At 38.1% G+C, this 72,089-nt stretch overlaps 1 non-coding gene and 1 pseudogene across 1 annotated transcript; one reads left to right on the forward strand and one right to left on the reverse strand.

Moving 5' to 3' along the window:
* Positions 1-13,195: 13,195 nt before the first annotated feature.
* Positions 13,196-18,918, forward strand: LOC107970532 (nicotinamide/nicotinic acid mononucleotide adenylyltransferase 1-like; annotated as a pseudogene).
* On the reverse strand, positions 13,408-13,514 carry LOC112208760 (U6 spliceosomal RNA). Its single transcript, XR_002943335.1, has one exon. It is a non-coding gene; the product is annotated as a U6 spliceosomal RNA (small nuclear RNA).
* Positions 18,919-72,089: the final 53,171 nt, after the last annotated feature.

The following is a 72,089-nucleotide window of genomic DNA, read 5'->3' on the forward strand; positions in this document are numbered from 1 at the left end:
CCGGGAGGCGGAGGTTGCAGTGAGCTGAGATCACGCCACTGCACTCCAGCCTGGGTGACAGAGCAAGACTCTGTCTCCAAAAAAAAAAAAAAAAAAGAGTGTCCATAGATGGTCAACTTTGCTGAGGTAGATGAATGAATGAGTAAAGCTTGCAAAGCAAACAAATCTCTGAAAGCTTTCAAAAAGCACAGAAATATGCACAGTTTACACATAGCTGTGCCAATATTTTCCTATTAAAGCCATAAGTATTTGTAACAAAAACAAACTAAGAAAGCATTGGATCCTGCTAGATGTTTAGTGGTACTGGGCTGTGTTAAGAAAAAAAAGCAAATATCTTTATAATTATTCCATTTGAGTAATTTACTGAAGGAATGTTGTTCTAAAAAATGATGGCCAATGGCTTCCTATTGCTTGTAGATGATTCTAGCTGTTCATCATTCTTTAGGCCTCAAAGAGAAAAAATAGATATTTATAACTGATTAAATTAGCTAGATGATGAAACTGTTGAGTATTAATACTGAAAAACGTAATAAAATTAGAAATAATTCTTATTTATGTAAAGTTAAATATAATATTACATTATTTTTTCTTTTTATTTATATGTTTTAGTAGTAAATACATTCTTTAAAAATAATATGGTATTGATTGGGACTAAAAGGCACCCATACAGAAATAAAATTGATTTCTTTGGCATTTAAAAACTATTAAGTTATTTTTCAAATGGAAACTTTCAATAGTTACAGAAGGTAGCAGATGAAAGTCATTAGTAATCATCAAGAGAAAATAATAGTGAAGTTTTTTCCTTCTTTGTTTTCTCCTTTTAAGTCAAAATATTCCATTTGTTTAGTTACATAAAATCTGAAGCATTGGGAATTTTTTTTTTCTTTTTTTTTTTTTTTGAGACAGAGTTTCACTCTTGTTGCCCAGGTTGGAGTGCAATGGCGCGATCCTGGCTCATCACAACCTCCACCTCCTGGGTTCAAACAATTTTCCTGCCTCAGCCTCCCAAGTAGCTGGAATTACAGGCATGCACCACCACACCTGGCTAATTTTGTATTTTTAGTAGAGACGGGGTTTGTCCATGTTGGTCAGGCTGGTCACGAACTCCCAACCTCAGTTGATCTGCCTGCCTTGGCCTCCCAAAGTACCAGGATTACAGGCATGAGCCACTGTGCTCGGCCGGGAATTTTTTTTTTTTTTTGAGCCATGAAAAATAAAATTAACTTAGCTGTCATAATTCTCCTTGGATTCCTCTGCATAGCATAGTTTTAGCAACAGATGTGGAAATTATGCTGGACCTTTGGATATGTCATCATTTTCCTGCCTACTTCAGTTCTATAAGATAAGCTGTCCTGGAAAAGTTTAGATGGCACTATGGGGAATGAAGACCTGGATCTGACTCATTCTTCTTTCAATGTGCTATTGAACTTTGGGCGAGTTATTCAACCTCGGCTTTAGTTATAAAATGGTACCTCTGTTTAGCTATTGGTAAATTGGAGATGAGTACTTTTACTTTCCAGGGTTATTTTGAAGCTCAACAAAGTCAACTTTTATTAAATGCCTTAGAAGTTTCTACCTGCCCTATTTTTTTCTTGCAAAGAACAGAAACTATTTTAAATAAAGGATAATAGTCTTCATGGTTGGATGGGGGTGGGCCTACTGTCTTCTGTTCTCAACTTGGGACATATTAATATTGTCTAGTCCAGCTTAGAGGGAATTAGCTCTTAATTCACCAGGTAAAGCCATACTTATTTTGGTCTATGAAAACTTGAAGCATAGAGAATGTATTTAATTCATTCACAGTTTGGCTAGATATTTAATTCTGAAGTATATGCAGAACAATGTTCCTCTTTATACAAAAGCAGCTTTTCCTAAGGAATTAGCAGCTGGCCAAGGTACTAAGTCAGTTCTATTGAACACAGCTCTGGGCCCTTGAATGGCCCTTGTCAAGGTCCTCAGACACTGCTGGTTTATATGACGCAGATCATCAATGGTCCCCTTTAAAGAATGGTGTCCATAAGGTATCCTCACTCCCTTTCTGCTTTCCTGATGCATCTTCCTTAGGCTTTCTTCTTCAAAACTCTTGTTCAGTTTCTTGTCCTTCATGGGCTTAATGACTAATCATAAAGAATTTAATGGCCCAATCACATGGAACTCCATGACTTAGCAACATAAAATACACTTTATGCCCTCATCCAACGGATGGAGGTCAAATTCATAGAAACACTACTGCTGCACTTTTCTAGCTGGAGAAAAGGGACAGTGATTTATTTCCTTCTTGATACATGATCAGTTGGCAACTAGGCTTCTTGGTAAAGCAGCTTAAATAAATAAGTATATAAATTCCCCAAACACAACAGAGTTTCTCTGCCTTATGACACCACCAGCACTTGCCTGGATTTCTGAGTTGGGAAATAAGGTACCATACTCAGGCCTCACAGAGAACAGAGCTGGAATGCCAGTATGGAAGAGTCTAACTCTCAGAGGCCACACCATTTTTTCCATTGCTTCTTCGCTTTGCATAAGTTTGTCCATTCCCCTCTCTTTGCTCTCCAGCTTCCTCTGCATGTTCATCTTGCACTTAATCCAGTATGACTGTGATCCCTTGCTATACATCATGATTTCTTAGGTCCAGCACCTACTGGTGACAGTCTCTGGGTCTCTTAGATCAGAAAGACAATCAGCTTGGCCAAGATTAGTGGTTCTATCTATTTCCCACTCCCTGAAAATTCCATTAAGATAACTTGTTGGTCACCAAAACAATCTCTTGATAAAGCAAATCAGAGTTTATTGCTTGCTGTAATACGGGAGTACAATGTCTTGACCATCTCAGTAGCATCTTACAAGGATGTGATGGATTTCAGGCATGAATTTGAGGATTTGGAGGTCTACTTTAAGGTGAGTCTTTCTGCTGGAATCAACTCTGGATTGGACAAGTTAGTGAAAGAAAAGTTTATGGCTGGTCAACACAAGAAAGTGAGGGTTTCTCAGAGTCTTAAAGAGTAAACAGTCTTTTGATGAGCCTAAAGTGTCACTAAAGTGACACTAAAGTGACCTATTGTCCTATGAACAGGTAAGGAGAGCTAGAGGAGTAGTCTATTGTTCAGATAAATGGTTTCTGGAGGAAGTTCTTAAAACAGACAATAAAGTCAGTTTGAACTTCTTCTTCCTGCCCTAGAGTTTTCTAAAGTTCTGTTAATTTACTGAGTGAGCTATATGTTTCAGATTGTTTCTTTTCTCAATTCGCAATGCCATCTCTTATTAAAATTGTGTGGCAGAGGGAGGGCACATTTTGTGATTTACCCCATTTCAGGACATGAATTTTTTATCTTTAGGGGAGGTGCTTGGCCATTGGTAATTTTTTTTTTTTTTTTTTTTTTTTTTTTGAGATGGAGTCTTCCTCTGTCGCCAGGCTGGAGTGCAGTTGCCCAATTTCGGCTCACTGCAACCTCCACCTCCTAGGTTCAAGCGATTCTTCTGCCTTAGCCTCCCCAGTAGCTGGGATTACAGGCACCACTATGCCCAGCTAATTTTTGTATTTTTAGTAGAGACGGGGTTTCACCATGTTGGCCAGGCTGATCTCAAACTCCTGACCTCATGATCTGCCTGCCTCAGCCTCCCAAAGTGCTGGGATTACAGGCGTGAGCCACCATGCCCAGCTCAGAAAAGGCAGCAACCCAATGGCCTAGATCAACGTTTAAAGCCAGGCCACATAACCCAATGGTGTTTTGTGTGTGTTTGATCAGTTATCCATCTGTAATGGTGGTGGCAAGGGTCAGATAAGGCATGTTATATATAAGATGACTCCTTCTAGGGACTGTGGGAGTAGCAGGAAACTGAAAACGTGTCTGTCACAGGTATTCATTGTCTCTAGGGAGTGCCTGGTCTGAGATGAATCACAGTATGTGCTCTCCACCCACATTTTTAATACAGGTGTTAAAAGGCCAACACCCTTGGAAATCACAGGGCTTAAAATTGCCAGTACGTGAGTACTCTGTCTAGAGCTTGTGTAGGCTGAATACACCAGGTGCCATGGCTGCTGTTGATGACTAGAAGTGGGTGGAGGCAGCAAAGGGGATCTTGTTGTTCCTGGGCCATGGTCCAGAGTCTCCAAAGAACAGACAGTGAAAAGATTATGAATCAGCTAATTGGTGTGGCAGTGTCAAATTATGGTCAGGAAAAGGCTGTTGGAAATATCAGGGAAATGCAGAAGTGGGAGAAGGCTGGAGGCCTGTTAGTGCAGAAAAGGGACTGGCAAGAATTTTAACTAGTATACTACAGTGTTCTTGGTTGGGGAGGGAAAGCCTGGTAGGAACTGAAAATGAGGTCCTAGGGAGAACACAAGGAATAATCTAGTCACATATTATCAGAGAAGAAAAGGATCCAGTCCAGGTACAGCTGTTGGTCGTGCTTTGGTCTCAGGCTACTTGAAAAAAGCAGAACTGTAAGTATTATATGCAATGACCAACCACAACAAGCAGAGAATTCAGGATTAGTAGCATAAAGGGCCTGCAGACAACCTCCCAGTGTTTTCCCCAATGACAATGAGCCAAAAAAGGAAAATAAAAATTAAGTCAGGAAGGATGCTATTGCTCACACCTGTAATCCTAGCACTTCGGAGGGCTGAGGTGGGCAGATCACCTGAGGTCAGGAGTGTGAGACCAGCCTGGGCAACATGGTGAAACCCCATCTCTACTAAAAAAATACAAAAATAGCCAGGTGTGGTGCAGGTGCCTGTAATCCCAACTGCTTGGGAGGCTGAGATAGGCGAATCGCTTGAACCCGGGAGGCAGAGGTTGCCGTAAGCAGAGATGGCGCCACTACGCTCCAGCCTGGGCGACAGAGCAAGACTCCATCTCAAAAAAAAAAAAAAAAAAAAAAAAGTTAAGTCAAATGAAAAAGACATACCTAGAGAAACATTGTTCTCAAGGAGGAATCTAATGGGACCAAATCCATGGATTTAGTACTTATGGGCTAGGAGGAAAATTAGAACCAAAGATGAGCAGCCATAGATCGACCCTTCCAAAAACATTATGCAAATACTACTGTGTCAAGATCGTGGAGACACAACTATCTCATATACTGCCAATTTATAAAATCCCCTTGAAGAGGATTATGGCCTCATTTACTAAATCAGAAAATGACCCAACAATTTCACTTCTAGGTATAACTTCTAGATAAATGTTTACATGTGTACATAAGAAGGCATTTACAAGTATGCTCATTGAAATGTTGATTGGAAACCAAAAAATTAGAAATAGTTATATTAGTTACAGAATAACTAAATTTACTGAGTTTTATTTAAATAAGAGAATACATATGTCCGTTAAATAAATAACTATAAGAATTGACATGTATAGATAATAAGTGAAAAAGCAAGTAGAAAAAGGATACATTCAGTATGGCAAAATTTATATATACACATACACAAATATATAGATTAGTAGCTGGGTGTCATGGCTGCATGTCAGATCTGTATTTCCAGCTATTTGGGAGAACTACTTGAGACCAGGAGTTCAATGCTGTGGTGTGTTATGATCATGCCAGCGAATAGCCACCGCACTCCAGCTGGGGCAACATAGCATGACCTTTACTCTAAAAAATAATGATAATAATAGAATTCATTTATAGGTACATACGTAGTTAGAAAAGGAATACAAATATAGATTGCATATGCACCAAATCAATAAGAACAATTTCCTCAGAAGAGGGAATTGGGGTTTGGGATGATATCACAAAACAGTATGTATAATATTTTATTTTTTAAAACAAGTACATTTCTTATAATATTATCATTTATAATTTCAGTATGGTGGGCTTGTAGGTGTTTATATTTTTGCTGGTCTTAAACCAACCAAAAGTAAATATACAAACAGAACAGAAAAAAAAATCACATGGTGCTCTTTATAATATTTAATAAATGGTACTAATTCAATGTATCTAACCCTGTGTAGGGTATTAACGATGTCAAGGATAACATTTAGTCCAAGCTTCCAAGGAGCAACTGATATCTAAAGACACACACACACACACACAAGCAATTACAAGAGTAAGTATAAACTTTTATGAAAACACGTATAAAGAAGATATTTCTTTTTGTTAGAAAAGGGAAGTCAAGAAAAACTGCAAAGAAGAAAAACATTTGGAATGGGGGACAGCATGAATAAAGGCATAGAGATATAAAACAAGTAGACATTTTAAATAACAGCACAATGTATTGTGTGATTGGATTATCAATTGGATTATAAATTGGGTATGCATTATAAATTGGGTATGGATTATAAAGGTAAATGACAGAAAATAGACCTGGAAATTGGGGATAGTTAATAAAAAGCCCAGAACATCATATTAAGGGGTTTGGGGTACAGATGTACATCTCAGTAAAATAATGCTGTTGCTGATACGGAGGATGATTGAATTGATGTGAATCTGGAGAAAGGAATACAAGAATCTAGGTAAGAGAGACCCATCATTCATTACTAGATGATGGTCAATATCCAGTGAGTCACTTCTACATCACATACTACAAATATAGCCTCAACATTTCAGAAATGAAGGTCAGAACTAGAATTATTACCCTGATGGTGGCTGGTGGCAACCTCGGAGAGAAGCTAATATTAGCCTCAAAATAATCAGAAAAATTGGGTACAAAACTGCTCTTTACCCAGTAGAGAAAGCTTTCTATTGACCATCTAATTACTCATATAAAGAATAAATACATAATCAACACTCCCCAGGCAAAGAAGGTTCATTTGTTTGTGAAGCAAAACCAGCTTTCTTGGATGGTTGTACTGTAAACAAGAGCCCCTTTTAACTACACGCTTAAGAGTCTGTTGAACCTGCCAAAGGGCGGGTCACCTTGGCTGGAGTAATAATGCAGACTGGCTCCTCCACAGGAAAATTAGGGATTTGCAAAAAACCACCAAAGACCCTGAAAGCATTTGTGTGAGTGACCTACATATTTGCTGGAGTGACATTCTGGATGGAGACAGAGTTTTTTCTTTGCTCTCGTTCTCACCCCACTCTCCCTACCTTTGGTTTCCAACATTGGTCTCAATATCAGAGGCCTTTAAGTTAGTCTTACTTATACCTTTTCATCCCGTTAGAGTTTTAGAAACTTGCTTCTCCTCTCAGGAATCCAGGGCCCTCATCTGAGAGTAAATTTTTTTTTTTTTTAATTTCTCTCAACTGACTGCATCTTGACCTTGGAGCAGAGAATATGATAACTACATTACTCAGTAGTTTTATTCATCCTGCTGATTCAGTGGCCTTTCAAATCCTTTCCACTAATTCGGGCAAAGGAAGCACCATTCTGAAAAATATGTGCCTGAAAAACATGCCTATTTACCTTCTAGCCTTTCAGGGGAATAATGATCTAAAACATGGCCACTGATCTTCAGAGTACCAGGGAAAGAGCAATAGTTCAAGGCCCAATTAGATGAAGACGAGTGCAGCTCAGCTGACCCTAAAGGTCTGAGATCTTGAGTCTCAGTGACTCTTCCTGGCTTTTTCTACACTGCTCAAGGCAGAGGCTTCCTGTAGAATTCCTTCAGGGACAAATTAGGTGCTTGGCTACTACCTTGTACTATTTTTATGTTTCTTGTTCTGTTTCTAACATCTGGTCCAATCAGATAATCTTCTCTAATTTGATGATGTTGGAGGCCTTACCCATCTTACATCTCAGAGGTTTGTGAGTGAATTCAAGGTAAGGTCTGTGCTTCTCTTTAAAGAAATAATTTGGAACGCATAATGTAAAGGTCTTTTCAAGATCCACATTCTCACTCTTGCCAAGGGCTTTCATCTCTATGCTTGGGAGATGGAAAGCAATGTGGAAAATTTTGATAAAGGTCTTTTATTAACTGTGAAACCGGGGGTGAATTATTTACTTTACAGGATCTTCAATTTATTTGTAACTAAAATCAGAGACCAAGTGCTCACTTACAAAATTGTTACCATCGTCACTTGAAGGATAAAGTTTGTGTAAGAGCTCTTGAAGTAAAAGAGATGTTCAGTACACAGTAGTTCATGTTACTATGCTACTCAGGGTAATCAACCAAGAAAAAAGTGCTATTGCGTTTTAGTATTAATAGCAACTTCAAACTTGAAAACTGAATTTTTGCAAGTCATTCTTCTTTCAGTTTTCTTTTGAAGACAAGGAATAACATTGTTGTGAATAGGTTATAGTAGGTGAGAACGGGGTAGAAGTGGGAGGTGGGATGGGGAGCCTACTTTCTTATTTACTGGTCTCCTCATCTGACTACACCGTGACTGCTGTCATGCATCACACACTTATGCTTTGTACCTTTCTCTTTCCATTCATCTCGTTTACAAAAAGATAATTTTGTTATTATGCTGTGTTCACACCTGAGTAGACAAACATGGCTGAAGAAAAACATGGGCTCACTTTATATTTACAACTCACGTTAGATATATAACACAAACCTCAGATGTAACCTGAGGGCTACTAAGCAATTCACTGAGGTCTCATGATTTAATATATTCTCCTCTCTTTAGACATCTATTTAATATTTTTCCCATATCTGAAAACCTTGCTTACCTTCTCACCAATAGCACAGGACTTTGTTTTACAGATTCACCTGAAAAAAATAGAAGTGATTAGAAGAGAGTTTCCTCATCTTCCCTCCAGCAAACTGTAGCTGAGCTACATCAGAATTCATATTCTGTGCTGTACTTTCTGTTAAAATGATGAGCTATATCCCTTTTCCGAATTAAGATCAGAATTTTCACTTGTGTTCTGAAATCTACTTCTTGGCCGGGTGCAGTGGCTCACGCCTGTATTCCTATAACTTTGGGAGGCTGAGGTGGCTGGATCACTTGAGGTCAGGAGTTCGAGACCAGCCTGGCCAACATAGTGAAACCTCATCTCTACTAAAAATACAAAAATTAACCAGGCATGGTGGTATGTGCCAGTAGTCCCAGCCACTCAGGAGGCTGAGGCAGGAGAATTGCTTGAACTCCAGAGGCAAGGCTGCAGTGACCTGAGATCGCACTACTGCACTCCAGCCTGGGCAACAGAGTGAGAATCTGTCTCAAAAAAAAAAGAAAGAAAGAAAAAAAGAAAGAAAGAAATCTACTTGTTATTATCTTCTCAAGGGCTTTATTCTTACATCATAAATGTTATACTTCCTCTAAAATAATTTCTATCAACATAAACGTGCTGTAATATATTTTACCTTTAAAAAATCCTAATGGATTTTATGTTTTCTGCTCTTCAGAAAGTAGTCCATACATTCTACCTTTACCTTTTTCCTCCTGTTAACTCCAAACACACTCTAATCAGGAATCCCTTCCACTCTACACTGAATCCACTTACCAAAGTTACCAACAAGCCTCATGAACCAAATCCAGTCATCAGTTCCCAGTCTTTATGTTATTTAACTTAGAAGCAGCATTACCAGGGTGCATTATTCCTGCTTTGATATGCTTCCTTTTTTTTTTTTTTTTTTCATTTTTCAATGCCTTGTCAGTTAGGCAAAAGATTCTAAGTTCATAGGGACATCATTTCATAGTCGCTTTACATGTAAATTTCCATAGGGAAAGATCTTTCTCAAAAAAATTATTAACGTGTGTTGTGGGAAGTCAGGGACCCCAAACGGAGGGACCAGCTGAAGCCATGGCAGAAGAACGTGGATTGTGAAGATTTTATGGACATTTATTAGTTCCCCAAATTAATACTTTTATAATTTCTTATGCCTGTCTTTACTGCAGTCTCTAAACATAAATTGTAAGGATTTCATGGACACTTATCACTTCCCCAATCAATACCCTTGCGATTTCCTATGCCTGTCTTTACTTTAATCTCTTAATCCTGTCAGCTGAGGAGGATGTATGTCGCCTCAGGACCCTGTAATAATTGCATTAACTGCACAAATTGTACAGCATGTGTGTTCGAACAATATGAAATGTGGGCACCTTGACAAAAGAACAGGATAACAGCAATTGTTCAGGGAATAAGAGAGATAACCTTAAACTCTGACCGCCGGTGAGCCAGGTGGAACAGAGCCATATTTTCTCTTCTTTCAAAAGCAAATGGGAGAAATATTGCTGAATTCTTTTTCTCAGCATGGAACATCCCTGAGAAAGAGAATATGCGCCTGGAGGTATAGGCTTATAAACAGCCCCCCAGGTGCGCCTGTCTCTTATGGTCGAAACTGCAGAGATGAAATAGACTCCAGTCTCCCATAGCGCTCCCAGGCTTATTAGGAAGAGGAAATTCCCGCCTAATAAATTTAGTCAGACCGGTTGATCTCAGAACCCTGTTTCCTGATAAGATGTTATCAATGACAATGGTGCCTGAAACTTCATTAGCAATTTTAATTTCGCCTCAGTCCTGTGGTCCTGTGATCTCGCCCTGCCTCCACTTGCCTTGTGATATTCTATTACCCTGTTAAGTACTTGATGTCTGTCACCCACACCTATTCGCACACTCCCTCCCCTTTTGAAAATCCCTAATAAAAACTTGCTGGTTTTTGTGGCTTGTGGGGCATCACGGAACGTACCGACATGTGGTGTCTCCCTTGGACGCCCAGCTTTAAAATTTCTCTCTTTTGTACTCTGTCCCTTTATTTCTCAAGCCGGCCGACACTTAGGAAAAATAGAAAAGAACTTATGTGAATATCGGGGCAGATTCCCCGATAGACTTGGCTTTTTTTCTGAGTAAGCAGTGATATCCAATCTGTTTTCGGGGAAATAAACAAACTTTAAGAGAGTTGGGGCTGGGCATGGTGACTCACTTCTGTAATCTCAGCACTTTGGGAAGCCAAGGCGGGAGGATCACTTGAGGTCAGGAGTTCGTGATCAGCCTGGCCAGCACGGTGAAACCCTGCCACTACTAAAAATAAAAATTAGCCAGGCATGGTTGTGCACACCTGTAATCCCAGCTACTCAGGAGGCTGAGGCACAAGAATTGCTTGAACCCAGGAAGCGGAGATGACAGTGAGCCGAGATCATGCCACTGCACTCCAGCCTGAGGAACAGCGAGACTCTGTCTCAAAAAAAAAAAAAAAAATTAAGAGAGTGGTACTGAGAAAAGTACCACCAGCATTTATTTATTTATTTATTTATTTATTTATTTAGAAGGAGTCTTGCTCTGTTGCCCAGGCTGGAGTGCAGTGGAGCGATCTTGGCTCACTGCAACCTCCACCTCCTGGGTTCAAGTGATTCTTCTGCCTCAGCCTCCTGAGTCACTGGGACTACAGGCATGCACCACCACACCCAGCTAATCTTTGTATTTTTAGTAGAGACAGGGTTTTGCCATGTTGGTCAGGCTTGTCTTGAACTCCTGGCCTCAAGTTATCCATCTGCCTCAACCTCCCAAAGTGTTGGGATTACAGGCAAGAGCCACCACAGCTGGCCCATTTAAGTCTTTAATCCATGTTAAGATGGTTTTTGTATATGGTGTGAGAAAGGGGCTTTTCTAGTTCTTTTACATGCATTACTAAGTTATCGGCTGGAAGTTTTCTAATTTTTGGATGTAGGTGCTTATGGCTATGCATTTACCTCTTAGTATTGCTTTCACTGTATTCCATAGGTTTTCATATGTTGTAGTTCCATTTTCATTTGTTTCAAGAAATTTTTAAATTTTCTTCTTAATTTCTTCATCGACCCACTGGTCATTCAGGAGCATATTGTTTAATTTCCGTGTATTTGTAGAGTTTCCAAAATTCCTCTTGTTTTATTCCATTGTAGTCAGGGAAGATACTTGACATTATTTCAAGTTTTTTTAATTTTTAAAGACCCATTTTGTGGCTTAACGTACGGTCTTTCCTTTAGAGTGATCTACCTGCTGAGAAGAATGTGTATTCTGCAAGTATTGGATGAAATGATCTATAAATATCTATTATATCCCGTATTAGTAAGGGTTCTCTAGAGAAACAGAACTAATAGGATATATATATGAGTATATATGAGTTTATTAAGTGTTTTTTTTTTTTTGAGTCTTGCTCTATTGCCCAGGCTGCAGTGCAGTGGCACAATCTTGGCTCACTGCAACCACTACCTTCCAAGTTCAAGCCATTCTCCTGCCTCAGCCTCTCGAGTAGCCGAGATTACAGGCATGCACCACCACACCCAGCTAATTTTTGTATTTTTAGTAGAGACAGGGTTTCACCACGTTGGCCAGGCTGCTCTTGAGCTCCCAACCTCAAGTAATCTGCCTGCCTCGGCCTCCCAAAGTGCTGGGATTATAGGCGTGAGCCACTGCGCCCAGCCTATTAAATATTAACTTACACGATCACAAGGTCCCACAATAGGTTGTCTGCAAGCTTGAGGAGCAAGGAGGGCCAGTCCAAGTCCCAGAACTGAAGAACTTGGAGTCCGATATTCAAGGGCAGGAAGCATCCAGCATGGGAGAAAGATGTAGGCTGACAGGCTAGGCCAGTCTTATCTTTTCACGTTTTTCTGCCTGCTTTATATTCAGTGGAAGCTGATTAGATGATGCCCACCAGATTAAGGCAGGTCTGCCTTCCTCAGCTCACTGACTCAAAGGTTAATCTCTTTCGGCAACACCCACACAGACAGGCCCAGAATTAATACTCTGTATCTTTCAATCCAATCAAGTTGACATTCAGTATTAACCATCACAGGTCCATTTGGTTTATAGTGCAGATTAAGTCTGATGTTTCTTCGCTGATTTTCTGGCTAGATTATCTGTTCAATGCTCAAAGTGGAATGTTGAAGTCTCCAGCTATTATTGCATTGGGGTATACCTCTCTTTAGCTCTAATAATATTTGCTTTATATATCTGGATGCTCCCGTGTTGAGTGCATATATTTTTATAATTCTTATATCCTGTGGCTAAGTTGACCCCTTTGTTATTATATAATGACTTTCTTTTTTTTTTAATAGTTTTTTGTTTTCACATGTATTTTGTCTAAGTATAGCTACCCCTGCTCTTTCTTGATTTCTATTTGCATGGAATATTTTTTTCCAACTCTTTATTTTCAGTCTATGTATGTCTTTATAGGTAGGGAGTGTTTCTTGTAGGCCACAGATTATTATTCTTTAAATCCATTTAGCCACTCTATGCCTTTTAATTGGAGAGTTTATTCCATTTATATTCAATGTTATTATTGATAATTAAGGACCCCTGCCATTTTTTTTTTTTTTTTTTTTTACTGTTTCATGGCCTTTTCTTCCTTTGTTCTTTTCTTCCTGTCTTCACTTTAGTGAAGATGATTTTCTCAGTAGGTTTGTTTTAATTTCTTGCCTTTTATATTCTGTGTGTTTTGTTTTTGTTTTTTTTTTTTTTTGATTTGAGGTTATCATGAGGCTTGCAGATAATATCCTATAACTCATTATATTAAAGTGAAGAAAACCTAGCACTGATTATATAAACAAACAACTAGCAAACACTCAAAGAGAAAACTAATAAAAACTCTACACTTTAAAAATATGGACTACTTCACATAATTGCATGTTATTCTTTGACAGGGGTCATGGTAATCATCTCTGTATGATTCTACTTTTATTATATGTGGTGCCAACATAAACACTCAATTATTTATGTAAGTAAATTAAATTCTCCAATCAAAAGACCTAGGGTGGCTGAATGGATTAAATAGCAATTTACAACAATATAATTCCTGCAAGAGACTCACTTTAGCCTCAAGGAAAAACATAGCCTGAAAGTGAAGGGATGGCATAAGATATTCCATGCAAATGACAACCAAAAGAGAGCAGAAGTGGCTGTACTTAACAGTAGACAAAATAGACTTTCAGTCAAAACAGATGAAGAAAGTCACTATAAAAAGAGGTCAATTAATCAAGAGCATATAACTATTATAAATATATAAGCATCCAACTTCAGAGCACCTACATACATAAATCAAATATTAACAGAACTTAAGGGAGAAGTAGATAGCAATACAATAGTAGAAGACTTCAGTACCCCGCTGTCAACAATGGATAAGTTATTCACTCAGAAAATCAGCAAGGAAACAGCAGACTTGAATACCACAATAGATCAAATGTCCTAACTGATAAATACAAAACATTACATCCAATAGCAGCAGAGTAAACATTCTTCTCAAGCTTACATGGAACATTCTCCAGGATAGATAATATGTTAGGCCACAAAACAAGTCTTAACAAATTTAGGAAGATTGAAATCATATCAAGTATCTTTTCCAACCACAATGTTATGAAACTAAAAATCAATAACAGGAGGAACTTTGGAAAATTAAAACATATGTGGAAATTAAACATACTCCTCAATAACCAAATTACTTTTTCTGGTCAGAGAAGAAATCAAAAGACAATGAAAATGGACTCACAACACATCAAAACTTATGGAGTGCAGCAAAAAGCTTCATTCCCTATGGGGGAAATTTACAGTGATAAATGCCTACATCATGAAAAAGAAAGGTAGAAAGAAAGAAAGAAAGGAGCAACCTTACTTTATACCTCAAGAAACTAGAAAAATAGAGAAAATATGAATCTAAAATTGACAAGAAGAAGGAAGTAAAAATTAGAGCAGAAATAAATGAAATAGAGATTAGAAAAACAATTTAGTCTCCAGAAACACCCGGGCTGGTGGCAGTGAGGGTGTTAATTATAATTTGGATATAAAACCATTTTCCTAGCCCACCTTAGAGAAGACTGTTGCCACGCTAGTTGAAATGGTTCCAATAGCCTCCCTTGCAAGTCACTTCAGAGTCAAAGAATTTTCTTTGTAAAAACAGCAAGGGAGGTGTCACAGTATTCCATTTAGAGCGACAACTTTAAGTTCTTGCCATGGAAAATTCAGAGAAGACAGAAGTGGCTCTCTTTGCTTGTGGTTCCTTTAATTCTATCAACAACAAGCACCTCAGGTTGTTTGAGCTGGCCAAGGATTACATGAATGGAACAGGAAGATATAGAGTTGTCAAAGGCATAATCTCTCCTGTTGGCGATGCATACAAGAAGAAAGGACTCATTCCTGCCCATCACCAGGTCATCACGGCAGAACTTGCCACCCAAAATTCCAAATGGGTAGAAGTTGATACATGGGAAAGTCTTCAGAAGGAGTGGATAGAGACTGTTAAGGTGCTAAGGCACCATCAAGAGAAACTGAAGGCCAGTAACTGTGATCACCAGCAGAACTCACCTACATTAGGAAGGCCTGGACGAAAGAGGAAGTGGACTGAACAAAGACAAGATTCTGATCAAAAGGAATCCCCTAGAGCCAAAAATGAAAGGTGCGCCAAAGGTCCATCTGCTGTGTGGGGGTAGATTTACTGGAGTCTTTGGTGTTCTCAGTTTGTGGAAGAGTGAAGATATCATCCAAATCGTGGCAGATTATGAGCTCATATGTATTACTTGATATATATTATCATGGAAAATTCAGATTAAATTGGAAATGATGCTCAGAAATTCATCTATGAATCTGATGTGTTGTTGAAACATCAGAGCAACATTCACATGGTGAATGAATGGATGACTAATGAGATCTCATTCACAGAAATCTGGAGAGTCCTCAGAAGGGATCAGAGCATTTGCTAGTTGGCACCAGATCTTGTCCAATAATACCTTGAAAAGCAGAATTTGTACAGCTCCGAGAGTGAAAACAGGAATGTTGGGATCATCCTGCCCCTTTGCAGAGAAACACTGCAGAAGCTAAGGCATAGGAATTCTACAGCATGATGTTTTGGACTTCCCTTTTGGGGATTTGAAACAATCTGGGTGTTAGTAACGGGGGAAAGAAATTGTGATCCTGTTGCATAAAATAAAGCTTAAAAGTTTAGTAAAAATCAGTGGTAAGTTAAAATCAGGATTTATTTTTATTAGAAGTTGCTAAGATGAATGTTTTCCATATGTTTTGGTTTTTTTAGAATGTAGAAATCTCTTTATCTTTAAACCAAGAGATTAGCAGCACACTAAAACCAGAAGAATTTTCAGTGAAACTAGCCACAAATAAGTAAAAAAGTACATTCACCTCTGCCACATAAAAGAAGCAGAGTGTGAAAAGCAAAAGTTCATTTAAAATTCTAACTTTGATTATGAAGGGAATTGACATTGTATGGATGCCTGTTGCTGGATAATCAGGAGCCAGGGTAGACAAAGGAACTGTTACAGTGGTGATCTTGTAAAGTGCACCATTGATAAATCGTCTCCAGTTATGCAAAACAATGATTGTGAATTTGCCTGGCAGAAACATTGCACCAATAGTTACTTTTCTGTTTCACACATCAGAATGGCCAAATAAACTTTGGCAAGACTTATCTGCCTAGAGCTCCACCTTTGGAGGTAGGGAGTGAGGTCCAAGCCCGTGTATGTTTAGAAAGGTGTGCAGGTATTTCTGATGCCCACCAGAGGTAGACAGCTGCTGCTTTACAGGTTACACACATTCATTTAGCCTTTTGCAAATCATATTCTAGCCCTGGCCGTCTGCCACCTCTTTATCTTCAGGAACAACTTCAGAGATAACATCATGCTGCTTTGAAATGAGAAAACCACAGATAATGAGGGGTCTCATTCAAGGAATTTATAAGTCTGAATGTTCTCAGCCTTTACTGATAGCTTAATCAAAAGATCTGAGTGGGGCACAGTGGCACATGCTCTGTAATCCCATCTACTTGCGATGCTGTAGCAGGAGGGTCGCTTGAGCCCAGGACTTTGAGACCAGCTTGGGAGAAACAAGGAGAGCTCATCTTAAAAAAAAACTCTGGAGTTTCTGAAGAGCCCTGCTCTTTCTCTGTTCCAGCCCACTGTGAATCTGCCATTTGTGAATTTAAGCAGAAAGGGGGTCTGTTTTCTTATACTTTTCCTCTTCTTGTCCTTTTATATGAAGTTTAACTAAAAGTAGTACTCTCAAATAATTAGTCATAGCTTTATGATAAAAACTGGTTAAAATTTTGTAGAAGTTCTACCAACTGGTAAAATGAAAGACTAGAAATAGCTTTTTGTAAAATAGTTTTAGGGTTTGTGAAAATAGTTCCGTGATAGAAACAGGACTAAAATTAAATTTCTAATGAAAATAGAATAATTTGCTTTTTTAAATTTCTATTTCATACCTATACCACCCCAGATGAAGGATTTGAACTGCAGAATAAAAAAACATACATAGAATTGTGCAATTGCGTAGTTGGACCTGAATCTACAGTTTAAAAAAGGAAAATGTTAAATAAGGTTAAGCAAATGTTTATGCTACAGCTCCCAGCTTATTCTTACTAAAGCCATCGGGCCAACTCTCAACGACAGGGAAGGCGAAAAGCCTCACACCTAGCAGTTGCATTATCCATCTGCCGAGTGAATGAAATATTGGAATCTCAAATCCTAGAGATGCGAGTCATTTTTCTACTCCTTAGCTTTTTGGAGTTTAAGAGTTGAAGCAACACTGAAAGATAACAATTGAGCAAGATGAAGCTATCATAACTGAGCTTTAGTTTCTTCTGGGCAACTTCTAGTTCATCTGAAACTTCTCTCATACTGTCATGCCTTCCTACTTAGAAGTGCCCGGGCCCTGCTGACCTGTGATACTATTGACCTCAGAACCTCACTGGATGAGGCACGTGCAGGAGGCCTGGTAATGGAGCAACAACTTTATACAAAGAACAAGTTACTTGTTTTTTTTCTCCAAGTTCTGAGGGTGCTGCTGATGCTGCCACATAATAGTATAATTTTGGGTGTCCTCCTGAACAGAACTTCCCCTTTGAAAATGGAAATAAGAACAATGAACTTCACAAGAGAATGAATATTAATAACTGTTGTGACTTTCTTTAAGGAAGAAGAAAATACACCATGGCTTATTCCCTACTTCATTATCTATGTAATTTGCTTTTGTAATGTGAATTTAGAGGAAATGTGTGATGCTGGTATTGTGTTTTGTTTGTTTGTTTAATGCTGGGGGCTTTATTTGTTGTATACTTTACTCTGTATATTGTGTAATTCAAATGCAACAAACAAACATGCAGGAAAAGTCCTTTACTGGCATCTTCAAAAGCAATTTAAAAATCAACAAAACTGAGTTGGTTTCTTTTAAAATTAACAAAATTATCAAACCTTTAGCTAGACTAACCAAGAAAGAAGAGAGAAGCCTCGAATAAATGAAACTGAAAATGAAAGAGAAGATGATACAACTGATACCTCAGAAATACAAAGGATCGTAAGTGACTATTGTGAACAATTATACTCCTAGTTTCCAGAGAGCAAAGTAGCAATTATGTCTTTATTAACTAGGACTAAATGTTCAATTACCCCATATGGTAATATACTTGAAAGAAGGATCATTGTGTGTTAATTGTTCTTGGCCAGAATATCAGGTGATGGAGAATAGTAGTATCATCTTAAGAGAGTTGACGGCAGTAAGAAAAACATATTAACCAATTTTATTAATTAATATAACATTATAATTTTTGATTTTACTACCATTTATAGTTTCAATGGCTGTCATTTTAAAATGTTTTTATCTCTACACCTGAGGCAGCATATGTATTTTGGAAAGCAGAATACCATGCTTAGAAGTTAACAATGCAAAATTAGTCACTTATTAGCTCAGTGACATCTGATGAATTAATTAACCTCATTGTGCCTCGGTTTTCTCATGCATAAAGGGAAAAATAATAATAGTGGCTTTATCTTATGGAGATAATGTAATGGTTTATGGAGTTAACACCAATAAAAATCTTAGAAGTGTGCCTGGCATATAGTAAATGTTACATATACATTAGTTCTAATTATTTGTAGAGAGAACGTTAGTCTTCTGGTCTTAGCTCTGTTACTCTCTGATTATCTGTAATCTTGGGAAATATATTCTGATCTCTGAGCAGCCTCCATTTTCTTCTGTAATATGTGCATAATATTTCTTTATGATGTTTTAATGAGAAGGCAGATACAAAACTATACATAGTCTGGGCGCGGTGGCTTACGCCTGTAACCCCAGCACTTTGGGAGGCCGAGGAGGGCGGATCACAAGGTCAGGAGATTGAGACCATCCTGGCTAACACGGTGAAACCCCGTCACTATTAAAAAATACAAAAAAAAAAAAATTAGCTGGGCGTGGTGGCGGGCGCCTGTAGTCCCAGCTACTCAGGAGGCTGAGGCAGGAGAATGGTGTGAACCCGGGAGGCGCAGTTTGCAGTGAGCCGAGATTGTGCCACTGCACTCCAGCCTGGGTGACAGAGTGAGACTCCATCTCAAAACAAAAACAAAAACAAAAACAACAAAAAACTATACATAAAAAATTCCACATCACTTAAAAATTTATTTATTGCATAGTATAAAAAGAATATGTGATCTCTGGTTCCATCCATGTTGTTTCATATGACTGGATCTCATTCTTTTTTATGGCTGAATATACTCCATTGTGTATATGTAACACATTTTCTTTATCCAGTCATTTGTTGATGGACACATAGGTTGCTTCCAAATCTTGACTATTGTAAACAGTTCTACAACAAACCTAAGAGTGCAGTTATCTCTTTGATATACCGATACTGATTTCCTTTCTTTTGAGTATATATATACACCCAGCAGTGGGATTGCTGGATCATATTTATGTTAAGTGAAATAAGTCAGGCACAGAAAGGCAAACACTTCATGTTCTCACTCACATGTAGGAGCTAAAAATCAAAACAATTGAACTCATGGACATAGAAAGTGGAAGGATGATTATCAGAGGCTGGGAAAGGTAGTGAGGGTATGGGGGAGGTGGAAATGGTTAATGAATAAAACAAAAATAGAAAGAATGAATAAGACCTAGTATTTGATAGTACAACAGGGTGACTATAGTCAGTAATAACTTAATTGTATGTTTCTAAGAGTGTAATTGTATGGTTTGTAACTCAAAGGATAAATGCTTGAGGGGATGGCTACCCCATTCTCCATGCCGTGCTGATTTCACATTGCATACGTGTATCAAAACATCTCATGTACCCCATAAATATATACACATCTACTATGTATCTACAAAAATTAAAAAAAAATTAAAAAGGATGTGTGAAAATTATGGAGAAGAACAACAAAAAGAACCATCTAACATATAGAGAACAGACCAAATATGATACAGTCTTGATTGATAATTTGAGATAGTTTTGTTCCATTCTACCAACCATTTTTTGCTTCCTTCCTTGTTTCTTTCCTCTCTTCCTTCTGCCATCCCTCTCTTCTTTCTCTCCTTCCTCTTTTCTTCCTCAGTATATTCAATAATTTATCACACATATGCTGAGAAACTATACTCTAACAGGCCCAATGCTAACTACAAAAGCATTCTCCACCCTTGGGAGAGTTCAGGCAGAGAGTAAAGAACCAGGCACACCGAACATCCATGGATGAATGGGTAACACAGCTAATTTAATCTTCAGATTTGAAGTTCCACAAATTAGTGACCTCAGGATAATTTGTGTGGCGTTTAAAAAAATACAAATTTCTAGACCCCACTTCTTGATTCTACCAATAGGAATTTTGAAAATGAGGGAAGGGAATTGCAGAGAGAAGTGGTCTATATTTTCTAACATTTCACCAAAGAATTCTGATGCAGCAGGTCCACAGACATTGGCCAGTTTGAAAATTTATTGAAATATCTTATAGTTCATTCCAATATAGGTATATAATTAATTATTTTTAAAAGATAATTTTATATAAACCAAAAAATATTGTCATTGTTGCTTTCTTAATTTCAGCATGTGGGTTTTGTGATATAGGTCCCTTTCATGATTTTCCAAATACAATGTCATCACTCAAAATGTATCAATACTAATCACAATAGTAGACAAAGAAACACATTCCAACACCTTCTATACATAGATCTAGAATTTTTGTCCAGTGATATCAATCACCTTGTTCCACAAATCTAAATTTGAGATAAATCCTCTTTTTTTGCTTAGGTGGTTTTGTTTCATTGTTATTCCACATCTGAATTAATCCAAACTGTTGATAACAAAGGAAAGAGGTGAAGAAATATAACTTGATTAGCCTAAACCCATTCCTACTGTGAAAAAGAGCATGTAGCCAGCCTGTGAGCAATGGTGAGTAACATCATCATTACTAACAAATATGAGCCATTTTTAGGTATTCTAATCTTGGGCTTCAAAGTCTAAAACATTAAAAAATAAAAGAATAAAACCTTTCTGTTTAAAGAAATGCTGGTTTTCTAATGGCACAAAGGTCAATCATTTGCTTATGTCTAGTAAAAATGAGGATTACATGTTATCTCTTTTAGAACCAGAAAACAAGATTATATTAGAATGCAGATTGTTGGAAATGAGGCATTTTTGATGTATCTGTTTAATTCTCTCATTCAACATATGTCTAACCTGTGTGATTTTTCTGTTAAATAATATCTAGGCCAACTAGAAATCTACACAATATTTCTAGTCATGATTATTTTCTATGGGTTTCAGAGCAAGTACCAAAAATGTACAAATATCTAAAATTTATTTTTCATTTCTTGAATGCTAAAGCATGTGAGCATCTTGGTCTATTATATTTAGTCAAGAATATCTTTCCACTATTTCTGCATTAAACATTAATGAGTAGATTCCTTTGGAAATTTGGCATTTCATCCTGAACTAGAATTAGAAAAAGTTTTCTCTTCAAACAACTGGAAACAGCATGTGTTCTGTTTATTGCTTCACATCAAAGCCAGCCTTATAATTCCTTTCTGATTTTGTCTGGATAAGTTCAAATTAGCTACTACATGACTAGCCCAGACAGCCTTTCATAATCAAAATTGGTTGGCAAATGGTAAGACCTTTGGCTAAAACTGTGTTTTCCTGTGCTGTTATTAATTGTCTAGCTTAGAGGAAACTGAGAGTTGTACAGTTGCTTGTTTTCTAATGAAGTTTCTTAAAATCATAAAATGGTGAAGTATAGTAGAACAACAACAAAAAAGGCTCTCTGAGGATAAATTTCATCCTGTGTTTCTGTGGAAATAATTAGATTTTGGTTGCATTTTTCCCCAATCTGTGAGACATGAATGCTTTTGGAAAAAAAAATAATGAGTTATTAGATTAAAATATACTAAAAATTAAGACCCATGTTTTATTAAATTCAGCAGAAATAAAATTACTCTGTCAGAATGCTGTGAAAGGTTTTTAAAAATTTGCTCTCACTTTCTGTAGTCATTTAATCTCATATCAGTAACAAAAATTTTCAAAACTGGCATCATTCTGCGGGTCATATGTTGAATAGTAGTAATACAGTTGGTTTCCCTCATTTAATATATGGTGTCTCTGAGACTCCTGGAGGACTAATGTTTCTCTCAGAATCGCAGAGACAATTGCTGGCAGCAATAGGGCTTGATTTTATGACCTTCAATGCATAGGCCAAAGTACTTTGTAGTAGAGCGGGCTGCCTCAACTACTAACTCTTAATGAAGATGTAAGGAGAGCCTAGAAGACTCAAATTCAGGCACCTGTGCAAGTCACTGCCAGAGTTCAAATTGGTTTTCACTCTTGTATAAATTCCAAAACATGTAGGTGTTGAGTTCCTGGACACTTCCCTCAGAAAATTTGACAGACAAAAAAGTAGTTTGAGCATTTTTAATACAAATTTTATACTTTTATTTAAAAATTAGAAGCATTAACTCTGTAAAATAATTAACATGGATGCCTGTATAATCATTTAAAATTTTGACTTTGCCTTGGGATTCAAAGCATGGTAAGTTCATGTGATTTATGCATTTTTTTCCTCTTTCTTTCTCTTTCTTTTTCCCTTCCTTCATTCCTTCCTTCCCTCCCTCCTTTCTTTCATTTTTCTCTCTCTCTTTTCTTTTCTTTCTCTCTTTCTCTTTCTTTCTTACTTCCTTCCTTCCCTCCCTCCCTCCTTCTTCTCTCTTTCTTTCTTCCTTTTTTTTTTTTTGATGGAGTCTCACTCTGTCACCCAGACTGCAGTGCAGTAGCATGATCTTAGCTCACTGCAACCTCTGCCTCGTGGGCTCAAGAGATTCTCCGGCCTCAGCCTCTCAAGTAGTGCACACTACCATGCCCTGCTGATTTTTGTATTTTTGTAGAGACAGGGTTTTGCCATGTTGGCCAGGCTGGTCTCAAACTCCTGACCTCAGGTGATCCACCCGCTTTGGACTCCTAAAGTGCTAGGATGTATACATCCTATTATAGGCATGAGACTGTGCCCAGAACTTTCTTTTAAAGAAAATTTCTGGATACAGACTGATATTCAAACTGACAGCACTAGTTTTCTCTTTTTAATTAAATCTTCCCTGGGAAATAGACTATCTGACTGACACTGTTAATTTTTATAAACGTCATTAAATATCAGAAGATTTTTGAAAAATGAAACAGCTCCACAGATAAGTCTGCATGCAGAAAATATCTAAACTCTTAGATTACCCAGTCAAGCTCTACTTCTCATCTTGATCTGCATGTTACTGATTGTTAAATTGGAAAAATGAAGTTAATTATATTATATACATTCTAGCATATACTCATAAAAGCATATATACTATAAGTATTTAGTCAGTTTCTAAATTACCAATACATTGATATATTAATGATCTAAATGTCAGTTTCTGAGTAGTATATTTCTAACTTTGTAATTTTCCAAAGGAAAAAAATCCTATAAATGATTTCAAAGTACCCAAGCTATTAAATAGACATATTATATATATATATATATGATACCTCAATTATAATACATACAGCATGATAGAAACTTACCATCATGCTTAGCAGTGTGTGAATTTTTACAATGTGCACAGAATTCCAGGAAAGCAAAGATAAGTCTGACTCATTTTTAATTGAACCAGGGATTACTTCACCTCAATGGGCAATGCCTTTCTGTTAAAGTAGAATGAATTCTCTTTCAGTTCTATAACAATAGCAAATCCTATCACTCTGAAGGCTGTAGAGGGCAAATAGATGTATATCTTAAGCACACTAGGCTTCGGACCAATTAGTTGTAGTCATTTAATAATTATTCCTAATGCTAGATGACAAGTTAGTGGGTGCAGCGCACCAGCATGGCACATGTATACATATGTAACTAACCTGCACAATGTGCACATGTACCCTAAAACTTAAAGTATAATAATAAAAAAAAAAAGCAGCTGGAAAAAAAAAGCATAAAAAAAATAATAATAATTATTCAAAGGCCTGTTAATCCCAAAGTCTGTGCTCTTGTCACCAGAAACACCAGAAAAACAATTTTTTAATAGTTGAGTTAATAGGGAATAATTTCAAATCATTTATCTTCTTTCAGTAATTTCAAATACACAGTAGTCAATAAGAAGTTAGAATAAATAGTGGCCCATTGGAAAAAGTCAAGATAGTGGATACTAAGAACCTGATCAAGAGCTTAAAGAAACCAACAAGGGTAGAATCACAAAATTCCATAAGAAAATCCTAGTTGATTAACTTATTTTGTTGATTTGCAAGGGCTATTGTTATTGATACTGTGTCTGGAATTGGTGGGTTCTTGGTCTCACTGACTTCAAGAATGAAGTCACGGACCCTCGCGGTGAGTGTTATAGCTCTTAAGGTGGCGCGTCTGGAGTTTGTTCCTTCTGGTGTTCGGATGTGTTCGGAGTTTCTTCCTTCTGGTGGGTTCGTGGTTTCACTGGCTCAGGAGTGAAGCTGCAGACCTTCGCGGTGAGTGTTACAGCTCATAAAGGCAGTGTGGACCCAAAGAGTGAGCAGCAGCAAGTTATTGTAAAGAGCAAAAGAACAAACCTTCCACAGTGTGGAAGGTGACCCCAGCGGGTTGCCACTGATGGCTGGGTCAGCCTGCTTTTATTCTCTTATCTGGCCCCACCCACTTCCTGCTGATTGGTAGAGCCGAGTGGTCTGTTTTGACAGGGCGCTGATTGGTGTGTTTACAATCCCTGAGCTAGACACAAAAGTTCTCCACCTCCCCACCAGATTAGCTAGAAACAGAGTGTGGACACAAAGGTTCTCCAAGGCCCCACCAGAGTAGCTAGATACAGAGTGTCCATTGATGCAGTCACAAACCCTGAGCTAGACACAGGGTGCTGATTGGTGTGTTTACAAACCTTGAGCTAGATACAGAGTGCGGATTGGTGTGTTTACAATCCCTGAGCTAGACATAAAGGTTCGCCTCCTCCCCACCAGATTAGCTAGATACAGAGTGTGGATTGGTGCACTCACAAACCCTGAGCTAGACACAGGGTGCCGATTGGTGTATTTACAATCTCTGAGCTAGACATAAAGGTTCTCCACGTCCCCACCAGACTCAGGAGCCCAGCTGGCTTCACCCAGTGGATCCCGCACCGGGGCTGCAGGTGGAGCTGCCTGCCAGTCCCGTGCCGTGGGCCCGCACTCCTCAGCCCTGGGGTGGTCGATGGGACTGGGCGCCGTGGAGCAGGGGGTGGCGCTTGTCGAGGAGGCTCGGGCCGCACAGGAGCCCACTGAGGGGGTGGGAGGCTCAGGCATGGCGGGCTGCAGGTCCCGAGCCCTGCCCCACGGGAAGGCAGCTAAGGCCCGGCGAGAAATCGAGGGCAGCGCCGGTGGGCTGGCACTGCTGGGGGACCCAGTACACCCTCCACAGCTGCTGGCCCTGGTGCTAAGCCCCTCATTGCCTGGGGCCGGCTGCTCCGAGTGCAGAGCCCGCCAAGCCCACGCCCACCCGGAACTCCAGCTGGCCCGCAAGCGCCGCGCGCAGCCCCGGTTCCCGCTCGCGCCTCTCCCTCCACACCTCCCTGCAAGCTGAGGGAGCGGGCTCCGGCCTTGGCCGGCCCAGAAAGAGGCTCCCACAGTGCAGCTGTGGGCTGAAGGGCTCCTCAAGTGCCACCAAAGTGGGAGCCCAGGCAGAGGAGGCGCCAGAGCGAGCGAGGGCTGTGAGGACTGCCAGCACGCTGTCACCTCTCAATACTTCTCCCTCAGTATGATAAACGGTCTATAGAATGGCATCAACTTTTCAGCAGACCAGTGCAGATTTACCATGGAGCTGATGGAGGTAAATTTCTACAGACTCTTCCCTAAGGCCTGGGAGGATCCCTTTTGCAACCATGTGGTCTTATGTTGTTATAAAGTTTACAAAATATTCTTATCCTTTAAACTTCCTTTTTGTTACTCTTCTATTAATGAAGTGTGCCCATGGAGTGGCCATAGGGAAAATGAGTTGGGAAAACATTTGGTTTGAGTTCACTGCAATATGTTTATGTGGCTTGCATTTACTGAATATAAAAGTATTTGAGTGCCATACGCTAGTAGCAATGAGCACGCAGATCTAGCACACAAACCATCTCTGCCTAAAGGAATCAGGGCTTTTGGGACTTATGGATGGTACCAGGGTTGGGGCAGATATAAAGTAAGCCTGCTGAATAACTTCTTAATCAAGAACATAAAGTGCTCAGAAATATACGAACATGTACAGAGACTCGGGAGCCAGCTTGAAGGGGCTCCCAGTGGCCATGTATGAGGCAATTTGATGACCAAAAAATTAAATACAGTAATGAGTTATAAATTATTGAATGAATAGAAATTTATGAATCCACATGATAATAAATGAATAAACTAGCAAGTAACTTGAGGAAAAGAAAGCACGCACAATAATAAGGCACACGGATTAAAATATTAGCTATAGGTAAATCTGCGTAAGGGTCTATACAGTTATTCTTTTACTGTGTTTATTTTCAAAAACTCTCTGTAAGGTTGAGGTTATTTTCAAATTAAAAGTTTTTTTTTTAAGTAGGTTATTGCTAATTTCTCCTGTGCAGGAATGATTTTCAGGAATACTCCTATGGCCACTGTGTCCACTTATCCAGCAACGTGACCTCAAGATGCAGAGCCAGAGGTCATAGTGTGATAAAAATGGGTCCTGTATGACTCAGCACACAAAATATAGGCTAGTAGAAAGAAAAAAAAAAACACCGTTTAAAATGCATTAATTTAGAAGATAATATGTAGGAACTTTTTCTATCAGCTGTAACAACTGATATTTAAGTTCTTATTAGCTCCTAATCCATAAGAAGATCTCTTCTTATAGAAATATAATTGGTATTATGGGGTATGCAATTATAAACATAATCTTTATTTCAAAATTTGGTTAGAAACTATGCAAAATAGAATGTATTGTAATATCTGTGTCTGATGGGGCCAAATGTGAAGTAATGCTATAATAGTGAGTACATCTGTGAGTGAAAATTTGTATCTTATACATCCCAACGTATGGGATCATGTCTACACATATCTGCTTTTACCTTGCCCTGACAAGTCTGGAGCTTTCAGATAAAACAGCATGCAAAATTGCTTTTGACACAGCGAAACGGTCTGAAGAAAAAAAGTGTTCCTACATTTTCTATCAATGATTCAATTCATGTAATATAGTAATTACTTGATCATACAATTAGGTAACCCAATATACCATGTCAGACAATTTCAAAAGCATTTGAATTGCTCCTGTCTATGGCATATCGAATAGTGAGTTATACAGTTGAAAGAAACTCTTTTAAACTCAAGAATGAAAAAATTTTGATCAATCACGCTAAAGCAAATATTGAATTATGCTTCTATTGTATGTAGAATACAATATCACAACATTATTATCTTATGAAGAGAGTCAAACTATATGGCACCAAAAGTATAGAAAAAAAATTATAGAGTATCAGATAGTTAAGTAATGAGAAATCTTATGTAATTTTCTGGATTTTTTTTTTTTTTTTTTTACATTTATGCTGTTTGTCAGCTTTAAAAAAATTGGCCAGGCATGGTAATCCCAGCACTTTAGGAGGCTGGGGTTGGAGGATCACCTGAGTCCAGGAGTTTGAGATCAACCTGGGCAATGTAGTAAAACCTCTCATCTACAAAAAATAAATAAAATTAGCTGGGTATGGTGGTGCACATCTGTAGTCCCAGCTATTTGGGAGGCAGAGGTGGGAGGAACGCTTGAGCTTGGGAGTTTGAGGCTGTCATGAGCCGAGATCTCACCACTGTACCCTAGCCTGGGTGACAGAGAGAGACTCTATCTCAAAATAAATAAATAAATATTTGGTAACTAGTAATTATTTCCTGATTCTAATAAACATTGTTTTCCTCTATCGGCAGACATATAATGTCTCATTGTGACTCTTTTTGTGATATTGAGTCATTAATGATCAATGCCTGGGTCCTTTAATTTATTAGAGGGTGAAAGATTGGAAGATTTTAATTCACTTACACCTTAATATAATAGTACAAATGCTTCCATAAAGAAAAACTTCCCTCTAGCTATGGTTACACAGTAGTATACTTTTCAAAGGAAAAGTATGAGGGGTAATGAAGCCCATTTCATAATGATAAAAGGTTCAATTAATCAAGAGGACATAACAATGCTACTCATGTATGCACCTAACAACAGAGTTTCAAAAAAAAAAAAAACTAAAAAATACTGATACAAATGCAAGTAGAAATAGACAAACTCACAATTAGCTGGAAATTTTAATAACCCTCTCAATAGTTGACCAAACAAGTAGACAGAAAATCAGTGACTATACAAAAGACTTGAACAATACTAATAACCAAATGGAACCAATTGACATTTATATAACACTGTACTTAATGAGGAGAGAATGCACATTCTTTCTAAGTGTACACAGAAAATTTACCAAGAGATACCGTATTCTGTGCCATACAGCAAGTCTCAACAAATTTTAAAGGATTTAATTGTACAGTGTATGTTATGTGACCACAGTGGACTTAAATTAGATATTAGTCAGTGACAGGCATCTGAAAAAGTCCCTCATATTTGGAAACTAAATGATACACTTCTGAATAGGCTATGAGTCAAGGGAAATTTCAAAAAGTAAAGTAGGAAGTATTTTGAACTAACTAAAATAAATACATACTCAAAATTAGTAGGATGCCACATAAGCAATCTTTAAAGGGAATTTTATAGAACTAAACCTACATTAGAAAAGTCTTAAACCAATGACTTCCACTTTAACCCTTAGAAACTAAAATTAAGTACAGTGCTTTTAACCCAAACTGAGCAGAAAAGATAAAATAATAAAGAACACAAATTAATGAAATAAAAAGCACTTACAACTGTAATGAAAGCTATTTATTTTAGATGATTAATAAAATTTATAAACATCTAGCCTGACTGATCAGAGAGAAAAAAAAGATGATGAACAAAATACCAGTATTAGCAGTGAGTGAGAGAGATGATATCACTACCGATTTTATAAAGAATAAAAGAATGAAAAGAGAATGTATAACTCTATAATACCTTAGTTAACATAGTTGAAACAGAAAAATTCCTTGAGGATAGAATTATCCTGATACCAGATCTTGACAAAAACAATACAAGGAAAAATATGTCTATTATATACACATTTATATTTATTTATTTTAAGGTAAAACACCTCATGAGTTCATATTCATACTTCCAAAATAAAATTCAGAGCTATAGGTTGGGCGTAGTGGCTCACGCCTGTAATCCCAGCACTTTGGGAGGCCGAGGTGGGCAGGTCACCTGAGGTCAGTAGTTCAAGACCAGCCTGGCCAACATGGTGAAACCTCGCCTCTACAAAAATTAGCCAGGCATGGTGGTGGGGGCCTGTAATCCCAGATACTTGGGAGGCTGAGGTGGGAGAATTGCTTGAATCCTGGAGGCAGAGGTTGCAGCGAGCGGAGATGGCGTCACTGCACGCCAGCCTGGGTGACAGAGCGAGACTCCGTCTCAAAAAAATAAAAATTAAAATTAAAAAAAAAGTAAAAATAAAAAAATACATAAAATAAATAAATAACATTCAGAACTATAGGATTTTTAATTATTCCCTTATAGCATCTTTATCTTCTTTCTTTAACATGTCAAGTATCTTGGTTCTCAAGAACAATAAAGATATGTAATTAGAATGTCACATCATTATGCCTTTGTTTTGTCCCATATTATACATTTTATTGTCTCAGAAAGCAATACCAATATCATCCCTGATATTATGATAATTGAAAATATTTAAATATTTTAGTATGTTATTTCTTTATCTCTCCCAGATAATGCAGTAAATTTGTTCTCTCCTTGGAAAAATTAAAACGCCCACATTTTTCTGACCTGAAATAAAATGTAAGGTTTAAGCTGACACGCATGTGATATAAGAAAGATACCAGACTTTATAATTAGACACACTGTGATTGAATTTCTGCACTACCATTTCTAAGTTTTTACATTTGAGCAAGGTCATTTATCTCTCTCTCTCTTTTTTTTTTTTTATTTTTATTTTGAGATGGAGTCTCCCTCTATCGCCCAGGCTGGAGTGCAGTGGCGCGATCTCGGCTCACTGCAAGCTCGGCCTCCTGGGTTCACGCCATTCTCCTGCCTCAGCCTCCCGAGTAGCTGGGACTACAGGCGCCCGCCACCATGCCCAGCTAATTTTTTATATTTTTAGGTAGAGACGGGGTTTCACCGTGTTAACCAGGATGGTCTGGATCTCTTGACCTCGTGATCTGCCCGTCTGGGCCTCACAAAGTGCTGAGATTACAGGCGTGAGCCACTGTGCCCAGGCGGTCATTTATCTCTTGAAACTGTTTTCTTCATCCGTGGAATGGAGATCATCTCTACATTTCATAACTGTTAAGTATTAACATTCATGTGTTACACTTAAAGTGCCTAGCATATGGTAAGGGCTCAATAAATAAAAGTTATTGTATCTGAAGGAAATATAAAGATAGACAAGATGGCCCAAAATCATGTTGGATATGTTACTAAGAAGTATCTTTCACATTCCTACTCTACAATGTGGCTATAAGTGTACTCAGGAATGACTCAGGTGAACATTTATTATTCTTAGTATATGTTTACACACATACTATGTCAGAAATCCTGAGTACTTTCACAAACATTTACGCTCTAAATGCTGTCAGTGAATCAGTAAGGTATTAATGCTTTCTTTTACGTTTGAAGAAATTAACTCAGACAGTTAAAGTGGCTTTGAGGTCACAGTAATATAGAGATTCTTGCCCGGAGACAAGAAAGAGCACTGAGTTATAATGCCAAAGTGACCAACATCGTGACTTTGGAATTATAACTCGGTGCTCTGTCTTGTCTCCGGCACAAGAAGCTCTATATTACTGTGAAGCATGTCTATAACCAAGGCATTACACGAATGGAGCAGTGCAAATGGTAGGAGGCTGTCTAATTTCCCTTTAGAAGTTCTAGTACTACTGCTGTCTTCCTCTTTATTTTCTCCAGAGCACACATCGTGAGGCCAAGATAATGTGTTTATTGAGGGACTTTACTGGGGACACGTTCAGGAACTTTTCAGTAGAGAGGTTTGGCCAAGAGGTGCTGGTATATTTTCCATGGGATACATTTTTCAGCTGAAGATGTGATTGGAGGATTATCTCCCAGCAGTCACTGCTTGTTAAGCTCTTTTATTTTCTTCATTTGAAAGGCTTGTGGAATTATGCTGTGATCCACTTGCAGTGGAATACAGAGTAGAGACAAACAAACCACTAGAAATGGGATACAGACTAGAGGAAAACACACTTTATTGTCTTACTCAAGGACGCTATTGGCTGGAAGAAGACTTAAACGAGTTGCTGTCTGCCAGACCACAGCATGAGGCAGACAAACAGAAAACAATGAGGTCATGCAGAAGTAGCTCATTACGCTGAACCCAAAAATAGAAGCCTGACAACCCAGCTTGGTGTGATGTTGAAAAGCACTGGACTGGCAGTCAAGACATGTGGGTTCCAGTCCTAGTGTTAGTGGCAACTTGATGTATGGTTTTAGTCAATTCCTTCTGTTTTTGGCCGCAGTGTCTCTGCTTATGAACAAATAATGAAGGAATAAGATTAGATAACACCTATGGCCTTTGCTAGTGTGGCAATCAATAAATATATATTTATTTAGCACCCACTATGTGCCAGGAATTTTACTATGTCCTGGGAAAACATTAGTAAACAAAACAGACTTGATGCCTGCCTTCATTTCAACATGAAGAAAGAGCCAACAAATGGATTTATCTGGCCTTCACAGGCCTCGAATATCCCCTGGGGAGTAAGAACACTCCAGGAGTTCTTTTGCTATGCCCGAAAGGGGATATACATTTGTATTAAAATTGCAACTTTTCTGCCATTCTCTACCTTATACTCTCATTATTTCTTACTGGAGTGGTAACAGTCACCTCTTCACCAGTCTCCTTGTTCCCATTGTCAGTCTTCATATAACCATGCAAATTGCTATCAGAAATTGTTATCAGTGTTTTCAGAAACTGTCAATATCATTCTTCTTTTCAAAAGTCTTATTTTCCCTGGGACACACAAAAGTAAGTACAAATTTCTTAAGATGAAATTGAAAGACTCCCGTAGTCAGCCTGAAATCCCCTCTCTTATTTTCATCCATTACATGTATACATGTATTAGTCTATGCTTTGCTGTTGTTGTTGTTTTTCTTTTTTTGAGACAGAGTCTTGCTCTGTTGCCCAGGCTGGAGTACAGTGGCATGATCTTGGCTCACTGCAGCCTCCACCTCCTGAATTCAGGCGATTCTTGTGCCTCAGCCTCCTGATACCTAAGACTACAGGTGTGCACCACCACGCCAGGCTAATTTTTGTATCTTTAGTAGAGACAAAGTTTTGCCATGTTGGCCAGGCTGGTCTCGAACTCTTGGCCTGAAGTGATGTCCCCTCCTCAGCCTCCCAAAGTGCTGGGATTACACGCATGAGCCACCGCACTAGGCCTAGTCTGTGTTTTAAAGGAGACAAGCTACTTAACAGCTATAATCCCTATCGCAATCTGAGTTGTCAGTTTCTGTCACTACACCAAGAGCTCTTGGAGAGCAGGGATGGCTCCTTATATATCTCTGAGTCCTGGTGGCAAAACTGCACTTGGTGGCACACTAGGCACTGTAAGTGTTTGTGGAATTGATTGGTTGCTCTTTTAGCAGGATCTCTCCCTACCTGTTTTGTCTCTCACACTACAACCGCTCAATAAATAACTGCTGATTGTTGTCTAAACTAGTGCTGCTGATTGTTGTCTAAACTAGTCTGATCTTTGAACTGCTAACATCGGCTTGATCTAGGAACTTGTTAGAAATGCAAATTCTTGAGACTTGATCCAAGTTTTTTTTTTTTTTCTTTTTTCTTTTTTGGCAGGGTCTTGCTCTGTCACTCAGGCTGGAGTGCTGGAGTACAGTGGTGTCATCATAGCTCACTGTAACCTCAACCTCCTGGGCTCAAGAGATCCTCCTGCCTCAGCCTCCTGAGTAGCAAGGACTACCAGGTGCACACCACCACACTCAGCTAATTATTTTATTATTCTATTTTTGAGACAGAGTTTCACTTTTGTTGCCCAGGCTGGAATGCAATGGCCCAGTCTCAGCTTACTGCAGCCTCCACCTCCCAGGCTCAAGCGATTCTCCTGTCTCAGCCTCCTGAGTAGCTGGGATTACAGGTGTGCACCATCACGCCCAGCTGATTTTTGTATTTTTAGTAGAGATGGGGTTTCTCCATGTCGGTCAGGCTGGTCTCGAAATCCTGACCTCAGGTGATCCATCCGCCTCAGCCTCCCAAAGTGCTGGGATTACAGGCGTGGACCACCATGCCTGGCCTAATTATGTTATTTTTTGTAGAGATGGGGGTCTAGCTATGTGGCCCAGGATGCCAAGAGTGTGGGAATTAGGAAATCTCCAGAATCGTTATGCATGCTACAGTTTGAGAAGCACATTCCTAAACCATTACCAGGAACGAACTTACAGATTCTGGGAAGATGCTGACTCATGTTTCATTTAATAAAAATGTGGTTATTTAACCAGTGCCAAAACGCCAAGGCTGGGGATTCCATTAGTTGGTAGAATCTTAAGACATAGCCAAGATAAAGCCTGAGTATTGGCAAAGGTGGGACAAAAGGCAAGAATTTTTAAAGTCGCTTTGCTTATGATGGCTCCAGCTGTAGTGTTCTGCCCCACTCCCAATGAAAAATAGCAAAAATCAGCACTTGCTAAGTTCACACAGTATAATGAAACTCCCCTGTAGTATAGTGTTGCTGTGTGTTAGGCAAGGGCTAGGAGGGTGTTAATATGTTAAGCCTCACAGAAAATACAATTTTATTGTATAGGAACCTTTATAATATCAATCCTTTATTCACTAATTAGATCATTTATTATTTCCACTAATATTTATTGAGAGCCAATGATGTGTAATCTGTATGCTAACTATTGTGGAGTTACACAAATAAGTAAAAGGCACAGACTTCACAGTTAAATTGCTGACAGTGTAACGGAGGTAACGCACAATGAATATGCAGTTTTAAAACAATGCCATTTGTATTAACTAGGAGTAAATACCAGCTGTCAAACAGCCCAGCACATGAACACTAGCCCAGTTTAGAGGGCTAAGAGAGGCTTCCTGGAAAATATAGTTTGTTAGTTGAGGCCAGTAGCATCAGTAGGAATTATTTAGGCGATGGGTGCAAGGAGAAGGAATGAAGTGGGGAATAGTGTGAAAGGATGTTGCATGTAAAAGATATTGCATTTATATAAGCCAGAAAACAGGGTGGGAACCGCAGCAAGGTGCCTTCATAGGACTGTAGCTTGTTCATACTGGACAAAACATAGAGGACAAAATGGAGTGAGGAGAAATGAGGGTGGTGAGATACAGGACCAAATTGTGAAAGTCTCCTAAACCACAATAAAGTCTTCTAAACCATATTTGTCCTGGAGAAGGAGTGAAGGAGATTAGAGTGGGTGGGTGGCAGTCAGCCAGAAAGCACTGAAAGGTTTTAAAGCGGTGAAATAGCTACAGTCTATTTCTGCTGTAGAAGTAGTCTGGCTACAATGTGCGTAACATTGGAATGGGACAAGACTGGAGGCAGGGAGGCCACATAGAAGAATGGTGACTTGAACTAAGTTGCAATGGAGAAGGAAGAGAGGTGGACTCAAGAGGGTAAGTACTAAGAAGCAACAGCTTGATGGTATACTGGATGTGGAATCTAAGGTGGTGCCTAAGTTCAGCCTTGGGTAAAACAGTGGGTTCACTGAGATAGGGAATTCGAGAGTTGTAGTGCAGTGGGGATCCAGGGTTGGAGGGGACAGGAGTTTTGAGACAGTGATGACTAAGTGACCTGCTTTAACCCCAAAGTGAGAGCATATTTGAAAGCTGTAAGCCTGTTGCTCTTCAAAAGCACACTGTGGGCCGGTGTGGTGGCTCATGCCTGTAATCCCAGCACTTTGGGAGGCCGAGGCAGGCAGAGCACTTGAAGTCAGGAGTTCGAAACCAGCCTGGCCAATATGGTGAAACCCCGTCTCTACTGAAAATACAAAAAAGTTAGCCGGACGTGGTGGCAGGTGCCTGTGATCCCAGCTACTCAGGAGGAGGCAAGAGAATCGTTTCAACCTGGAAGGCGAAGGTTGCAGTGAGCCGAGATTGAGCCAGTACACTCCAGCCTGGGCGACAGAGCAAGACTCTATCTCAAACAACAACAACAACAAACCACACACAAAACCACACACACACACACACACACACGCACTGTGGAACTACCAGTTCTCCTCTGAATTTCCATGCTATTTCTGAGTGAATATGCTTCATTGCACAGAACAAGGGCGTACTGGGCACTCTGGATCAAAGGTGAGGCTTAGCAGTAAAATCGCTTTTTGTCCCACTATGCAGTTCAGTGAGCCAAGGAAAAGATTGAAGACCAAAGACGCTGCTCTTGTGTTGCTCTATAACCTGCATTTTAATTTTTAGTTTGTGAAGTGGGAGAAATATTAATTTATTTTTCACAGCTGACCTAAAAACTTTTTAATTAAATATAAAACATCCTAAAAATTGAATTTGATTATACGTGCCTAAACAGCAAACTTGCACAACTTAATTTTTTAAAAAAATCCTAATCTGCAAAACTTAATCATTCTGGAACTGTTCTGAAGCCACAAGCCCTGAATTTTACTTATTTTTGTTTGTTTGTTTATATTTTTTGATATAGAGTCTTGCCCTGTCACCCAGGCTGGAGTGCAGTGGTGCAATCACAACTCACTACAGCCCTGAGTTCCTAGGCCCAAGCATTCCTCCTACCTCAGCTTCCTGAGTAGCTGGGTCTATAGGTACATGACACGCCATCTAGCTAATTAAAAAAAACCAAAAATTATAGAGGTAGAGTCTCTCTGTGTTGCCCAGGTTGGTCTCAAACTCCTGGGCTCAAGCAATCCTCCTATCTCAGCCTCTCAAAGTGCTGGGGTTACAGGCATGAGCCACGGTGCCCAGCCCCTGAATTTTTGTAAATTGTGTGTTTGCCATCCCATCTCAAGCTCAGGGAGAATATAATATTCCTTGTACATGTTTAAAAACAGGTAATATATTAACCTAAGAAAACCTTGCCTTGGGATTAGAAATGCAGAACCCTTTGCATACATTGCTGCTGTATATCTAAGCTTTTGGCCACTGGTTCTATATAATCTTCTGTTTAATGATCTATTGTCCTACTTTGATTTGAAGATGATGTTTTGAAGGAAAAAAAAAATCCCATGATTTGTTTCATAGAATTGAGATTTGAGTCCTGGCTTTGTTATTGCCTAGCTGGGTGACCTTTGGGCAGGCTTCTTTGTTGTTTATACCTCAACTATTTCATCTGGGCCTGTAAAAGTATTCCCTTCGGACACTCTTGATTCATAATTACTTTCTCAGGATCATCACTGGCATTCAACTTGGTCCTGTGCTACATCAGTGCAACCTCCTCAAGCCCACATTTTTATCCTAGTAACATCTCTCTGTTTTTCTTGACTGCTTTTTCCTCTACCCCCTCATGCACACACAAGCTGTTTGGTTGGATAATTGAAACTAAAAATTGTAAATTCTTGAAAATCCTAAGACATTTCTAAATGGAACCTAAGTTTTTTCCTCTTTCTGTACCCTACAAATATTATTGCATCTGCTAAATAGCTTTCTGGAGCCCAACTTCAAATCAAGCATCTTGGAAATAGCAGAAATATTCAAATTGCCTCTGAATTAGTTGTGAAAATAATAAGACATAAGATATAGGTATTTATAAAGGCTTCATTGATACTGCCAGTTCCTATAGAGTTCCCTGAATATATTGGCTGTTGCTCCAGTATAAAGCAATGAATAGTAATAATTTACAATGAGATGAATTGACTATTAAATTTATTAAATTCAGCAGGAATTTCTCCCTCTGGATTTAAGACCCACTACCATGCAGCTCAAACTCTGTCATTAGTTCCATCTTCCATTGAACCCCAAGGCCCTGTCAGATAATATGGATTATGTGCTTCATTTGAATATGCCTTTGCATTCACATTTCATGTCTGTACTCATGTTGACTCTTTGATTTGGCAGAATAATAGCCTGGTTATTAATAAGAATCTACATTTGCACAGGCATCTCCATGGTTTTTCCAATAACTGATTCCCATTTTGCAAAAGAAAACAGTGAAAACTCAGGAAAGAAATGCCATAGTGCTAGAAAGCTACAGATCTGAGATTAGAAGCTAGGTTTCAAAGCCTCACCATGGCCATATTGCCTCTCCTGGTATGATTGAAATGCAAAGAAAGATACTTTTAATAAATGCAGCCATATATTGTGTCGTTTAATGAATTATATATGAACAAATATACACATATTCTGACCCAATATGTCAATAGTGCTGAGGCTGAGAATTATTGGTCTACATTGAGGGTACAGCAAACTTTTGAACTGGCATTCTAAGCACTGGTCTTTGAAACTGCTAGCAGTACTATGTAATATGCTGATGGAAGAAAGGGCTGACTCCTCCACAAAGTGCTTTTGCTCCAAATTTTAGTAGAATTGTGACAAATTTGCTGGTGAGATTTGAGGCTGAATTTTTTAGAATGAATTATATAGATTCTTAACTTTAGCCTAGAACAGCAGTCTCAAAGAGATCCAAGCACCCTTAGAGGATCCTGAAACACTTTTAGGGAGTATTACAAATTAAAACATTTTTGCAATAATATTAGAATGCTGTTTCACTTTTTTTTTATGAGATTAGAACAGTTTTCCAGAGTCAACATGATTTGCAATATTGCAGCAAATTTAATTCAGAAGCCAGTATGAGCATCCAGCTGCTTTCTATTAAGCCAGACATAAATGAGATTTGCAAAAATGTATAACAACATCACTCTTCTCACAATTTTTTATTTTATAAAAATATAATTACTTTTCGGCCAGGCACGGTGGCTCATGTCTGTAATCCCAGCATTCTGGGAGGCCAAGGCAGGTGCATCACATGAGGTCAGGAGTTACAAATCAGCTTGACCAACATGGTGAAACCCTGTCTTTACTAAAAATACAAAAAATTAGCCGGTCGCGGTGTGCGCCTGTAATTCCAGTCACTCAGGAGGCTGAGGCAGGAGAATCGCTTGAATCCGGGAGGCAGAGGTTGCAGTGAGCTGAGATCGCACCACCGCACTCCAGCCTGGGCAACAGAATGAGACTTGATCTCAAAAAAAAAAAAAGTTATTGTTTATAAATATGTGATTTATGTTAACATATAATGGGTTTATAAAATAAAATAAATAAATAATTTGGAAAGTCCCCAGTTTTCATTTCTAATATAGGAAATAGCAATAGATGTAACCTACATAAACAGAAGCACTTTGGAATCCTCAATATTTTCAAGAGTATAAGGAGGTCAAGAGACCAAAAAGTTTGAGAATAGTTATTATAGTGCAGAGCTTCTTAAACTTTAGTATGTGTATTAAATTTCTGCATATGTATAATATGTTAAACCGCATGCTGGTTCTCTAGGTGCGATGGTTCATTTTATGTCAACTTGACTAGCAGACTGGGGTGCCCAGATATTTGATCAAACATTATTTTGGGTGTGTCCATGAGGGTGCTTTTGGATGAGATTAACATTTGAATAATTGAACTGAATAAAAAATAAAGCAGGTTGCCCTCTAACATGAATGGGGCACATTCAATCAGTTGAAGACCTCAATAGAACAAAAGGCTGAACCTTTCATGAGTAGCAGTGAATTTCCTCCTGCCTAACTGTCTTGAGCTGGCATATCAATTGATGTATTCCTTCGAACTAAAACTGAAGCATCTTGGGTCTTGAGCCTATAGCCCTTCACACTGAAACTATACCATTGGCTCTCTTGGGTCTCTGGCCTGCTGACAGCATATTTTGGGAATTGTCAGATTCCATAATTTTGTGAGTTAATTCTTTGGAGAACCCTGATCAATCCAGTACTTCTGGGGTGGTACCTGAGATTCTGCATTCTATCTACCTTCCATATGATCTTGGTCCTTGGACCACACTTCTAGGAGCAGAGGTCAGAGCACCAACATAACCTGGGAGTTTATTACAAACATAGAACCTCAGACCCTGAGTTCAGACCCAGTGAATCAGAATCTTCATTTTTAACAAGATTCTTAGCTGGCCCATTTGCACACAATAATTTAAGAAGCACTGTTCCAGCATGGTAGTAATCAGTCCTGAGTATGGAGTAGAATCGCCTGAATAGCATTAAAAAACAAACAAACAAATGATGTCTAGACTTCACTCCAATTAAATCAGAATCTCAGAGAATAGAGCCTGGATGGGTTTTAAAAACTGCACAGATGACATTAATGTGCAGTCATGAATGAAAACTATTGGTCAAAAATAAAGACTGAAGGCCAACAATGACCGTCTTTGAGGCTCTTAATGAAAGAAAATTAATTATCTAGATGCTAGGATGGAAGTCAAAGATCTTAAACAAATATAGTATTTCTGGAAATTGAATCAATAGTTAACCAAGCAGTCAAACCCTTGACTAAAACACCAAAGGAAATATAGCACTACTGTGTATAAGAAAAAAACTATACAATTTATTTTGTATTTTTAAATTTTTATTTATTTCTTTATTTTTTGAGATGGCATTTTGCTCTTGTTGCCCAGGCTAGAGTGCAATGGTGTGATCTCAGCTCACTGCAACCTCCACCTCTTGGGTCCAAGCAATTCTCCTGCTTCAGCCTCCTGAGCAGCTGGGATTACCTGCATGCACCACCATGCCCAGCTAACTTTTTGGATTTTTAGTAGAGACGGGGTTTCTCCATGTTGGTCAGGCTGGTCTCGAACTCCCGACCTCAGTTGATCCACTTGCCTTGACCTCCCAAAGTGCTGGGATTACAGGCGTGAGCCACCGCGCCCAGCCGTACAGTTTCTTATGTGTTTGATATCTTCTTCCTGGCGTGAGGACTTAGCTTTGAGTGTTAACTGCAAATTCTAAGTCTAGGGTTCTTAAGTTGTTATGTGCTGCACTATACAAGTAAACCTACAGAGAGGGAAGTGTTCTTAGAGATTATCTAGTCCAAGCACTTCATTTATAGGTAAAGAAACTGGGGCTCAGAGAGGGCGATTCACTCACAATAGCAGGCAGCATAATTTAGTAGCAGCAACAGACCTGAGTTAACTCATAGCCCTTACATTTCCCCTGGAGTCATCGCTTTGTTCCCACAACAAGTTACACACTTCCATCAGTACTCCCTGCAGCCTGTAAGTACAATGATCACAATGCCTCCTCGAAATTCTGCTCACTGTTGATTGACTATTATATATACTAGGGATTTATGTATTTATAACTTATGATTGTTTAAAGTCATTCATTCAACAACTGTTCATGGAGCCTCCACCACATGGCACCAGGAAACTAGTACACTTGATTGAAAATAGTTATTTCATCACATTACCATTGTTTGTAGAATTGTTTAATAGATTTCAGGTCTCCTGATTTCCACTTCAGTGTTCATATAGCTGCATGTCCTACTGTCCTCCTTGGCACATGAAGATGGCTGAAAAAACTGAACTGTTCACCCAGCTGGGCAAGTAGGACTAGGACCTAGATTTCTGGACCCATTACATTGTCCTCTCTACAAACGAACTATGGCTTTAAGAGCAAGCATTGATGCTGGAAATAATTAGTAACTGAAAGCTCCTCCCAGCTTTTCCTCTTTTCTCTGAAAATAGAAGTATTTAAAAAGAGAGAGAGGGAGTATGAGAGAAAAAGGAAAGAAAAGAAAAGGCACACTGTTTGATGTACTGTATGTTGGAAAGCTTTGGAAAAATTTATAATGTGCTCTGTACTCAGAGACAAAATTTTCCAAGAGGACATTTATACAATTTCTTCCAAGAGTCTGCATCCTGTTATACTCTGGAAGAAGTGACCTCATGGTGTTTGTATTTGTCTCTCTCACAAAACCTCTTTTATAGTATTAATGCATGTGCAGGTCTTAGGATATGTAATACATGAGGCCCTGACTTGGGCAGGTCATTCTGAGAACACGCTGCTACTTTCATAATGGCATCATCTTGTTTTATAGTGGCAGAGGGGATGGGCGGAGGAGAGCTGGCTAGGAGAAAGTTCTATGCCAAGTCATTTGGAAAATATAAGCTACAAGCAATTGAGGGAACCTAATAAATTTGCAGGATATTAAAAAGCGATACATGTTACTAGTCTCAGAAGAATTAACAGTAATCACTATGACCCCTTACAGCATATTAGAATTACAGTAGTTCCCTCTTACCTGTGGTTTCGCTTTCCATGCTTTCAGTTACCCACAGTCCAGAAATAATAAATACAAAATTCTAGAAATAAACAATGCATAAGTTTAAAATTGCAAGCTGTTCTGAGTAGCATGACAAAAACCTCACACCATCCCACCCAGGGCGTGAGTCACCCTTTTGTCGAGGGTATCCATGCTGTGTATGCTGCACACTCACTAGTCACTTCACCCTTTTGGTTATCAGATTGTCACAGTGTCAGGTGCTTGTATTCAAATGACCCCAATTTTACTTAATAATGGTTCCAAAGCACAAGGGTAGTGATGCTGGCCTATTGTTATAATTGTTCCATTTGATTGCTGTTGTGTTTACCTAGTTTATAAATGAAATTTTATCATAGGTTTGTATGTATCGGGAAAAAAACAATATATATAGGGCTTGGTGCTGAGGTTTCAGGCACCGCCGGGGTCCTTGGAACATACCCGCTGTGGATAAGGGGTACTACTACTATCTAAGGTGATTGTGTGCATACTACCTCATTTGTACATCAAGTTTCCGGTTTATAGAGTGATCATCCCTAGAGGATCTTGATTGTTTCTTCCAACATCCATGTGAGCTATGCAGGACCAGTATTATCTCAAATTTATAAGGGAGAAAATGGAGGCTCTGAAAGAAATACAAATAGTAATTAAATTTTACATAGAATAGGGCATTGAAAGCTCTTATATATATGAATTCCTTTGATTTCTACTGAAAATCCCTGTAGTAAATAAATTTATTATAAATCCAATTTTGCATATAAGCAAGTCAGTAGACAGATTAAATGACAATGCAGATTTCACAGCAAATAAGTGGCAGAGAAAGAAGTTGGATCCAGATTATCTGACTCCTTATAAAGTGCTCTTTTCATTATGTAAAACCGCCTCTTTATAGAGTGCAGGCTTTGGAGTCAGCCAGATTTTGATATAAAACTTGGCCCTTACACAGGGGACTGTAGGTGAAGCCTGAGAAACCACTTAGCTTCACTACTACACCTTTCTAATTGGTAAAATAGGAAAAGTAATTCCTACCTCAAGGAGTGAGCTAATGTTTGTATAATGCAATGTTTAGCATAGTGCCTCACACACTCAAAAGGACCCAATGACTGCTATTGTAATACATTTTATCTCTGATCCCTATTAGTACACAAGCCCATAAGAAAATGGCATTTGTTTTTTCTAGTTGAAGCTGTGTTCTTCTATTGGAACAGTGCAGAAAGATTGGCATTAATCTCTGGAATAGACGCAAAGATCTGAAGTGCCATCACTTTCATCTTCCTCCTTTCATGTCTCCTAGAACCCATGCAATGCAAGCCCTCTCCTTTCCAGCCTCCATAGCCAGCTGTAGCAGTCAGTGAGCAGAATGAAGTGAAAAGCACACTCAAAGGGAAAACAAACTGGGGCTCTGTCAGAACATATGGTTGAAATTCCAGAGCCCAGGACCCCACACCAAGAGGCTCCTCCCAGGCCTGCATCTGGGGCATCTCAGTTAGCCTCAGCTGTCTCTACTGTACCTCTACTCTAGGAAATCAACCACTCAATTCCTAAAGCAGTTTTAAGACCAAAACCAGCGCTTGTGGATAAGGAATAATTAAAGTTTGTAACTATCAGCCTAGGTCACTTAGTTGTTAAGCACATTGCTAATTCTCCTAGGAGACAGAAATTACTAGATAGATATTACTATTATAGGTAATACTTCTCGAGCCTGTCTTCCCTCTTCCATGTTGGGGCAGGGTGGTTTTTGTAACCTGGTTCCTGCCAGGCTTTGCAGCCTCAGCCTCTAACATTCCCTCATATACACCTTAGAGTCCACTTATCCTAAAATATTTTGAGTCCTTCAAATGCACCTTGCCTGTCATATTTTAGTACTTTTGCACAGGTTGTTCTTTTTTTTTTTTTTTTGTGAGACAAAGTCTCTCTCTTGTCACCCAGGCTGGAGGGCAGTGGCGCGATCTTGGCTCACTGCAACCTCCACCTCCAAGGCTCAAGCAGTCCTTCTGCCTCAGCCTCCCTAGTAGCTGGGATTACAGGCGCCCTTCACCACTCCTGGCTAATTTTTTGTATTTTTAGTAGAGACGAGGTTTCACCATGTTAGCCAGGATAGTCTAGATCTCCTGACCTTGTGATTCACCCGCCTCAGCCTCCCAAAGTGCTGGGATTACAGGCGTGAGCCACCACGCCCGGCTAATCTTTTACATTTGTAGTTGAGACAGGGTTTCGCCATTTTGGCCAGGCTGGTCTCAAACTCCTGACCTCAAGTGATCCGCCCACCTTGGCCTCCCAAAGTGCTGGGATTACAGGTGTGAGCCACTGTGCCCGGCCCACGTTGTTCTTTTTACCAAGAATTCTTCTTTATTATTTGAACTATGTTTGCAAGGTGAGTTCCTGTTCTTCTTAAAGATGTAGGCCAGGCAACTCTTCTTTTAAGAAATGACTCCTGCTTGCTCCTATTCCTGAGGAGTTGTCTGAAGTAACATTGGTAATTTTCTCTTTTGTCTCACCTCCTCTTCTATGGCTTTTAAATGCTATATTTATATTTGATAGTCACACATCTATTTATTCCACAAGTCTCTGATCTCACTAAGGGTAATTTTTTCTTTTAAAGTATAAACCCCCAGTGCCAGACACCTCATAAGGATTTAATGTTTCTTTAAGACAGTAAAGAGTTTAGGAGTTTTTGAATTTTAAATATTTTTATATGCTGGTCACCTTTGGCTGCCTTGGCCCTCCAGTACTACTGTGATTTTTTGCCATCATTCATAGTTAAAGAAAATGCTAAATTTTAGTTAAATGTTAGCATAAAGTAATACTTTTTCCTGATCCAGGTTAGTGGAGTAGAGTTCTTTCCTCAGTCTCTGAAAGTTTGGGATTTTAAAATCAAACAGATTGAGATTCAAATATCAACATCCTTCTACACTGCATTAATATAAGCTTTCCGAAATTCTGTTTCAGACTGTTATAATACCTACCTGTGTGAGTTGGCTTGAGAACAGACAATATCTGTAATGACATCTAGCCGAAGGTCACTGCTAAATAAATATAAAATATTGTTAGTTTATTCAGACTTTATGGACAATGCAAGATGCACCCGATGCCCGGAATTTGAATCCAGCATTGCTTCTTATTATCATGAGACTTAAGCCACTTTAAACTCAGTTAACGCGTCTGGAATATGAGGGTGATAATATTAATACCTACTATTCAGCCTTTTTGTAACAAGTACACAGTAAGAAATGGGCTAGCATAGCCTGGAAAATAGGAAATGCTCAATAAACAATTAATTGAATGAATGAGTGACTTACATCTCTAAATAAAATCAATTCTACTTCTTTGACTCTCACAAATTTCAGTTCCAGTTGAAACTAAAAATTATCCAAAACATGACGTGTATTTTATCCACTCATTCAAAATCCATGAAAGATAAGTAATATATTGATTATTTTAAAACAAAAAGTTAGCATTTGAAGATGATGTCGATTCTCAAGTTAATAAACTCCTTCTGCAATATTTTTACAAACATCTTTTTACCAGATGCCACACTTTTTCTGAAATAATCTAAAGGAGAAGTTGGTTAAATAAGCAGAGCATATTTCAAATGAAAGTTTAATACAATTACAAGAAAAAAATTTTTTAAATGAACACATGTAATTACTTGTTGCTTAGTAAATTCTATTTTTATGTATCAAAAATGCAAGTTTTAACATATTAGCTGAGGACGCATAGTTTAAAAATAAACTTAAACACAAATAAACAGTTTGGGGGAAAAAACACCTAATGAAATGCTAAGTGGTTAACGAATGCAAGGGCTAAATATTTATTAAACAGAGGTCCCAGTGATACACAACAGAGTGGGACCAGTTAGATTTCACCATCTGATTGTTCAGGAGAGAGGCCCAATTGCTCATGCATATCCCAAATTTGCCCTTCAATTACGTGCTGAGTATTGCATTTCTTTCTCGCTTGCCTGTTAGTGACCCCAGAGTCTGAAAGGCCAGGGTGGATGAAATGTGTTGCAAATGTGTGGCACAAGTCTGGCCACCCCAGAGAGCTCTTCGTAAGTCTCTAGTTGATGTTTAACAGGAGAAGAAAACATTAACAGATGCTGTGTCTTAGCTTTGCCTGCTGTCTTACTCTCTTCTCTGGTGGGTCCCTATTGGCCAATGATCATCTAACTTTAACTTTGGAAAGCTTCCTGGTAGAGTCAAGGGAGGGAGAGCAACAGAAACAAAAAGAGAAAGAGAAAGGGAGGGAGAGAGGGGGATTAGAAATAGGAAAGAGAGCAGAGATAAAGAAGGGGAAAGGGAGCTAGATAGAAAACTATCTTGCGTCGTGCTGAGAATTAAGACAATTGGAATGTAGTTCAATTGCAGCCTCTAATTTGCTGTGAAAAATTGAGCAAGTTACTATGCTCTGTGCCTTGGTTTTCTGATCTATAAAATGAAACCAGGGAATTAGGCAGCCTCAAATCCTTTCTAGGGCTAACGTAGCGGTGTGCAATGCTTAAAAGGCAGTCTTTAATTACAATCTATCCTGCACAGTTAGGACCTTACCAAAACAATAAAACCTCTCATAATAAGGCTAATCTAGGCATTTAGAAAGATGTTTTATTATACCGTCAATAATGTGGAGAAGGAAACTAATAACAAGCTTGCTATCTGCCATAGATTTTCATACAGTTCTGCTTTTACGTGATGACAGACCTACAAAGTAGCCTATCTCCACTAAAGGAAAGGTAAAATTAAGTTCACAGGTAAATAACTTGACTAGGGTCAGAATATTAATTAGCAAAGTCAGGATTTGATTCTTTCAATTCATTTGTTCCTTCCCTCAATAAATGTTGCTGAACACCATGCCAGGTAGTTCTTTAGGAGAACAAATAGAGTAGGGAACAAAGTATTTCAAAGATCATATTTCTTTTTCTACTACACTGAAGATATATTCCTGCCAGAATTTCTTGAGAATGTCAAGAAATCAGATAATTTAAATTTTCTAAAATACATCAAATATTTGGGAAAAGAGACCTCCAATTCTCTGTTATGGTAGCTTTGTAACATTTAGGCTATAAGTCTGCCAATTTTATATTTCAAATGTGAATTTCATCATGAGAAAAAGTGGATTTTGTTAATCTCTTCTCTAAACAAGCAAAGCGTAACTACATTTTTCTCTCCTTTTTTTAAGGGAGCAGCACTAATACCTTACAGTTTTTACTACAAAATGATGGAGCATAAATATAATTTTTGGAAAAAAATTAATTCTTTCATATAAAAAGGCAAACAGAAGGCTATTATTATTAAAAGATTAGTAAAATTATTAAAATGAGCAATTAGAGAACATTAAGATAGACAATTTACCACATGTACATCCTATTATTCTGTGCACTATACATTAAGCCAAGTACAATGGAGGTTAAAAAGCTCAGAAGAATCCAGATCATACCAAAAGACTTGGCAAGTTCCCTTGACTTCTTTCAAGATTGCTACTACTATTGAAAACAATAATTACTGTTTATTGTGTTCTTAGTATTTGCCTGACACTGTGTTAAGTGTTTGAAAGTATTATAGCATTCATCTTGATAACTCTGTCATGTAGACATTGTCATAAATTCATTTTATAAATGAGAAAGTCTGAGAATTAGAGATGCTAAGTTACTTGCATAAAGGCAGAGAAAAAAATGTGGTAAGGCAGATATTCAAAGCCAGATTCTTCTGAGTCCAAAGTGAATGCTCCCAACATCTAATCTAATACTCATTTTGAGATTTCAATTCTAAGTAATTAACAGAAAGATTATGTTGTTAATACAACATACCTTAACATACCTTACATACCTTATTTTACTTTTTATTGTGCTTTGCTTTATTGTGTTTTGCACATATTGCTTTTTTTTTAAAAATAAATTGAAGGTTTATGGCAACCTTGCATCGAGCAAGTCTACTGGTACCATTTTTTTGACAGCACTCACTTCATTTCTCTGTGTCACATTTTGGTTATTATTGCAATTTTTCAAACTTTTTAATTGTTATTATATCTGTTACAGTGATCAGTCCTCCATTACAATAAGCAAGATAGTCTGAGAGATTCTAGAATATTTCTTTTTTCTTCTTCAAACTTTTTTGAGTGTGACTTGCAGTATGAAATACATTTTTATCGCAACCCAGTATACATATAGATGCATATATTTAGCTGAAACAATATCTCACAGAAGTAATATTTGCCCTTACTATATTATTAAACTCTGACATTTTACTACCATATTTTATTTTATTTTTTTATATTGCTGGATGCAATGAACTAAATTGGTTTCACAACTCAGTAATAGGCCATAACTTACTATTTCAAAAGTATTGGCTGAAAAAACATTAAGAGAGGTAAATGCTGATAATCTGTGTGCCCTAGAGGAAGAGAAGGACTCAGGTAATGTACAGGCCATATTAGATGATTGTTAAAAGTATGAGGTTTGGGCCAGGCGTGGTGGCTCACACCTGTAATTCCAACACTTTCGGAGGCTGAGGTGGGTGGATCACTTGAGGTCAGGGGTTCTTGACCAGCCTGGCCAACATGGTGAAACCCCATCTCTATTAAAAATACAAAAATTGACCGTGCATGGTGGGCACACCTGTAATCCCAGCTACCTGGGAGGCTGAGGCAGGAGAATCACTTGAACCCAGGAGGCGGAGGTTGCAGTGAGTTGCGATTGTGCCACTGCACTCCAGCTCCAGCCTGGGCAACAAGGGCAACGGCAGTCTGAATATATATATAATATATATATATATATATTTTATATATAAATATATATATTATATATATATATATATCCTCAGGAATAGGAGCAAGCAGGAATCATTTCTTTTTTTTTTTTTTTGAGACGGAGTCTCACTCTGTCGCCCAGGATGGGGTGCAGTGGCGCCATCTCAGCTCACTACAAGCTCCGCCTCCTGGATTAACGCTGTTCTCCTGCCTCAGCCTCCCCAGCAGCTGGGACTACAGGCTCCTGCCACCACACCCAGCTGATTTTTTGTATTTGTAGTAGAGATGGGGTTCCACCATGTTAGCCAGGATGGTCTCGATCTCCTGACCTTGTGATCTGCCCGCCTCGGCCTCCCAAAGTGCTGGGATTACAGGCGTGAGCAAACGCACCCGGTCAGTCATTTCTTAACAAAAGAGTTGCCTGGCCTACATCTTTAAGAAGAACAGCAACTCACCTTGCAAACATAGTTCAAGTATATGTGTGTTTGTATATATATACACACACATATATATGTGTATATATATATTTGTCAAACCTCATATATATGTATATGTGTGTGTGTATATATATATGTCAATATATTTTTATGTCAAACCTCATATATATAATATATAATATATATGTAATATATAATATATATAATAAAATATATAATATATATTTTATATATTATATATATGAGGTTTGACATAAAAAGGAACGAGATGGTGTCCTTTGAAGGGACATGGATGGAGCTGGAAGTCATTATCCTCAGCAAACTAACCCCGGAACAGAAAACCAAACACTGCATGTTCTCATTTATAAGTGGGAGCTGAATGATGAGAGCACATGGATACAGGGAAGGGAACAACACACAGTCGGGCCTGTCAGGGGTGGGGGTGGTGGAAGGGAGAGCATCAGGAAAAATAGCTATTGCATGCTGGGCTTAATACCTAGGTGATAGGTTGATAGGTGCAGCAAACCACCATGGCACACGTTTACCAATGTAACAAACCTGCACATCCTGCACATGTACCCTGCACATTTACCTATGTAACAAACCTGTAGATCCTGCACATGTAACTTAAAATAAATAAATAAATAAGGCTTTAGAATGAAATTGAGTTTAGGGCCATGAATATAGTTTGACGGGTGTGGGCACAGAGGTGATGTTTGGCATCAGAGTAGATAAGTTATTTGAAGAGAGAAAAACAAAAAGAATAGAGTAAAGCAGAAGATGAGAAACTAAACGCTACTGAGTACCCACAGTTCTGCAGTGGAGTAAAGAAGAAGAATTAGAGAAAGTACTCTCTCTATATAGTATTCGTATATGTATATGAATGAAGGATTTAGTAAAGTATAATTTATGGTAATAGTTTTTACCGTCAGAAGTATTTTCTTTATTTTATATTGAAGTTTTTGTTTTAAGATTAATACTATTGGCCGGGCGCGGTGGCTCAAGCTTTGGGAGGCAGAGGCAGGCGGATCACGAGGTCAGGAGATCGAGACCATCCTGGCTAAAACGGTGAAACCCCGTCTCTACTAAAAATACAAAAACTTAGCCGGGCGTGGTTGCGGGCGCCTGTAGTCCCAGTTACTCGGGAGGCTGGAGAATGGCGTGAACCCGGGAGGCGGGGCTTGCAGTGAGCCGAGATCGCGCCACTGCACTCCAGCCTGGGCGACAGAGCGAGGCTCCGTCTCAAAAAGAAAAAAAAAAAGAAAAAAAAAGAAGAAAAAAAAAGAAAAAGATTAATACTATTGTCAGTATGCTGGTTCATTGTGGAGTATAAAATAATTTATTCTTCTCCATGAGCAAGTCGTGATCAGTTTCTTGTCTAAAAACCTTCCTGTAAGTCCAGGAAAGATGGCTTATTCTGCCATCTTGTGGCTTGTTTTATTATGTTATCACTGTCCATTGAGAAGTAATGGGTTTAAAGAAAACCAAACCAAAATTTACCCGACGGTATATTTTAATTATAGTACATACTAAGTGTATATTGGAGGCCAGGCAATAAAGCTAGGAAAATAAAAATATGAGGTATATTCTTCTCTTAAGGTTGATATTGGGCACCCGTTCAGAATATTCCTTCTCATAAAGTTCTAGGAAATAAAATCATAAATTAAGTAGGAATAAGCCTAACATGAAATGAACAAGATATTTATAAGGAAAATTATAGAACCCTACTAAGGAACATAGAATAATGAAGGGATATATTGTAATTGTAAAAAGATTTATCATTATAATATGCATACACCTTCCAAAGTAAGCTACAGGTCTGAAAATATCACAGGCAAAACCCCCAAAGAATGTTGTTTGTATATTTGAACATTATAACTTGGTAGTATAGTTCAAATGTAAGAGAAAATGTGAAACAATAACAAAAGAAAAATGAAAAAGAAAGGAGAAGAAAAAGGGCTTGCTTAAGATATAAAATGCACCATAACATAACAGTCATTAAAAGACACAAAATATGCAAAAGTAAACAAGTAGGCCAGCTGAATCGCATAGAGTCCAGGAAGAAACTCATGAAAAGTACTGACAGCTGATATTTTAAGTGACATTTTAAGTTGGTGGGGGAAAAAGAGAGCAAGTATTTCATGAATGATGTTTTAAAAATTTACCATGCATTAGGAAAAAATAGAGTTATTTTCAACTTTAAGCTATGTACCAATATGAATTTCTTATGTTTAGAGAGGTAGATGTGACAAAAAAGTCTATGTAACTGTGATATGGTTTGGCTGTGTCCCCACCCAAATCTCATCTTGAATTGTAGCTCCCATAATTCCCATATGTTGTGGGAGGGACCTGGTAGAAGGTAATTGAATCATGGGGGCAGTTCCCCCATACTGTTCTCATGGTAGTGAATAAGTCCCATGAGATCTGATGGTTTTATAAGGGGAAACCCCTTTTGCTTGGCTTTCATTCTCTCCTAAACTGCTTCCATGTAAGATGTACTTTTCACCTTCTGCCATGAGTGTGAGGCCTCCCCAGCCAAGTGGAACTGTGAGTCTATTAAACCTCTTTTCTTCTTTGTAAATTGTCCAGTTTTGGGTATGTCTTTATCAGCAGCATGAGAACAGACTAATACATTAAATTGGTACTGGTAGACTGGGGTGCTGCTGTAAAGATACCCAAAAATGTGGAGGTGGTGTTGGAACTGGGTAACAAGCAGGTGTTGGAACAGTTTGGAGGGCTCAGAAGAAGACAGGAAAATGTGGGAAAGTTTGGAACTTCCTGGAAACATGTTCAATGGCTTTGACCAAAATGCTGATAATGATATGGATGATGAAATTCAGGCTGAGGTCGTCTCAGATGGAGATGAGGAATTTGTTGGGAACTGGAGTAAGGTGACTCTTGCTATATTTTAGCAAGGAGACTGGTGGCATTTTGCCACTGCCCTAGAGATTTGCAGAACTTTGAAACTGAGGGAGATGATTTAGGGTATCTGGCAGAAGAAATTTCTAAGCAGCAAAGCCTTCAATATGTGACTTATGTTCTGTTAAAAGCGTTCAATTTTAAAAGGGAAACAGAGCATGAAAGTTTGGATAATTTGCAGCCTGATGATGTGATAGAAAAGAAAAACCCATTTTCTGAGGAGAAATTCAATCCAGCTGCAGAAATTTGCATCAGTAATCAGGAGACAAATGTTAATCTCTAAAACAATGGGGAAAATATCTCCAGGGCATGTCAGAGACCTTTGCAGCAGCCCCTTCCATCACAGGTCCAGAGGCCTAAGAGGAAAAAATGATTTCCTGAGCCTGGTCCAGGACCCCTCTGCTCTGTGCAGCCTAGAGACTTGGTGCCCTGCATCCTAGCCACTCTAGCCATGACTAAAAGGGGACAAGATACAGCTCAGACAATGGCTTGAGAGGGTGCAAGGCCAAAGCATTGGCAGCTTCCAGGAGGTGTTGGACCCGTGGGTGCTCAGAAATCAAGAATTGAGGTTTGGGAACCTTTGCCTATATTTCGCAGGATGTATGGAAAAGCCTGTATGTCCAGGCAGAAGTTTGCTGCAGGGGCAGGGTGCTCATAGAGAACCTCTTCTAGGGCAGTGTGGAAGGGGTTGAAGCTGCCACACAGAATTCCCACTGGGACACTGCCTAGTGGAGCTGTGAGAAGAGGGCCACTATCTGCCAGACCCCAGAATGGTAGATCCACTGACAGCTGGCATCGTGCACCTGGAAAAGCCGCAGACACTCAGCACCAACCCATAAAAGCAACCAGGAGGGAGGCTGTACCCTGTAAAGCCACAGAGGCAGAGTTGCCCAAGACCATGAGAGCCCGTCTCTTGCATCAGCGTGACCTGGATGTGAGACCTGGAGTCAAAGGAGGTCATTCTGGAGCTTTAAAATTTGACTGCCCCACTGGATTTTGGACTTGCATGGGGTTTAAGCCCCTTCATTTTGGCCAATTTCTCCTGTTTGGAATGGGTGTATTTATCTAATGCCTATATCCCCATTGTATTTAGGAAGTAACTAACTTGCTTTTGGTTTTACAGGCTCATGGGTGGAAGGGACTTGCCTTGTCTCAGATGAGACTTTGGATGGTGGACATTTGAGTTAATGTTGAAATGAGTTAAGACTTCGAAGGACTGTTGGGAAGGCATGATTGGTTTTGAAATGTGAGATTTGTGAAGGGCCAGGGGTGGAATGATGTGGTTTGGCTGTGTCCCTACCCGAATCTGATCTTGAATTATAACTTCCATAATTCCCATGTGTTATAGGAGGGACCTGGTTGGTGGTAATTGAATCATGGGAGCAGTTTCCCCCATATTGCTCTCATGGTAGTGAATAAGTCTCGTGAGATCTGATGGTTTTATAAGGGGAAACCCCTTTCACTTGGGTCTCATTCTCTCCTTGTCTGCCACCAAGTTAGTTGGGTCTTTTGTCTTCTGCCATGATTGTGTGGCCTCCCCAACCATGTGGCACTGTGAGTCCACTAAACATTTTTTTCTTCATAAATTACCCAGTCTTGAGTATGTCTTTATTAGCAGCATGAGAACAAACTAATACAAAGTGTTAAGGAGAAAATGCAGAATAATTTTTATAACCATATGGTTGGAGAGCCTAAGCAAAACACAGCCCTAAAGCCATAAAGAAAATGTTTAACACACTTAACTACCTACAAATCTTCAATTCTCTGTGATGAAAGACACCACAAACAAAGTTAACAACAAATGACAGACTGGAAATGACATTCAGAATATAAAAGTGGGTTGACACATCAATAAGAAAACAAATCAATAGAAGACAGGCAAATTATTTTGACTGTGATTCACTGAAGAAGTACAAATGGCCCAAAAACTGATAAAAGATGTTCAACCTTAATACTGATAAGAAATGCAGATTAAAATTAAAATAAGATATTTATTTGTTTTCAAAGTTTGTAATATTAGGAGTGTATGATACTACGGGAAAATAGGCACCCTCAAATACTCTTGTACAGTAATGAATTGGTGAAGCATTTTTGGAAGGCAGTTCAACAGAAACTATAAAATTTTAAAATCCACTTATTTTTGACATAGCAATTCTACTTCTGGAATCAATCTTAAGGAAATATTCACATATGTGCACAAAGATGTGTGCTCATTGCTTGCATTATATTTAATAATAGTGAAAAAATGGAAAATACACTTAAGTAAAATAACTTTCTTTACTTGCTTTCCAAAACAATATTTTCCTGACTTTCTTCAATGGCCACTCATACTGAGTCTCTTTTCTTGGTTCCTGTTCATCTCCCCCACCTCCTGTTACAGTTCCCTAAGGCTCAGTTCTCATATCTTTGTCTATACTTATTCCTTGGTGACATCATTTGGTCTCTTGGCTCTATGATTCAGCGTTCTCTGTTCACCACTTGACTCACTCTATGCTGATGACACCCCAGTTGATATTTCTTTCTCAGACTCTTCCTCTAACCTACAAACTCATACATCTACCTACCTGCTTGACATCTGCTTTTCTATACCTAATATTTATCTATCTCAAACTTTACTTGAAAAGCAAACTTTTGATCCTCTCTTCCAAATCTGTTCTTACCTTAATCTTCTAGATTTCAGTCAATAGAAACTTCATCATTCCAGTGGACCAGGCCAAAATTCTAGATGTCATATTTGAAATTTCTTTCTCTCATGTCCTCCATCCAATTTGTTGGCAATTTGTACAGCCCAATTATTGGCTGTGCTTTCAAGATATATGAAGAATTCAATCATCTCTCACCTCCATTCTTACTACTGTGGTCTGAACCACCATCATCACTTACCTGAATGACTGAAACAGCCTCCTAACTGGTTTCCTGATTTCCACCCTTATCCCTCTGTGGTTTGATTTTAATAGAGCAGGCATGGTCACCTGCACTCTTTCAAATCTTCAGAGCCTCGAGGCATAGTCTGGACATAAGGCCCATGTTCTTCCTCTTTCCTCAGCCTGTATTTTGTCACTCATTACCTCACTTATATTAAGCTTTTACTCAAGTATCACCTTCATATTGAGACTTCCTTGACTACTCAGATTCATCACCATCTGATATAGTATATATTTTTTCTTTTTCTTTTCTTTCCTTTTCTTTTCTTTCTTTCTTTCCTTTTTTTTTTTTTTTTTTGACAGAATCTCACTCTGTTGCCAGGCTGGAGTGCAGTGGCACGATCTTGGCTCACTGCAACCTCCGCCTCCCTAGTTCAAGGGATTATCCTGCCTCGGCCTCCTGAGTAGCTGGGACTTCAGGCACACACCACCATGCCCAGCTAATTTTTATATTTTTAGTAGAGATGGGGTTTCACCATGTTGGCCAGGATGGTCTGGATCTGACCTTGTGATCCACCCACCTCGGCCTCCCAAAGTGCTGGGATTACAGACGTGAGCCACCGCACCCGGCCTGTGCATTTATTTTCTGTCTCCTCAAACTGAATATTCTTTTGGCCAGGTTTTTTTTGTTTGCTTGATTGGCTGGTTTTTTACTATTGTTTATTAATGTACCTCCCATTCTTAAAACAGTTGTTTGGAACACATTAGGTGCTCAGTAATTATCCGCTGAATGAGATAATAATACAAGTTTGTCACTAGGAGAGTATCATAACACAATGATCTTTAAAATTTTGTTCACATATTCCTTGTAAGACTTTTGTGAAAGTATGACATTTACTTTATTTAATTTCAATGCTATATTGTAGAATGTGTGACTTCCGATGTTTTTAATATTTACACATTCTTTAAATATATTTTCATCAAAACCTAGGTGCTGTACATTTACTTACTCAATTTATGGAAATGCCATATAATCTAAACAGCAAAGACAGTTCTAACTTTGCATCAGACAGATTTGACTTCATTTTCAATTCAAATAAATATGGGTTTCAGTGGCAACCATCTCACATCTAAATTCCAAATCTAAGCTATTTCTATTGCCTGAGTGAAATAAATGTCACCTCCGACTATGTTAAAACTGTATGTGCCTTGCTCTTCTTGGCCCTTTCCCCCAGGAGCTACGCATTCTCCACTGTCCCTTGATTTGCACTTTGAAATCTTTTACACCTCAAGCAATTGCCTCATAGGTCATATTAAGGATTGGTGAGAGGTGTGCTTTTCATCTGCAATGGTGACTGACTGATTGTAAAAGCGGACGGAGAAAAGGGGAGTAGTCAGACCACAAGAGCATTCTCAAACAAATCAATTGTAAGGAGAAGTAAATTTGAAAGATCTGGAAACTAATTCCTTGACAAATTTTCATTCCCATATAATCCTTGAAAGTCTAGGAGCAGCTCTGGATACTCAGGTACTCACAACCCATTCTAAAAATAAACTGGAATTCTATGCAACAAGAATAAATAAAGGGTATATCTGTATGCAATTACAAGAACATTGGTAAGAAACAATTTTAATTGACAAAAGCAAGTGGCATAACAATGCTTCCCATTTATCTTTGAAATACGTTTTTAATCTACATGCACCCATATGTCAGTTCATAGAAGGGAAGTCAAGCAGACATAAAAAGCCATCGATAGTGGGTATCTCCAAGAATGGGTTGGGGGACATGGAAAGAGAGATTCACAATTTTCCCAGTTACCTTTTTATATTTTAAGTTATTTTTTAAAATGACATATATTAGTTAAGAAAAATTAAGATTAAATAAAAATCAACTAAGAAAAAAATTGAGCAGATTCTGATATTGCAGCGTTGATAACAACTTTTAAAATATTTTCTTAGAGCAGTATATAAACATTACCAACAGCTTTACAAAAGTGAAAATCAGTTGCAAGAAACTCTTACTTCCCTCTTTCCTTTTTACATTGGGTATTTTTCTTTTACTTTTGTTTGATAGTTATTTTATCATGTGCTCTATTACAGTTCTCTGTGCCTGTATTTGTCTCCCTCACTAGATAGCATGCTCCTTAAAGGAATATATCTTTTCCAACTTTGCAATCCCCATACTTCACACAATGCCTGGGGTACAGTTGGATTACAATGAATTTTTGATGGAATTAATGGGTGGATAAATTAATGGAAGCGAATGGCTTGTCCCTGTTTTCTTCTTTGTCTCCTTGATTTAACAGATGAATGTTGTTTTATCTTGTTGCTTAATGTTCTATTCTACAGTTATTGGATAGTACATTCTAGACATTGTAATACATTTACAGACATTATCTCACTTTTCGTCTCTATTTTGTGGTGAAGAGCCATGAGTAAAAAATAGACTCAGCTTACACATGGGGAAGTAGAAGTCCACATAGACAAAAAACCTATTTCTAAATTCACAGTCGTAGATACCATAACCATTAGATCGTAATTATTTACCTAGCAGCATGAAGATCCATAGATAACTTTAACAGTTAGCCAATGGCTCTTCTAATAGTGCTTCTAATATGCTATTTGAAGTTTAAAAAATGTTTAAGGCCAGGCGTGGTGGCTCACGCCTGTAATCCCAGCACTTTGGGAGGCCAAGGCAGGTGGATCACGAGGTCAGGAGTTCCAGACCAGCCTGGCCAGCATGGTGAAACCCCATCTCTACTAAAAATACAAAAAAGTAGCTGGGCGTGGTGGTGCATGCCTGTAGTCCCAGCTACTTGGGAGGCTGAGGCAGGAGAATTGCTTGAACCCAGCAGGTGGAGGTTGCAGTGAGCTAAGATCACGCCACGGCACTCCAGCCTGGGTGACAGAGTGAGACTCCATCTAAAAAAAAAAAAAAAAGGAAAAAGATGTTTAAAAACAAAGACTGAGATTGGGTGTTTCTTCTTTAATAGCTTAAATATTATTTATTAAATTATTCTTTAGAAGGTATTTAAACAAGCCTTTAGCTAGTTCTTAAAATATTTTAATAACACATCAGAGAGAGAGAGAGTCATCTCAACAGATATATTTGTCAAAGAGAAAAGCAGAATTGTAATTTTTGTGATATGGGCATATGTTTATGTATATGTATTTATCAAAGTGAAAGCAAAGTGGAAATTTACAAAAGCAGAAAATTTTTCTTTGAGTTCTGTAGTGATTTTGATGTTGAACATCATTAATAGCAGCAGTTAATACAATATCAGTGAAGCAAGAAAACAAAGCCAAGCAGGAAAATGATAGATTTCCCCATCATTCCCCATGCTCCTTCAGAGATATGGAACTTTTGCTGAAGAGAAGCAATACAGTCATTTCTGAACTATAAATATTACAAAGCATTGTGTGGTGGCCAGGGTCAGGACAAACTCTTAGGTCTCTAGGTAGGGCTGTATTTGCCACACTTATTTCAGTCTTATGTACACAGAAATATCATATTTTCAAAGACAGAATTTACTAGAAAGTAGACTATCATATTCCCTGTAACATATAGAGACCCTAGACCAACAAGCGTGGTTGGTCCATTTCAATAACAGTTTTAAATTTTTCCTTTTTTGAAGACTTCATTACTCAACTGAAATATAATAATTAACTCCAAGTTTTCCAGAAATATTTTTCTGCTACACAAAGACGAATGAGCCAGAAGCCAGAAAATATTAAAAATAAGCTTCAGATTAACTTAAAAGAACATGATTTTTCTAGTAATCAATTGGAGAGAAGAATGAATCTAGGTAAATGCACTCACATAATACACATTTTAATGCTAGACCTAGGAATTCTCATTTCAAAAAAGGAATGAGAAAGCAGAAAATAAAATAAAGAAAATCAAAATAGGAACAATAAGAAACACTTCATAGGAACTAGAAAAATGTTATTGAACATAAAGTAGGCAAACAGCTACTGAGGTGCTCATATATCTCTTTGGAGATCAGTGATGTAATATGGCTTATCGGTGCAATGGAAGATACGGTAATATAATCCCCTCAAATTTTGCTAAAAGGATATGGTAAATATAATCTTATTTCTGATAAAACCTTTTAGGAAGCTAGAAATATAAGAGTTGTTATTTTGTTTTAAGAATGCAGATAGAGAATATAATAAAATATCTCCCCATCAACACTAAACTCATTAAAATAATGTAATTTGAATAAAATGAAAAAATTCTTAACCACACTCAAAAACATATAAGAAAGCTCTTCATAAAGAAGAATTGGAGAGGCATTTCTAAAATAGTAAAGCGAAGGAAACACCACAGCAAAGGCTGCTTCTTTACTATCATGAATCTGAAACTGGAGCTGCATTGCTTAGAAACAAATTCTGAGGCTTCCTTGCCCAGTAGACAAGTCTGAAGCTAAGCTACCTTCAAGGCTAATGTTGGTGCTATTATGACATCTCACTACAGGAAATTCCCATCATAAGGTGTGAAAATAAGACTTCCTCTGCAAAAAACTAAGAAACATAAATAATTAGGTAATACCAAATCTTTCCAGAGGCACAATAAACTCAAACATTAAGAGAACTTATGGCCAAGAAAGTTGGGATAATAATACAAGGTAAAAATATGAAATATTGAAATATTTCATAATCTCGAAGAGTCAAAGGAAGTGACTTCTTCCAATAAGCAAGAACCATACATTATGAAAAAGATAAAAAGCAGTTATGACAAACTAAGAATTCCAAAAAATGTTTTAATGTACTTTTATTTCAAAAAGTTAAATAGGACTAAAAAATGTGCTAGAAAACTGAGCTGAGAAATTTACATGAAAGAATCCAAAAAAATATGAAAAATATTAAGAAAAAACTAAAAGACAGTAAGTCTAGACTACTAAGATTCAGCTAAAAGAAGTCCCCGAAAAAAAAATGGAGAGACTAAAGGGGAAAGATATTTAGAGAAATGCATGGTCAAGAATTTTCCAAAAGTAAAGAAATATGATTTTATGCCAACAGTGAATAATCTGAAAAAGAAATTTAAAAAGTAATCCTATTTACAGTAGCCAAATATAAAATTAAATATCTAGGAATTAACCAAATAAGTGAAAGATCTCTATAATGAAAACTATAAAGCTGTGATGGAAAAATGGAAGAGGACACCAAAAAATGGAAATATATTCCATGTTCATGGATTAGAAAAAATAAAATTGTTAAAATGTCCATATTATCTAAAGCAATCTACAGACTCAGTGCAATCTCTATAAAAATACCAATGGCATTCTTCACAGAATAGAAAAAAACTATTGTAAAATTTATATGGAACCACAAAAAAACCAGAATAGCCACAGCTATCCTAAGCAAAATGAACATAACTGGAGGAATTACATTACCTGACTTCAAATTATACTACAGAGATATGGTAACTGAAACAGCATGGTACTGGCATAAAAACAGGCACATAAACCAATGGAACAGAGAACCCAGAAACAAATTTATACACCTACAGTGAACTTATTTTCAACAAAGCTACCAAAAACAAAACATACATGGGGAAAAGACAGTCAGAGAAAACTAGATATCCATATGCAGGATCATGAAACTAGATCCCTATCTTTTGCCATATACTAAAAAAAAAAATCAAAATGGATTAAAGACTTAAATCTAAGACCTCAAACTATAAAACTACCATAAGAAAACATTGAGGAAAGTGTCCAGGACATTGGTCTGGGCAAAAATTCTTTGAGCAATACCCTGCAAGCATGGGCGACCAAAGTAAAAATGGACAAATGGGATCACATCAAGTTAAAAGGCTTCTGCATAGCAAAATAAACAATCAACAAAGTGAAGAGACAACTCATAGAATGGGAGAAAATATTTGCAAACTACCCATCTGACAAGGGATTAATAACCAGAATATATAAGGTGCTCAAATAATTCTAGAAGAAAAAAAATAATAATCTGATCAAAAAATGGGCTAAAGATTTCAATAGACATTTCTCAAAAGAAGATAAACAAATGGCAAATGGGCATATGAAAAGGTGCTCAACATCATTGATCATCAGAGAAATGCAAATCAAAACTACAATGAGATATAATCTCACCCCAGTTAAAATGGCTTATATCCAAAAGGCAATAACAAATGCTGGCAAGGACGTGGAGAAAATGCAATGTAAATTAGTACAACCACTATGAAGAACAGTTTAGAAGTTCCTCAAAAAACTAAAAATAGAACTACCATATGATCCAGCAATCCCATTGCTGGATATATACCCAAATGAAAGGTAATCAGTATATTGAAGAGATATCTGCATTCCCATGTTTGTTGCAGCACTATTCACAGTAGCCAAGACTTGGAAAAACCTAAGTGTCCATCAACAGATGAATGGATATAGAAAATGTAGTACACATGCACAATGAAGTACTATTCAGCCATGAAAAAAGAATTAGATCCTGTAATTTGCAACAACATGGATGGAACTGGAGATAATTTTGTTAAGGGAAATAAGCCAGGCACAAAGAAAGAAAAATGTCGCATGTTTTCACTTACTTGTGGGATCTAAAACTAAAACAATTGAATTTATGGACATAGAGAGTAGAAGGATGGTTACCAGAGGTTGAGAAGGGTAGTGGGGGTCGGTGAGAGGTTCAGGGGGAGATGGGGAGGGTTAACGGGTGCAAAAAAATTAGAAAGTATGAAAATGGCCTACTATTTGATAGCACACCAGGGTGACTATAGTCAATAATAACTTAATTATACATTAAAAAATAACTGAGAGAGTATAATTGAATTGTTTGTAATGTAAAGGATAAATGCTTGAGGGGATGGATACCCCATTATCCATGATGTGATTATTATGCATTATATGCCTGTATCAGAACATCTCCTGTACCCCATAAATATACTCACCTAGTATGTACGCACAAAAATAAAAAATAAAAAATTTTTGAAAGCTTCAAAATAAAGTTAACAAAATTATTTATTTATGAGACAGAGTCTTGCCCTGTCACCCAGTCTGGAGTGCAGTGGCGTGATCTCAGCTCACTGCAACTTCTGCCTCCCTGGTTCAAGCGATTCTCCTGCCTCAGCCTCTCAAGTAGCTGGGATTATAGGTGCCCGCCACCAGGTCCAGCTAATTTTTGTATTTTTAGCAGAGACAGGTTTTCACCATGATGGCCAGGCTGGTCTCTAACTCCTGACCTTAGGTGATCCGCCCACCTTGGCCTCCCAAAGTGCTGGTATTACAGGCATGAGCCACCCCGCCTGGCCAAGTGAACAAAATTTTAAAAAGATGATGGCTAAAATTAAAGAACTTGTTAATTGCCAAGCAAGATCAATAAAAAGCATAAGAACAAATATTCATAACTAGAAATCACAAAATGAAACCTGAGGAAATAATGAAAATTAATTAACTTCTAAGGAGAAATTTTACACAGAAGAGAAAAATAAATCATAAAGGAATGAGAACTAGAATAACATCAGTAATACTGTATTCAAAAAGACAAAGTAGCAATATCTTCATACAATTGAAATAAAATAACTGAACATAGAATTCTATACCCAGCTGACCTATTTTAGCTGGGTCAGCAATTTTACATATACAATGGTTATAAAGTTGGTGATCCTCAGATCCTGTCTGAAAGAGCAAGAAACTAACATAGTCTGCCAAGAAAAAGAAAGTTAATAGTAAATATTAAGATGCATTAAGGATGAGCAGTCAAGGAAATAAGTAAACAAGATTAGTAAATCTAAATATGATTTGTATAAGAAATGGTTTTAAGTGACAAGGGTGTAACTACACCTTTAGATAATATCATCATGGGGTTTAGATACAGGTAGAGATAAATAAGAATCTGTCATAATAGTTTTAAGTGTGTTTGTCAAATATTTAGATAGTCCCTAGAAGAATGAAAACAGAATATGAATCTTTCAAAAATTAAAATCAAAAAGGAGCACTGTATCACTCTGACAGAAAGCTAAAAAGGAAAATATAAGAAAGGAAAGAAAACATGGCAATTCGTAGATGTTTTTCCCGTATCCAATTTTAAATTTTAAGATAATCAAATATATCAATCCTTTATGTGTTTTGGTTTTGTGCCTGTCTGGGAAGATTTTTTTTTTTTTTTCTACTAGGGAACTATGATAAATGTCTCTACAATTTCTTGTCAAAATTTAGTTTTTTTTACTATTACTATGCGGGTATTAGTTCCATCTGGAATTTGTTTTGGAATACTAAATTAAGTAGAAATCTGTTTTTTCACTATAAAATCATTTTTTGAATAGTCCACACTTTTCCCACTGGTTTAAAATGCCAACGCACAAGCCTCTTTTTCTGATTTTGTTGTTGTGTTTTATTGATCTACTTGTTTTTTTCTTGTAAAAGTATTATACTGTTTTAGTTACTATAATTTTAAAGTATTCACTCACTTTAAAAAAATGCTGCTGTTTTTATTTGAATGGAATAAAGGAGAGTCCACTAAACATGAAAGTAATAAATTAAATTAGCAATTAAAATGCCTCTAAATTTGGATAAACAATTACATGCTAATAACAAAACATCATAAATAATATTAAAAAGAATAGTCTAAAAATGGATATTTGCAATGCATTAATCTTTAGTAATGATAGTTACTATCATTTTTATGATAATGACAGATGATAGGTTAATATAAACAGTCTTCAATAGCTCTTATATATCTCTATAAAAAAGCTCTTATATATCTCTAAGCTCTTATATGTCTTATATATTTCTAAGCTCTTATATAGCTCTAAGAAATATACTAACTCTCCAACTGAATAATAAGCCAAAATGTGCAAAAAGTATAAAATATTAATTAAACATATGAAGTAATATTTAAATCTCCCTAATAATCAAAGAAGTTTAATAAAAGTAACAAAATACATTTACCTAAGAACTTGTAAACAATTTAAACTACTAAAGCAAATTATCCTATAGGTATGATCCGTATTGTAAACAATGAGGTTTATTTATTCTCAATTATAAGATTTAAGGTGAAAGAGAAACCACAGTATTTCAGTTATAAAACTTTAAATGAGAAAATATCTTGATAGAGTAAAGATAAAATGAAATATTGGTATAATACAGCTTCATGTTCTCAATAAAATTATAAATTTTAACTACACTTAGCTATATAGTAAAATTATCAAGATATCATTAAATTTTTAAAAGCAAGATTTAAATTGAAAATTAGTTTATCCCAATTTTGTTTTTAAAATACAATAATGATGGTAAGTCTAACAAGTTGAAACAAATGAGGAAAAATTCATTACTTTATGCTCCCATATATGTGAATCTCTGTCTCTCATACACACACACACACACACACACACACACACTATCCCATATCTCATTCTATTTTATATATTTATTTCCTCTAACTGCCATAGAGAGAGCTTCAATAAAAACCAGTCACTCTGAAGTCCTCACTTATCTATTGGTTCCCATCCCCTGCTAGTTGAGAATTGTCTCAGTACTGCACATGCATGTTAGATGAACTTCTGCCAGTATCAAAAAAGCCCTAATACACAAGGCAAAAAAAAAAAAAAAATGCTGCCAGTATCAAAGAAGCCCTAATACAGGAAAAAAAAAAAAAAAAGCTTGTGTCAGTTTGAAGTGAGACACTATCAAGGTACAAGAGAGTTGAATCCCATCCAGAATGATGCACTGGACTCATAACTAAAATCAGAGGTCAGGCCAAGAGAATGTGAAGCATACTGCAAGAGTGCCTGAAATAAAGCACTCCTTTCACAACCAGACATGTTGATATTCTACATTAAAATGAATGTGTCATCAAGTCCTCCAGGTGGTAACCAAGCTTGATTGCTCGTGAAAGATTTAATACACAAGAGTCAGTGGAACCAGCTACAATCACTGCTTCAAATTGGTCCCAAGTATGGAATAAGTATTCATCATCTTCCCTCTCCACTGCCTATTCTAGATTACCCTCAAACTAAGCTGGTACTTCAGAAGGCCTAGTTTTAATGTTTGGTAAATAAATTCAGATATCTTTATACCTGAGGGATTTAAGATCCTAGTTGTCTTGCCCTTGAAAAGCCACGGTTGCTGCATTTGCCCTTTCTTGATTATCCCAGGCTTAGAGTAACTAACAAAACACCGTGATGAATCCCTTGGGAACGAAATATATATTCCTCACTTTTCAACAGTGTGTAGCAGCAATCATAGCTCTTCATGAAAATCAGGGTATACTTCCATACCATTTTAACTTTCCTGCTAGCCTACTAGCATGAGAAGCCTAAAGTGACCAGATGTGTTATTGTTTGAATGCTTTTGTTCTCTCCAAAATTCATGTAGAAACCTAATCATCTCCAAAATTTTGACGTTGTCAATACAATAGTATTAAGAGGTGTACACATGTACCCTAGAACCGAAAGTATAATAATAAAAAAAAAAAAATATATATATATATATAAAAAGAGGTGAGGCCTTTAAGAGGTAATTAAGCCTTGAGAACTTCTTCCGCATTAATTAGATTAAGGGCCTTTTAAAAGAGGCTTCACACAGCATTTCACTATCTAACTTGTTTGCCCCTCTGCCTTCTGCCATGTGAAAACGCAAAAGACCAAGTGCTGGCACCTTGATCTTGGACTTTTCCAGCCTCCAGAACTGTGAGAAAATAAAGTTTTATTCTTTACAAATTATATAGTCTCAGATATTCTGTTCTAGGAACACAGATGGACTAAGACAAGGTGGTAATCATACTTTCAGATTTAATAGGATTCTTATTGGTAGAAATATTTTTTTCCACATGGAACCAGGACCTTCTTTAATCTAGCAAAGCCAGAAGTTACAGTTATTGGGAAACATACATTCTGCAGTTGGGTCACTATGAGTCATGAGATGTGAGTTAGGCCAAGCTAATTCTACTTCCTGTTTTATTACCTGGAATTGTGCATTTTAAGTATTGAGGATATAGCACCATATATTAAACTTTGGCTCAGAGCATAGATATAACATCCTGCGGAAAAAATGCCCCAACCTGTCAGGATGTTATTTCAGAGCTAGTACCCTAGCTGAACATTTAATAGGCCATTCCTTCGTCCTGCTAAGCCAGCTGCTTCCCAGTGATGCAATGTGGGGTATAATCAATGGATACCTTGGCTTTGTGTCTACTGTTGCTATTCTGTTACCATAAAATTTGATCTGACATCATGTTTTTTTATTATAAGTATTTTGTGAGGTCTTTTTTTGTATTTTAGATTCAGTGGGAACATATGCAGGTTTGTTACATGGTTGTGAGTTCTTATTGTTTCTGGAAGGTGCTCTATTCATCAGCTTGAGTTACCATAATTAATACCACGGACTGGGCAACTTAAACATTAGAAATTTATTTTCTCATAGTTCTGAAGTTTAGAAATCCAAGATGGAAGTCCAACAGAATCAATTTCGGGTGATGATTCTCTTCCTGGCTTGCAGATTACCACCTTCTCATTGTGTACTCACATGAAGGAAATAGTTCGTTCTCTTCTTATAAAGGCCACCAAACCCACCATATTAGGGCCCCATCCTTATGACTTCACTTAACCTAAATTACTCCTAAAAGCTTAATCTCCAAATACAGTCATATTGGGAATTAGGGTTTCAACATATGAATTTAACGAGTGGGGCACAATTTATTCCATGGCAATCACTATGGTTGGGGAAAGCAAAACCAGAGCCAGAAGAAATGTCAACTCCAGTAAGGACAAATTGCTGCTCTTTCCAAGAACAAAGGGGACTGATATAATAAAATCTCCACAAAGTAGTTTGCCAAGTTCTTCAAGGAACTTGATTCCTCCTATCCATGAGAATAGGATGTTTTCCTATTTGTATCTTCTCTGATTTCTTTGAGCAGTCTTTTGTAATTCTCATTGTAGAGATATTTTACCTTCCTAGTTAGCTCCTAGGTATTTAATTTTTTGTGTGTGGCAATTGTGAATGGGATTTCCTCCTGGTTTGGCTCTCAGTTTGGTTGTTGGTGGTGTACAGGAATGCTAGAGAGTTTTGTAGATTGATTTTATATCCTGCAACTTTGCTGAAGTTATTTACCAGCTGAAGGAAATTTTGGGTGAAGACTATGGGGTTTTCTAGATATAAAATCGTGAAATCATGTCATCTATAAACTGAGATAATATGACTTCCTTTCTTCCTATTTGGATGCTCTTTATTTCTTTCTCTTGCTTGTTTGCTCTGGATAGGACTTCCAATACTATGTTGAATAGAAGTGATGAGAGAGAATCCTTGTCTCACGCCTTTTCAAGGGGAATGCTTACGGCTTTTCCCCATTCAGTATAATGCTGGCTGTGAGTTTGTCATAGAGGGCTGTTATTATTTTGAGATGTGTTCCTTCAATACCTAGTTTATTGAGAGTTTTTAACATGAAGGAATGTTGAATTTTATCAAAAGCCTTTTCTGCATCTATTGAGGTAATCATGTGGTTTTTGTCTTTAGTTCTGTTTATGTGATGAATCACATTTATTGATTTTTGTATTTTGAACTAACTTTGCATCCCAGGGATGAAGCCTACTTGATTATAGTGGATTAACTTTTTGCTGTGCTGCTAGATTCGGTCTTCAAGTATTCTGTTAAGAATTTTTGCATCAGTGTTTATCAGGGATATTGGCCTGAAGATTTCTTTTTTTGTTGTTGTGTCTCTACCAGGTTTTGGTATCAAGATGATGCTGGCCTTTTAGAAGAGTTGGAGATAACTCCCTCCTCCTCAGTTTTTCGGAATGGTATCAGCTGTTCTTTGTACATCCAGTAGAATTCAGCTGTGAATTTATCAGGTCCTGGGTTTTTGTTGTTATTGTTGTTTTGTTTTGTTTTTGTTTTTGGTTGGTAGGCTATTTGTTACCAGTTCAATTTCAGAGCTCGTTATTGGTATGTTCAGGGAATCAATTTCTTCCTGGCTCAGTCTTGAGAGGGTGCACGTGTCCAGGAATTTATCCATCTCTTCTGAGTTTTCTAGTTTGTGTGTATAGAGGTGTATGTGGTAGTTTCCTATGGTTGTTTTTATTTCTGTGGGGTCAGTAGTAACATTCCCTTCATCATTTCTGATTGTGCTTATTTGGATCTTCTCTATTTTCTTCCAAATTAGTCTAGCTGGTGGCCTATCTATCTCATTAATTTTTTCTAAAAGACCAACTCCTGATTTGTTGATCTTTTGAATGGCTTTTTGTGTCTTGATTTCCTTTGGTTCAGCTCTGATTTTTGTTATTTCTTGTCTTCTACTAGCTTTGGGGTTGATTTGTTCTTGCTTCTCTAATACTTTCAGTTGTGTGGTTAGGTTGTTAATTTGAGGACTTTCTGACTTTTTGATGAAGGCATTTAGTGCTATGAATTTTTGTGTTAACACTGCCTTAGCTGTACAGGTCTCAGACATTCTGGTATGTTATATCTTTGTTCTTATTATTTTCAAAGAACTTCTTGACTTCTGCCTTAATTTCATTATTTACCCAAATGTCATTCAGGAGCATGTCATTTAATTTGCATGTATGGCTTTGAGCAATTTTCACTGTGTTAACTTCTATTTTTATTGTGCTGTGATCTAACAGTGTGTTTGGTATAATTTTGGTTCTTTTAAATTTGTTGAGAATTGTTGTATGTCCAATTATGTGATTTATTTTAGAGTATTTGCCACGTGACAATGAGAAGAATGTATATTCTGTTGTTTTTGGGTGAAGACTTATGTAAAGGTAATTAAATCCATTTGATCCAATGTTGAGTTTATGTTCTAAATATGTTTGTTAATTTTCTGCCTCAATGATCTGTCTAATACCATCAGTGGGGTGTTGAAGTCTCCCATTATTATTGTGTGGGAGCGTATGTCTCTTTGTAGGTCTCTAAGAACTTGCTTTATGAATCTGAGTGCTCCTGTGTTGGGTGCATATGTACGTAGGATACTTAAGTCTTCTTGTTGAATTGAACCCTTTACCATTACGTAATACCCTTCCTTGTCTTTTTTGATTTTTGTTGGTTTGAAATCTGTTTTTTTTTTTTGAAATTAGAATTTCAACCCCTGCTTCTTTCTGTTTTCCATTTGCTTGGTAGATTTTCCTCCATCCCTTTATTTTGAGCCTATGAGTATCATTATGCATGATATGGGTCTCTTGAACAACAGCATATTGTTGGGTCTTGCATTTTTATACAGCTTGCCACTCTGTGTCTTTTAACTGGGGCATTTAGCCTGTTTACATTCAAGGTTACTGTGGATATGTGTGGATTTGATCCTGTCATTGTGCTGTTAGCTGGTTATTGTGTTGGCATGTTTGTGTGGTTGCTTTACAGTGACACTGGTCTGTGTGTTGAAGTTTTTTTTTTTTTTTTTTTTTTTTTAATTAGCTGGTAGCAGTCTTTCCTTTCTGTAGTTAGTGCTCCTTTCAATATCTCTTTAAGGCAGGTCTGGTGGTAATAAAATCCCTCAACATTTTCTTATCTGAAAATAATCTTATTTCTCCTTCATGTAGCTTAATTTGGCTTGATACGAAATTCTTGGCTGAAGATTTTTTTCTTTAAAAATGTTGAATATAGGCCCTCAATCTCTTCTAGCTTATAGGGTTTCAGCTGAGAAGTCCACTGTTAGCCTGATGGGGATCCCATTTTGGTGACTTGCCCTTTCTGTCTAGCTGCCTTTAACATTCTTTCTTTCATTTCAACCTTGGAAAGTCTGATGATTATGTGTCTTGGAGATGCTCTTGTATAGATTCTTGCAGGAGTTGTCCGTATTTTCTGAATTTGACTGTTGGCCTCCCTAGCAAGGTTGGGGAAGTTTTCATGGATGATATCCTAAAATATATTTTCCAAGTGGTTTGCTTTCTTCTCTTCCCTATCAGGGGTGCCAATGATTCATAGATGTGGCCTCTTTACATAATCTTATACTTGGAGGTTTTGTTCATTTTTTAAATTCTTTTTTCTTTATTTTTGTCTGATTGTCTTATTTCAGAGATCCAGTCTTCAAGTTCTGAGATTATTTATTCAGCTTAATTTATTCTGCTGTTAATTGTTGTAATTGCATTGTAAAATTCTTGTATTGTGTTTTTCAGCTCTGCTAGACTCATTAGGTTATTTTTTTATACCAGCTATTTTGTCCTTCAGACACTGTATCATTTTATTGTGATTCTTATTTTCATTGGATTGTGTTTTGTCAGCCTCCTGAATCTCAATTATCTTTGTTCCTATCTGTATGCTGAATTACATTTCTGTCATTCCAGCCAGTTTGGCCTGGTTAAGAACTCCTGTCAGAGAACTGGTGCTGTTGTTTGGAGGACATATGACACTGGCCATTTGAGTTACCGGAGTTCTTACTTACATTGGTTCTTTCTCATCTCTGTGTGTGAGTGTTCCTTTTACTGCAGTGTAGATTGAATCCACTCAATAGACTTCCTTTCTGGATGTTTTCACTGGGCCAATGCTTTGTGTAGGGTCTTTATTTGAAGCTGACTTTTTGTCTCTGGTTTCAGTGGGGGCTATCTTAGTCAGGTATTTTGGCATTGGAGCTTTAGGGTATGATCCAGCAGTTGACACTTAGTTGGTAGATGCTTGCTTGGTTGTGTGTCTCTCCTGTGTTTCCTCACAGTTGTAGTCATGTTCCCTCTCAGTGCTCTGAAAGTGGGGGTTCCTCTGCCCCTTGAGTGCTGGCAGTAGTTCATTACTTGGGACTCTTGGGCTGCCCACTGTATTTATGTTCCTTCCCTAGCTTAGAGGCAGCAGAGTAAAAAATCTTAGTGGTGGCTGTGGCCAAGGATCATTTGCTTGACTTCTAGGGGCTCCACCCCAGAGAGATGCAGGTCAGCAATCACTCAGTGCATTCAGCCCAGGATGGAGGGTTTGTGCTGTGGGCCCAAGCCAGGGCTTCCTTGTCTGGTGACAAGCTGTGTGTGTGTGTGTGTGTGCATGTGCGTGTGTGTCGGGGGAGTGGGGTGAGACCTATGGGAGACAGACTAGCCTCCTTTCCTTGGGTCAACTTGCAGCTTGGAGTTATGGCGAAGGCACTTAGGATCTTTGCTTTTTCCTTAATCTGAGAGTGGCAAAGGCAGTTCCATTGCAGAGCCGTGGTAGAGAGGCTTTCAGTTGTCCCTAGAGGCTCTGTTCAGGGAACTGCTGAGTTGTTAGTGGCTCAATAGTTCTGACATGGGGTGGCTGGAGGCCCAGAACTGTAGGACTTGCCTGCGGATGAGATATGGCAAAGGGCACCCATGTAATAGTCTGGCCACTTTTCTGCAGGGCTGCTGCAATATGCTTGCGACCTGCTCAAGTCCCTAGTCACCCCGGATCTTCCAGGACCTGGAGGTGTCACTAGTGAAGGCTGTGAAACAGCAAAGATGGCAGCCTGTTCCTCCTTCTGCAAGCTTTGTCCCAGGGAGACACGGACATGTTGCTGACCCAGAGGTACCTGTAGGAAGTAGCTGGAGGCCCTGGTTGAGAGGTCCCTCCCAATGAGGGGGAATAAGGTTGGGACCACTTAAAAAAGCAGTCTGCCCACATTTTGGTAGAGCATCTTTGCTGTGCTGGGGATTCACTTCAGCTTCTGGTTGCCTCAGACACTCCGAAGCCCAAAGGCTAGAATGGGCAAATCACCAAAATAGCAAAGATCGTGGCCCACCCCTACCTCTGGGAGCACTGTCCTAGGCGGAATTCAGGTTGCTGTAAGCTGGAGAGCTTGGGTAGGGGTGGCTGGAGGCCCCAGTTGGGAGGCCCTGTCCAGCAAGGAGGAATAGGACCAGACACCTGCTTAAAGCAGCAGTCTGGCCACATTTTGGTAGCACAGCAGTGCTGTGCTGTGCTGAGGGATCCCTTTCTCCCTGGGTTGGCTCAGACTCTCCAAAGCCAGAAGGCTGGAATGGCTAAGGCACCCAAACATCAACGGTGGCAGCTGTCCCTCCTGCTGGGAGATCCTTCTTAGGGAGGTGCAACACTGCTACCAGTAGTTGGCTGGAATTTCAAGCCAGTGGGTCTTATCTTCTGAGGTGCCCTAAAGTGTGGCCTGTGAGCTGCTGCTGCTCAGCTCCTTCCTAGGGGTATGTACAGGAGTCTAATATCCTACTTTGCCAGAGCTGCAGCTATTTTTGCAGGAAAGCCCAAGTATCTAAAGCTCCCGGGTCTCCACACATGCCTGGGTGGCTGCCCTGCTGAGACTCCCAGTAGCTCTGTCCGTCAGACTGAAGACTGAAGGCCCTGGTGGAATGAGTGTCCAAGGGGATCTCCTGACCAGAGGGTTGCAAAAATCTGTGAGAGAAGCATGGTTTCCTGGTTGCTGCTTCCCTGGGCAGGGGAAGAGCCCCTGGCTCTGTGTTGCTCCAAGGTGGGCCATTGTCCTGTCTTGCTTTTCTTCATTTTCTGTGGGTCAAGTTGTTTTTGTCATTAATCCCAATGCAAGTACCTGGATGTTTCAGTTGAAGGTGTTGTGTTTACTCGCCCTTTCTGTTCCTCTCCGTGAGAGCCACACACACTAGATGCTTCCAATAGGCCACCTTGGCCACTCCCCCTAAATTACTAACATGCATTAATTTATTTAATTTTATATAAACTCTATTTGCAATCATATTTTACAGATTAAGAAACAGAATTTGTCAATTTAAGTAGCTTACCTGAATTTGTGCAGTTCAGAAATGAAAGAGCCAGTGTTCAAGCCTTAATGTTTCTTGCTACAGAATCTATGCTCTCAACTTTCTACAGGTATGACCATGAAAATATTAACTGTGATTATTTCCAATTG

The sequence above is a fragment of the Pan troglodytes genome, chromosome 2, assembly GCF_028858775.2.
Source record: "Pan troglodytes isolate AG18354 chromosome 2, NHGRI_mPanTro3-v2.0_pri, whole genome shotgun sequence".
NCBI lineage: Eukaryota > Metazoa > Chordata > Mammalia > Primates > Hominidae > Pan > Pan troglodytes.